This window comes from Ochotona princeps, chromosome 13 (genome assembly GCF_030435755.1).
Source record: "Ochotona princeps isolate mOchPri1 chromosome 13, mOchPri1.hap1, whole genome shotgun sequence".
NCBI lineage: Eukaryota > Metazoa > Chordata > Mammalia > Lagomorpha > Ochotonidae > Ochotona > Ochotona princeps.
The window spans coordinates 17,299,573-17,371,661 of NC_080844.1; positions in this window are offsets into that span (position 1 = coordinate 17,299,573).

The following is a 72,089-nucleotide window of genomic DNA, read 5'->3' on the forward strand; positions in this document are numbered from 1 at the left end:
TCCTGTTAATGCATAATCCAAGAAAAGGGATGAGGGGTAAGAAGAGAAGAACAGATGATGGCTTAAGTATGTAGAACCTGCCATCCATGCAGGACACCCAGATTGAATTAAAGTCTCCTGGCTTTAGCCTGCACCAGCCCTATTAGCTGTTTTAGGCATTTGGGAAGTGAACCAGCAGATGGCTGATCCCTTGACTGATCAATCTCTCAATCAATCAATCTCTCTCTCTCTCCCTCTCTCCCCTGCCTTGCACATTAAATATTTTTAGAAGTTTTTGTCTTTACAAAGTAATGTGTTTAGTTCTATTTTTCATAATAACATCTATCTTTTATCTTCTCATTTTTGGTAGAAAAAGAAGATCCAAGTTTCATTTAACAGCACTACATAGAGAAAATACCAGCACGGGCCCAGGCCCTATGGGACTCTATACTAACAGCAGTGTGGCCTGCACAGATGGAGAACACAGGCTGACGTGGCCAGCAATGGCGATCCCTGCACCCACCATTGTCTTCCTGTGGGAATTTGTGTCCATTTGACCAGATCCTCCCACTTCTTACAGATGAACCGGAAATCTGGATTTTTATGTGAAATTTCCCATATTTTTTTAAACATTGACAACTAATTGAATTTCTGCAAACACTGTGCAGGCCAAACAAAACACATGTGCAAGCCAAAGTATACACCCTCTGGACTGTGGTTTCAATGTCTCTTAGAGCAAAGTTTCAAAAGATGACATCTTACTGCTTCAGTTCAGGATAGACGTCTACTCACAATCACATGAAATAAGCTCTCACTGCATCATCACCCAGAAAGAGCATAGCCTAGACCTGCCCTTTGAACTGCCAGGAAGGGAACTTCTCCCAGTGAGGCCACAGCAATATACATTTGCACCAACAAATATAAAAATAGGAGATCCTGGAGGACAATGAACCACACACGTTTTTTAAAGCCAGGCCTATTTAGGTATAAATCCACCCTTTTAATGCAGAGTTCTGTAAGTGTTGACATATGTATGCAATCATGTAACCACCACCACTGCAGTAATCCATCAGCCACAAAATTTCCCTATGTGCCCCTTTGCAGACATCCCCCACCCTTAACCTCTGGCCACCACTGGTATGCTCTCTTACCCTATAGGCTTGCCTTTTTCCAGAATGCAATCATGTAGCTTATAGCCTTTTGAGTCTGGCTTCTTTCACCCAGAATATCACATTGAAGTTTCAACCATGTTATTGCATGTATCAGCAGCTCCTTTCCTTCTGCTGCTGAGTGACTTCCCATCGTACAGATGGACCACAGTTCGCTTTCACTTTCATTAATGAGAACATGTTTGGTGATTGTGCCTTGTAGCTACTATAAACCTCTACTGAGAGGCCTTGTGTGAAAGGTTTTCCCAACTCCTGGGTCTCTACCTAGGAATGGTGTCCTGGGTTCTGGGGTACCAAAGCCTATACTACTCTCTTGTTGAGAAATCACAACATTGTTTTCCAAAGTGGCTGGCTCATTTTTGCATTTCTAACAATAAAATTTGAGAATTTTCATTGTTCTGTGTTCTCTCACATGCTTGCTACTGTCAGCATTTGCTTTGTTTTGCTTCATTGTTTCTGATTCCTTATGACAGGGGTGTAGTACCTACCTATTTTTGATGAATAGTGTTAGCCTAAATTTAGGGTCTCACCATAAACAATTAAAAGTCATTTCTGATGCAATGCCTTACACTCAAACCCATCCAGCTTCACTATACTCACAGTGTGATATGATAAAGTGATTTTAAACCCATCAGATTCAAATCTTTCTAACACTGGGCCATTCTGCTGTTGGATGAAGATAATGTTGCTGCAGAGATAATGATAAATGCTGAAAGAGGAAAACCTACTTTGAATCACTCTTTCACCAGTAACAAACAATACACTGAAACCAAACGGAACCATGCTATGAGTGGTCAAGTTTGGCTTACCAGAGCTTGGTCAGACCAGAGCTGGAGCCCAGCCACAGAGGAGACCTCACCTCTCTGCCTGTATTACACTTGATGGGTTCTGGAGAAGACCTTTGGAAGAGATGCAAAGGAGGCATGCAGTACACATTTCCTGGCAATAAACTGAAAAGCTTCTGTCTAACATCTAGATACGTACATCTTCCTTTCACAAACCTCTCTGCCTCCACGTTACACAAATCCAGCTTTTTTCATTGTCTAAAATCAGAGACACAATGCTGCCTCATTCAAGTGAGATGGACTAACTGCTGGTAACGATAGATTTTCAGGTAGTTTGGTTCCTTCTTCCATACCAGACATTTCCACTGCTCTGTAATTGTATTTTCTCGTAATAAAGCTGTCTGGCAAAACTGAGGCACTCTGTTCTGAAATTATATAAAAGTAAAAGTTGCCCAAAAATTAAGAGTTGCTATAGATGGGATCACTGGCCACAACTCATCATCCTTTCCTGTATTTACATGTCTATCACCATATGACTTTGCAGTCTTTCTCACTAAGAGGAAGAATAAATGTTTCTTCCCACTGACTTTGGGTTTAGCTATATAACTTGCTCTAATAGAATGAATCAGAAACTGTAGAATGCTAGATGACAACTCAAGTGGCCTATGTATTTCTGCTTCTAGACATATGCCTCTACTAACATCAAGATAAAGACATATGCTAACTAACCTACTGGTCCCAGGACAATAATGAGCAAGAAAGACATTGGGCAGAGCTACCCAGCGAGAACCAGCCTACATCAACTACACCCTAGCTGATTCTATGCATAAGCAATGGTAACTGTTGTTTTCAGCCGGAGCTTTTTTGGATTAGTTTGCTAATTAGCAAAAGCTGACAATGTAAGCACATTCTTGCATTATTCATTTTACCTAAAGAAAAATTGTATCAGTTTTCCAGTGTCCCAGAATTTTGTATGCTTTCCTTATGTGGTTCATTCATGAGGCAAAAAGTGTTTTAGACCGAGAACTCTGAGGTCACCCACCCCCATTTGGATCTACCACATGGGATGGAAGAAGCCCAAATCCTGCCTTGCAGGATGGAGCACTGAGCGGTCCGCAGAAACAGAGGAACAATAAACTTCCTTTGGGACTAGGGAGAGGAGCTTTCTCTGGTTCTGACTTTGGGTCCCCACCCTCTCTTGTAATGACCATCAGGATCGCTCCAGAAACCCCTCAAAACAAACAAACAAACTAGAATAGACAGACAGAGAACAGCAAGGAAAGCTTAGAAACAGACAGGAAACGCTCAGCAGGGATGCACTTACAACTCACTGGGTGGGACACAAAGATTAGTTACTCCTCACTGGGGTATTGAAGATTTCTCTGCACACCCCTCCTGAAACTGTTCACCTAAACTGTTGACATATGTCTTGTTAGAGTTATAGAGTTAAACTACCCGAAAAACAGCCAGGTCCAGCAAAATCATGCTTCAACACTATAAACTGCTAAATACTAAAATTAAAATAGACATGAGACAACTGAATAGTAATCTATAGCCATTTTAAGGTGTATAGAACCCGGTTGTATATAAACTAATAATTGAAATGTCAATGTAGAAGTCACAGGATGTGGTTCAGAACTTACATTCTTTTTTTTTTCTTTTTCTCTTTAACATACTGGTTACTCAATACCATGTTAACTAATTCCATAACATTACAAATTGTTACTGATGTTATGTCGGGGCTTTTAATCGAACAGGGTGATACTCTGCCGGCTTTACCTTCAGACCAGAGATGGTCTCCCCAAGAAACCGTTGAACTTATCTGGACAATACATTGCTGGACTTTATGCTTGAAAGAATCTCAAATGCATTTGAACTGTGGTAATGCAAGGTGGAGGAATCCACCATGGGGGCGGGGGGTTGAGGAGGGGTGGGAGGAATCCCAGTGCCTATAAAACTATGTCACATAATGTAATGTAATCAATTTTAAAAAATGAAAAAAAAAAGAAACTATAGAAATGGACCCGGTGCAATGGTTCAGCAGTTAAATCCTCACCTTGCAAGATCCAGGATCCCATATGAACACCAGTTCGTGCCCTGGCTGCTCTACTTCCCATCCAGCTCCCTGCTTATGGCCTGGGAAAGCAGTAAAGGATGGCCCAAAGCCTTTGGACCAGGCCATGCACCCATGTGGGAGACCTGGAAGAAGCTCCTGGCTTTCAATCGGCTCAGCTCTGGGCATTGCAGCTGCTTGGGGAGTGAACCAGGGAATGGAAGATATTTCTCTGTGTCTCTCCTTCTCTTTAAATCTGACTTGCCAATAAAAATAAATACATCTTTTTAAAAAGAAGCTACAAAAGGAGAAACACTGGAGAGATCCAACGGTCAGTTGGGAGGCAATCTCTCTCACACACACTGCCTTACCCTGCCTTATCAATCCTCTTCTCTGCTCACACAGCCAGTCAGAGCAGAGCCAGTCAGAGCAGTGTCACAGATAGTTCTACCTCCACCTCCACCTCCACCTCTTGCAACTTTCCTCTGTCTTCCTGTGGCATGGTCTCACAGCTAGTAAATAATTTTGCTACCCAAGGGTTATCTGACAATACCTGGAAACATGTTGGTTGTCACACCAGTTGGGCAGCAAGGAGGCTCTCACTGTCATCTGTTGGGTAGCAGTAGGGTATACTGCTATGCTCTACAGAGCACAGAAAGCACTCAATGAAAAATCTAGCCCAAATATCCCCAGTGCTAAGGCTGAGAAATTTATTAAGTTGAAAAGTATTTGTGGATTCTTCCCTCTGAGAGTAAGTTTAAGTCTGAGAAATATGTTGAAAGCTTATTAAATTCATAAAACCTACTCCTTTCTGAAAAGCTGAGGCCAACTTTTTGGTATACAGTGCATAATAAATACAAATTCACACTTTTTGCCAAGTATAAATGACTGTTCCATAAATACACAGAGCAAGGATTACAAAGATATTTTTTAAAGTTCATAGAAATTGGATCACAATCATTTTATTTTGGTATAAAAAATATTTTTAAATCCATGCATAGGTTTTTCCCAATATACATTCTCCATGAATATTTGAATCACTATTCTAAGTTGACTGAAGAAGTGTTTGAATATTTCTGTACATCTAGAAATAGCACTCATACCTCAAATCTTAATCTCATTTTATTCTGAACATTTTTAATGAACAAATAATCAAAAGTTTTCATTCATGATCAGTCTTCCCCACTTCATGCCAAGGTCTCCAGAGATTTATAATGCAGTAGTCACAGGGTCTAGGGCACATAGCCACTGAATGAGCTTGTTGCGTTACAACAGTATACTTTCATATTTTGGTAACTGAACCCTCTTAATGACATCCTGGGGAGACCAGCTTAATATTGAATTCTCACCTCAATGTTTTGTAACTTTGCCAAGAAAAATAACCTATTGCTCAAAATAGTTGAGAAGTAATGGGGACCCCCATGCTCACTTAGTTGAAATCTAGGTGTGGAATGGTACGCACAGAGGTGTTTCTGATGAAAGACTGTATTTAGATAGAATGTCTAAAATGATGGAACTGGCAAAGCACAAAGCAACTCCAAAGATCCCATTGCAGGAAGATTTTCAATGCATTCATCTGTGACAGATTCCATGGGAACACTTCTGAAGATGCTAGGAGTTTTAAGATTGAGAATTCAAAAAGATCTTGGGTATTGTGCTCACCAATGCAATCAATAACAAAAAAAATTTTAAAACAAATCATAAAGGCTGAGGTTAGAGGCAGAGCAATAAGGCCAGAAGCAGACTATGGGTCCAGAAATCAAGATTTAAGGGACATAGGGTTGGAAAATTGATTCTTAGTACAGTCATTTTCCAGCCATGTTCTGTGGGGAAGACAAAGAAAGAAAATCAAAGCCATTGGAGCAGCCTAACAGAATTGAGGTTGAGGCTTGGAGTGATATTTTTAGTAAACAGCATATTGCTGAGTTAGCTTTCTTACACAACAAGTGAGTTCATTACATAAAGAGGCAGAACTTGGGACTGACACAGTACATGCTCTGGCAGACTTCGGTGTAAGCTCCACAGAGCCATGAGATTCCATAGAGACTCACATCACAAAGCAGAGAGAGGCCAAATGTGTTGCAGGCATCACAATTCCTACTCTACTCCAACCAAGGAAAACTCCACTGAATCTACTTTGAACGCAGGATCTCTGCCTAACTTTTCGTGTGGAACAAAATAAACTCTATGGCTGAAAAGCATTCAGAAAACATTATGTGAAGAGGCAGCTCTCCCTGGTTAGCTAGGAATATTGCTAGAATGATAAATATGATCAGACCATGATATCAAAAACAAGGGTCTTTGAGAGATTAGTAAACTGACAGGATGCTACCCCTATGTATCAGAACTTTCTTCCCTTATTCATTCATCCATGAAACACCATTTATTGTGCTTTAGATGACAATTTAAGAGTGGTGTTTTACATATATTTATTGCTTATAACAAGAGGCATAAACTATGACTTCCCCGAGTATATCAAAATGTTTAATAGCTCTAATTAAAGTAGCTACTTGATTATGTTAATGTGGTCTTGATGGAAAAGACAGACTCACTTCAGCTTGAGAGTGAATTTCTGTTGCATTGACAGAAGAGGCCTAGTGCAATGGCTCAGTGGTTAATCCTTACCTTGAATGCGCTGGGACCCCACATGAGCACCGTTTTGTGTCCTAGCTGTTCCACTTCCCATCCAGCTCCCTGGTTGTAGCCTGGGAGAGCAGTCAAGGATGGCCCAGAGCCTTGGGACCCTGTGCCCACATGAGAGACCTGGAAGAAGCTCCTGGCCTCTGGCTTTGGTTTGGTTCAGCTCCAGCTGTTGTGACCACCTGTGGAGTAAACCAGTGGACAGAAGCTCTTTCTCTGTCTCTCCTTCTCTCTGTGGCTCTGCCTTTGCATTAAAGATAAACAAATCTTTAAAAAAGCAAAAAGGCATGGAAAAATTAATTAATACAGCTGGACTGACCACACAAGACCCTTGGTGTCCACTAAGTGGGATAGGGGAAGCAAAAACTTTGAATTCACTATAATTTCAACATCATGATCTTGTGTCATAGTCCTTCCCTCTATTGGAGTTGACAATATAGAAAAGGGGTAATTTGGGGCACTTGTGCTGAAATCACCTAAAACACAGAGAAACTTAATGTGTGTCAAGACGTGCAGTAGAACCAACAATAGATTTTCCCCTTGATCTACAGCTCCACATACTCTGCTGTCTCTGGGGCGTGTGTATATTTCTATACCTCTTCGTTACCATTGCAGGCTACCACCAAGCTGCCCCACCCCACCCAAGGCAGTCCATATTCTGTTTGGGTGATAGTTAGCACATTTAACCACTTCACTGAAAAACCAACAAGAAGAAACCACCAGTGAGAGCGAAAGTCAGCTCATTACAAGTTCTGGCTGCCTCACAGCTTGTGTTTGTTCACTGACTTTTGCCAGAAAGTTTCCTCTGACAGGAGGAAATTTACAACTTTGCTTGAGCTGCCAAATCATCACCCAGCAGACTCCTCCTATTACTTTTCCTCTGCTTCCCATCGATGGCTTTCTCCTGGTGTGTTGAACAAAAACATTCAAACCACACGTAAGTGTGACCCGTACCAGCCACATAGAACTTACCTGTCAGTCACTGGCCACACTTGGCAATTGAGAACAACAATACAAGTGGCCAATAATTATGGCAGAAAAGTTGGAAGAAGACATTTACGATTTTCAATCTAAATGATTGGCATTGTGTATTACTAAAAAAACTGAGCTCCAAGTCAGAAACAGAAAATAGTAAGAAAAAAAAGTAGATTAGAGGCTGAGATACAAATCGAAAATCATTATCAAAAAGCATTTTCTTAGGGTGGGAATTTGGCCTAGCAATTAAGAGCCTGCCAATCAGAGTGTCTTGATGCAGGTCTCAGCTTTGCTCCCAATTCCAGCATAAGAAACAGGGGGAATGATAGCTCAAGCACTTGGGTCCCCATGACCTATGTGGGAGATCTGGATTGAGTTTTCAGTTTCTGGCCCAAAACCTGAAACATCATATGCAGGTGACATATATGGAGGTTCTCTCACTGTCTCTGTCACTCTAAAATAAATAGTCAAGAATTTGAACTATAATACTTGCAACAAGGTGGAGGAATCCCCCATGGAAGGACACGGGGAGGGATTGGGGGAATCCCAGAGCCTATGAAACTGTGTCACATAATGCAATGTAATCAATAATAATAATAAAAAAGACAAATAAATAAATAAATAGTCAAGAAAAAAAAAAGCTGCTCATGTTAGTGTCAGCCCAAACAGTCAGCTTGAAGGTATGCTTTAGTAAGAGAACGGCATGGCTTCAATACCAATACAATCGATTCAAACCTCTAAGTCTCAGAAGGAAAAGATTCCAATGAGACCCATACCAGTCTGTGATGAGGGTGACAGAAGGTGTGATGGAGCGTGCGGTCTGAAATCAGTAGCTGTGGAATACCTTTTCTCATCTTATCTAGCACACATTTAAATTATACGTCTTGAAACTATTTTCACCTCCTTGCTTTGTCCCTTGGTTTCAACTGTTTCTGAAACTCTTCCTTTTTCTCACCCAACTTCTTCCCCATCACCTCGCTGCTGGTAACACTACTTGTGCAGGGACTCGACACAAGCGCGCACGTGCGCGCACACACACACACACACACACACACACATATTTTCATCTTTAAAATCAGGGATTAGAGGTGAGGCTCCCCAGGAATGATGGCACCTAGGAGTTATGCAGAGATTTATAAGCTCCTTCCATATACATTATTTATCTTCCCAGTGATTCTGGACAGTGGGCACTGGTGGCAGCACTGGTGCCATTTCACTGCCAGATGAGGCCTTTCCTACTCACTGTACTTCACAGCCTGCCTGCACACCTAGGGCATTGTTCTTTGTAAGGCTGAAGCTACCAACTGCAGCATCCTGGCACCTGGAGACACAAAAGAGGTTAACTTGGTACCTGAGGACCACAGTGATGCAAGTTCTCCCTTTAATTTCCTGCTTTTGAACCTGGAACAACCATGGAGACCACAGACATGTCAGATTTGACCTGGATTTTCTGGGAGTAGCATGTGCTTTTCCTTCCCCCAACCTGTTACTTCCCTCTGCCTTCCATGGTTCCACGGTGGCCACAGAGACTGCTCGGGGAGGTTGAGTAGGGTGGAAGATAGGCAGTGAGGTGTGGGGGCTGCAGGATTATCTAGAGTCTGGATTGGCTTCTGCCTCTGTATGTGGATGTATAAAACATGTCATCTGTATGTGCCCTATGCCACGCATCTTTAATCTTTCAGAGGTTCCTCACCTGCGCAATACGACTCGCTGGCTGAAAACAGGAAAGACTGACAGGATTCTAATGCATGGAATCTGGGTGTATGTTTTATGGGTCGTCAAAAGGTTTACAGAAATACATCATATAGCACTATTCACAGATTTCAAAGAATTTGTACAAAATGTACGTACCAAGGCAAACATTTAGCCTAGCTGTGCTTAGTCCATATTGGAGTACCTGGATTGAATAATCAGCTCCATCTCCTGACTCCAGCTTCCTGCTAACAGGAGAGCGTGAAAGGCAGCCATACAGGCCTCAGTCAATGGCTTCTGTCACACGTGTGAGAGATCTGCAGAGCGTCCCCAGCTCCTGGCTTTTGCTGGGGCCAGCTCTGGATATTACACACATTTCAGAGTTGAACCAGTAAAAAGGAGCCAAGTCTACTCTCTTTCTCTTTCTTCCCCCATCCTTCCAAATATTTATTTATTTATTTTTATTTACTTATTTATAAGCACTTATCTTTTCCATTTTCCCATGAACTCTTTAAAGTATCATCATAAGGCCTTATTACTTGAACACAGCTTGCAGTCACAACTGTTCACCTAAGTAGCATTAAAATGCACCACATATACCTTAGATATACCCTAATTTATACCCATAATCCAGGCATAATTTGTAGTAACATCTCCATTCATTCTCAAAAGTTCTATATAATAAATAAGAGGGATAGCCTATCTAAGACATAAGGCCAAAGACAGCAGAATTATAGAATCTCTATGCTGAAAGGAAGGCCAAAGACCTTTAAGCTCAAACTGTGCCAAAGCCCCATCCCATTACCTGGCATCATCTTGCAAACATGACAGAATTTGAGCTCTTGGGCTTGGTGCAACGGCTCAGTTTGCTAACTCTCCCTTTTCAAGTGCTGGGATTCCATATGGGTGCCACTATGTGTCCTTGCTGCTGCACTTCCCATCCAGTTCCCTGCTTGTGGCCTAAGAAACCACAAGAGGATTGCCCAAATCCTTGGAGCCATGAACCCTCATGGGAGACCCAGAAGAAACTGCCGGCTCCTGGCATCGAATCAGCTCAGCTCCAACCATGTGACCACTTGGAAAGTCAACCAGCAGATGGAAGATCTGTCTCCCCTCCTCTCTGTAAATCTGCTTTTCCAATAAAGATTTAAAAAGGTAAAGAATTTGAGCTCTGTTAAGCAGCACATTGGGACTCATGCTTTATAAAGATTAAGTCACTTTGTATGTGTGTCTGTTCTGTCTCCACAGCTCACAGCACTGGAAGACATCATACAAGTTCATAAAGAGAGGTAGAATCACTTGCCACGTAAGATGCAGGGACACTTGGCAGAAAGGAGAGAGAATTAGTATTTCTGAGTATCCACCACATGCTATCTCTGTGATGTGTTCCCTCCAGTGTATCCTGTTGGAAGCAACACTGGGAAATGGGTAATTTCCTGTTCTATTTATGAGAAACTATAAAGCAAGAAAGGTACAAGCCAACGTCAACAGGGTGGGATTGAACTCCAGTGCTGCAGACCCTCAAGTCCAAGAATGCTGCTCCTGCTGGTGCCTGAAGCCTCTCTCCCTTACCACCTCTTCCCTACTCTGCCCTATTGATGCCCAAGATGGAAAAAGCAAAAGACATCACTGATGGCTTGCACCAGACCACCTCTCCCACAGCTGTCAAATGTCTAAAGCACCAACATCCTTCATTGAAAGTAGAGACATAAAGCTCCCCTAAAGAAATTCTCTTTCAAGCGACCTCCAGCTATATCAAAGATCAAAGGATACTGACAGGAGAACAAAGTGATTGAATGAGTTCAGTATTCTCCTTTTGAACGGTAGGGTTAGAGACAGTAGGGAAACTCAGAACTGCTCTGTGGCCCAGGTGCGACACAATCATGCCCTCATTTCCTGTCTGTGATATCAGTCCAGAGCCATTTTTCTCTTCAGAGGTGTTCAAATCTAGACACATTTATGGCAGGCCACAGAAAAAATCAAAAGGTCTGGTGAAATTGCAAAATCTTTCTCAGGCACTGGGTGCTGGAAATGCTTCCACAGCATGTGGCAGGACAAGTGGACAGAACAGTGAGGGAGCAGCCCTCAAGGAGCTGGCAGAAGAAGCAACAAGCCAGGGCTGGCTACACCCAGGCGAACTGTTGCAGCAACAGTCCATTGAGGCCAGAGGCCAAAGGCCAAGAGTGATGAAAAACTCGTCCCACTCTATGACTTTGTGTGGTTTTTGTTGCTATACAACAACATACCTAAGGCTGCGTGATTTATGAAGGGTAGAAGTTTATTTGGCTCAGGTTTGAGACTTAGGCTGAACATTGAAGAGCATGTTGCCAACATCTGCTCGGCATCTGGTAAGGGCCTTCTTGCTGCATCATTACATGCTGGTGGGCAGACCAAGGGGTGGCACAGAGCAGGTGTACTAGCTCGGGTCTCCTTCTTCATCCTATAAAGTCATCATGGAGATCCTTCCCTCCCCCAGAACTTCTTCAAATCTGAATTACTCACTCAAATACTCATCCACAAGAACCATGTAACATTCAAACTCAAATTTCTAATACATGAACTTTTGGAAGAAGTATTCAAACCACAGAAGTCCATTAAATCAAGAGACACAAGAGGCAAGTCCAGAGTGAACCAAAACATTGGCAGAGTTGCTAATTTTCCCTTAAAATGTGCATGTGTCATTTCATGCATATGCACATGTGATGTGTCTCTGTTCTACAACTGAAAAATAATAACAAAGTGCCTACGATTCAGGCCTGACATAGACAGTCCTGCCTCCTGGTCTGAAGAAGCACCCAAGGTCACAGTGTCTGTAGGTTCTGTTTCAAAGTATTTTGAGGCAACATGGCCTGTAAGACACAGCAGCTCAGAGGCCAAGTTCAAATACTGTTAGGATAACAAATAAGATTTTCCAATGTCACCCTTGTACTGTTACATGGTTAAAATGTGCAGCTGTTTTATATGTGTTTGATGAATTTTTAAATATTTATTTTATTTTTATTGGAAAATCATATATACAGAGAGGAGGAGAGACAAAGAGGAAGATTTTCCGCCAGTTGATTCACTCCAAGCAGCCACAACAGCCAGACCTGAGCAAGTCCGAAGCCAGAAGCCCGGAGCCTCTTCCAGGTCTCACACATGAGTGCAGGAACCCAAGACCTTGGGCCGTCCTCAACTGCTTCCCCAGGCCACAAGCAGGGAGCTGGATGGGAAACAGTGCTGCTGAAATTAGAAACAGTGCCCATATGGGATCCTGGCAACTACAAGGCGAGGACTTCAGCCATTAGGCTACCAAGCCAGGCCCAAGTTTGATGAATTTTTATAGTTTAAGACAAGGTTAGGGAACAAGGGTGAGTGAACTCAAAAAATATTAAGGAAGTAAGAGTGGAGGCAGTGCAAAGAAACAAAGGTTTGAAGACTGAGCACATGCCAAAATTAAAATGCAAGTGACCTTTTCAAAGGTAAAGGGGTCTGATTGTCACCCCGGCAATGGTGTGAAAGCAACTGTTGTGTTGGTGGCACTGCTCTATTGCGCGTATTTTTTCAGAAGGCTTGGCTGGCCTCCAGAACACACTGTGTGCTGGGGCCGTAGGGAACGTTACTAAGAGTGAGACCTAGTCCCTGGTCTAAAGAGAGTATAATTTAATGCGAATGAAAAGACAAGTACACTAATAACTGGAAAATGGTGTAAGCCCCAAAGTGGAGGTACAAAATCCCTTAGAAGAGGCTCAAAGGAGGGATAAGTCACGCCTGCTGGACAAGGTCAAGAAAAACTTCATGGAGATTTCAGATGGCATTTGAGATAAGCTGGGAGCGAGGAGTAGAATTTCAACAACTGCCCAAAAAAGGGAGAGGCGCAGGAAACATTCCAGAGGGGGAGAAATGCTTGAGCGATGGTACAGAAAGCAGAAAGTAACACGAGCATAGAAAAGTCCCTTCCATGTATTTAGCTGGGATGTAGAATGTCAAGTCAAAGGATTAGGTGGGGCTCTGGCCCTCAGTAGCAGTCTAACAATATTCTATCCAATGTAATGGCAACAAATTGAGGCAGTAAGACTAATGGGGAGCTTAAAATAACGTTGGAGCTACCTGCACTGTAGGAAATTAAACCTAAAAATGGGATGGTGATAAGGACCTGTCATCCTGATCATTGTTAGTTTGATAGCCAAGGAGAAATGCAGTAAATGTATGAATCTTGAGTATCAAAATACTTTCCTTGAAGATAGATTCTCTAGAATCTGGGAACTGATTAAAAGAGGGGAAAACATAGGGAAGGCCCAAAGAGACCTGGATATGTGGGCCTTTCTGCTGCTCTGAGGACACACGCGTGCTGAAGCTATGGAACAAAGCAACCCCTGTAAAGAACGTGGTGTAAGTGCCCTAGAAGGACACAGACATCAGACGCTGTCAGGAGGAAAAGACGCGGGGACTGAAAAGAAGACTCAGAGGACTGTCCTTATTTAATTCTCACATGCAAATTGAAACAAAGAAACCAGACAGACACGTACCAAATACCAATAGATAATCATTAATCGTTTCTAAAAATAATGATGAGTATTTCAGAAAATAATCTTGAGAAAGGAATTCTTTTTATAGCCAAAAATTAACAAAACCAAGAGTTTGGAGTTGTTGAAAATATGAAGTAATATGGAATCCCCCCCCAAAAAAAAGACCCACAAAAGTAATCTGGTGCTAGTCCTGGTAAATGTGACTTTATTTGGAAAAGTCTTTGTAGATGTGATTGAATTAAGGGTCTTGGGATTGCAGGCATCATGCCGGGGGGCCTAAATACCATTACCTACAACCTTATTGAGGGATAGTTGGTGGAGAGTAGAAGACACAAAAAGTGCAACATGGAAAGTTAGCAATGAAAGATGCTGGCCTTGAAGACTGGAATGACAGCCACAAAGAAGGCCAGCACCTTGGAGAGTCTAGAAGAGGCAAGAAATACATTCTTACCTGAAACCTCTCAAGGAACTGCAGATTACCTTGTAAATCCCTTCATTTTGACTCACTGAAAATGCTGTTAGACTTTGGCCTTCTGAATTGTGGCATGACACACCTCTGTTGCTTTAAGCTATCAGATGTGTATTAACGTGTTCCAGCAGCCACAGGAAACACTATAAAAATGAAATGAGAATTTTATGTCCAACTAAGATACCCCCAGAAGCAGCTATACAGACTAAGCACGACTGAAAAGATCCCTGGGCCTATTTTCTTGTTCATCACATGAGCTAACATCTGTCTTGCAGAGTTGTGTCAAGATCAGGTGAGTAAATATAGTTTGTGTAAATTCTGGAAAAAAAATGTAAATGCTTATCCCACATATCTGAGTATCCTCACTACCCAAAGCAAATGAATGAAGCACCAAAGAATATTTAATTGGTTAGAAGTAGAACAAAGACTTTCAAAGTGTTTCAAATGTAGGATATAAGGAATGGAGAATTTCAATTCAGGATTAAAACATTCATTCAGCCTCTGTAGTAAGCCTGAAAACTTGCTATGATCTAAAGGCGTAAATATGAAAAAAATCTGCCCCATGGCAGATGTTCTGCATTTTAACAGAACGCTAAATTCTAAAAGTTATATTCAAAGACCAAAATGAACCCAATATCAAACACTATATTCCATATCTACTATCTCCATTCTCCATTCCTTACCACAAATTTAGACTTACTGAAATTGTAACACATAGTTAATTCAAGGCACTGAATCCTGCTAATAAACTGATTTGCCTTCAATTATCCCAGTCCTTTTCAAACTCTTTTTATATATACTGTTTAACCTTGGGGAAAACGGAATAACACCTTGCCAACCCCTTAGGGCTATTATGATATTTGAATGTAGTAAGAGATGGCAAGTGCCAGTATAATTGCGGTAGGCAAAATAATGGTTCCTCATAAGTGCCTACTCCCTATACCCCAGGACCTATTTTTAGGTCATTTACCTAGCAAAATATCTTGCAGATATAAGTTACAAACTTTGAGAATGAAAGATTATTTTGAATCATCATGGTAGACCCAAAATTAATCACAATTCAACTTAGAAGCAGAGTTCCTGGTCAGCAGAGATCAGACAGACTGAAAATGGAGGACTGCTGGGATGTGCCATTGCAGGAGTGAAAGAGGCAGGAAAAGCGCCAGCAGCTCCCAAGGTCAGCAAGGCCAAGGCCTGCAGAGAGTCTCCAGTTCATCCTCTCTCGCTTCCCCTGCATTCACCAGGCAGGAGGAGGACTCAGTGTTTCTGCAAAAAGGCAAGTCAGTGTTGTGCTAGCACATCACATTCCTTTACAGCTTAAAGCCTTCCAGAGGTCCCCATTTCACAGAATAACCTAAAGACCCCCATTCCCATGGCCTTCAGGACACAACCTAAACCCTGTTCCTCTCTGACCATCTCTCCCTCTGCTCTACTCCTTACTAACTGTGCACCAAACACAGTAGCTGGTCCTGGCGTACACCAGGCACTTGCAGCCTCAGGACATATGCACTGACAGTTTTCTTCCCCTAAAGTCCCCTTCCTTCCTGTCCAAATAGATTGTTCACTAACTCCTAGTGATCTTCACTCCAATATTGCCTTTTTCCTGAGCCCTAACCCAACATCCCTACTAATTAATACTACAATACTTTGCAACCAAACACTCCTATCCTCCTTCTCCTCTTTAGCTTTCCCCGTAACAATTCCACCTCCTAGTATATGAACTTTTTGGTTTACTTGGTTTTCTCCATTGGATATAAGCCTTGAGGGCTCATCACAAAAGACATATGATGGGTGCTTAATAAATATTTCCTGGATGAACAAATCAATAATTATACAAATATGCAATCAAGAAATGAAGATCAGCATGGCCTCAAAATAAAGACATATTCTTTTAGCCACAGATGGGAAATGAAGCTAAGAGGGGAATAATTGACCTGGCATTGAAGCTGAGGCTATGATCAGCTGCTTGTCTGACCTTGCCAACCCAATCAACTCACAGGAGGAGTAGTAACATGACCAAGGGGTCCCACGACCCAGCCCTTGTCTTCTTCCATGGAGAGAGCTAGCATTCTGAAAGCTTGGCCTTCCGGTTTCAGCCAGCCCCTAGAGACCATAAGAACAGTCTGTCTTAACATTACAGTACTTCCACTTCCAGATGCAGGAAAGAGCAGGAAGTACAGCGGTATGTGAAAACTGAGAAAAAGGAAGAATTAAACCCACTACGTGCAAGAGGTCCATAGACTTCCTCTACAGCCTGTCAAACCACACAGGCTTCACTGAGAGCCCAGGAGTCCCATGGCAAAAGCACAAAAACCAAAGCAGATGCATTCACACTCACTCGACCAACATTGATTTATTCAGGGTCAGCAGTGACCCAGCCAAAACCATGCCTGTTCTCTGTCCATTGAGCTGACATTTGCTGGAGATACAACATTAGGGCAAATCTAGTTCAGGCTCTACTTATCCAACTTCCACATAGAACAGGCTATTTCCCAGGGGGTCTCCAAGGAGCATCTTAGATTATGAGATTGTTCACAGAGTTCAGGATAAACTTCAGGATTAGCCACACTTACTGGCTAAATGTAATCCTCTGAAAGGAAGACCGTGCTTAGCGTAAACAGAGCAGTATCCTCAGCACTTGGCATGTTGCCCCATACTCTCAACACACACATACTACCTTTAAAAATTAAAGCCTCCGTTTCTTCCTTTGTAAAATGGGATTGTAACAGTCATCTCATGGGACAGTGTAAGGACTGCACAGGCAAACAGAAGGTGTTGAGTACTTATGCAGTCTGTGAGAAGTACTCATGTCAGGTGCACTGTAATGTGGAGGGCAGTGATGAAGAGTGCATGGAGATTTCACGAGCTCTGGGTCAACTATCGCATATTCCTGTCCCTAATGACTTGCTCAAACCTGGAATTCTGAACTCAGCCTGGACCTGAGCTGCATCTCAGAGTGTTGGTTTTCTCTTGGAAAAAAAAAATCCTGTTGAGCCAAGAACTCTGGAAAGGGGAAGGATGTGTTTAACACTCCAGCTCCCAGGGTGATTGGCAGCAGAACTGAAACAGCATGAGTCAGCACAGCCTATCTCATTTCACTAGGGGTGGAGGCCCGTGGCCCTCCCTTGCTACTGCTGGACACTGGTAAGAAACGAGGGCAGAGTCGAAAAATATTCCTGCAGTCAAGATACTGATTTAAGTGTCATTGTCGCATATTCAAATGCTTGGGTTCAACAACTGACTCCAGTCCCGGACTTCTGCCTCCTGTTAGTGATTAGGTTCATGTGATTAAGTTGAGATATTGTCCTGGGAGACCTAATCTGAATTCGTAAACCCTCAATGTTCACCCCAACACAGGCCAACAGCTTTTTTGGATACTAGGGGAGTGAACCAGCCAATGGGAACTTTGTCTCTCTTTCTCTCTCTGTCCTATTATCTCTCTCTCTCTCTTAGCCCCATAAGTTTTTCAAAAAAGAAAGTGCATGTCATTGGGACATTTTCTCAGCCTCCTCTCTTAAGTTCTCAAAGCTCAAAAAGGTTGAAAGAAATCCAGCTAAGCAGTTCTTGAAGTTGACATCTATAGGTCTTCCTACCAGTGTTTGAGTGTTAAATGAAGACTCAAGTCCGTCTAGAAGCTAAACTCCCTAAGGATCCCTCACTGCTCCAGAGGTCCAGCTTAGTACTTATGTACTTACTTAAGAAAGGATAATCTCACAGGTTCAAGCTGAGCTCTGCCACTTTGGAATACTCTGCTTTCTGTTTCTCAGCACAACCAAATTGCATGGGAAGCCTCTTCCAGGGTAAGGGGCAAACGACTGAGTTCAACACTAAAAATGCTCGTGGAAGAGTTCTGTGAGGATAGGCTACCAGCAGGCTCATTGGCCATGATTATTTCAGAAGTGGTTGCTGACGCAAGTGGGTTTGCCATAGGCAGTTTGAGAATGTCTTCTCAAACAGAAAATACAATGACACACGATTTCAAACAACTGTCACTGTTAGCAGAGTTAGTCATTTCTGTTACTTTTTTTTTCTTCCTGCACATGTAAATAACTGCACTAATTAACAAAAGCAACTTAGTTAGTCATGGGTTCCTCTGCTTTTATACTTATGGACTATGTGGTAGAGGAGACTCCTGAGTTCCACTTCTCTAAATAACCAATAATTCCTCAGTGTTCTTCTGGGGGCCATCACAGCTGGGAAGGAGGCGAAACATGTCAGAAACAGCTCACAGGACCAATGTCAAGACTTCTCAATGAGAGGTTAGTATTCTCTCATGAATACTTATTCATGCTGTCACTGGGATGTGCAACACACACCTACTGAGCTAGGTGCTGAGAAGGCAGGCACAGGGGAGCAACAGGCAGGCTTCCTTGGAGTGGGCACTCATATGGCATCTCCAAAGATGGCCAAGAGCTTACCAACCCCAGAAGTGATGAAGCAACAGTCCAGGAACACAGATGTGGCCTCATATTATTTTACTTTGCTTGATTTTTTAAAAGCTGCCTGAACCACTTAGGGAAACTTACAGTTGCCTCTGAAAGGGTAGAGAGAGGTGCATCTTCCTGAGGTTTTTACATTTCTCAGGGTGGGAATTGTTTACTCAGCTGTCTCCTAGGCAACACTTTTTTTTAATTATTTATTATTTAACTTCATTAATTACATTGTATTATGTGACACAGTTACATAGATACTTGGGTTCTCCCCACCCCTCCCCAAACCCTCCCACCATGGTGGATTCCTCCACCTTGTTGCATAACCACAGCTCAAGTTCAGTTGAGATTCCCCCATTGCAAGCGTATACCAAACATAGAGTCCAACATCTTATTGTCCAGTCAAGTTCAACGGCTTCTTAGGTATACCCTCTCTGGTCTGAAGACAGAGCCAGCAGAGTATCATCCCAGTCAATTGAAAGCTCCAACATACCATCAGCAAAAATTTACATCATTATGGAATTAATTGACATAGTAATGAGTAACCAACACTTTTAATCAGCCCTGCTATTTGACAAAAAGAGAGGAAGATGAGCACCCTTCAACAGCCCAGCTGTAAGGAAGGTGACTTCACCCTTTTCCTCCACCTTGGTTCTGAAATTGAGAAACCCAGAGGTGACCACAGCTCTAGGCCACTGGGTGCAAAAATGGGAAATGCCTTTCACCAGGTCCTCCCTTGAGTTTAACCAGAATCTTCTGCCTATAGATTTGGGAACTCAGTGGTTTGACCATCTTGCACGTAAGCCATATGCACTGGTCCTAAGGAGCCCAGTGAGTAACAATTCAATTCAGAGTTCACTGAACCTTCTGGTTTTGGAAGGAAATTACTGGTAATCAATTGCAGCAAGCACACAGGCCCAGGGCCAGGAAGAGAAAAATCACTTTAATGGGCAAAGCAGATGTTGCTAAATTCATTGCAAAAGTGAGATGGGCACAGAGCCAGGCCTTACATGAGAGATGCTGATCTGTTCTCCTGAATGGAGAAAACAGAGACACATCAAAAGGAGGGTTCTGTGAGGGAAACCAGAGGTCTGTGTCCCTGTTAGCCTAAATCAAAGAAAATGCACTCAGGTGTTCAGGTCTCCCCTATCACCACAGGACTTAAGTCTGTTAACAGCTCATAAGACTTTTAAACAAATCCAGCGTACTAGCTAAAACCACCTGGGGAATCTTTATTCTGTTCTTAGGAGAATCTGTGGCAGAGCCAATAGAACACAGAATCTGGCCTCAAACGTTTCCTCTACCCATGTTGGTTCTGCCATCAGAAAGCCCTAAGACCGGAAAAACTTCATCCTGTTCAGTCTCAGTTCTCTCATCTACAACACATGTCACAGCAGTGATGGAAATCAGCCACAATGTCAACAGCAGTGGAGAGGTGCACTTTTGCAGCAAGATGCGTCAGAGCCGTGACCAGACTGGCAACACTGGGATGTAGGGAGAGCTGGTTAATGACCAACTCTAGGGGCAAGTAAGTGATAATGGGGAGTTACTGGTCCAGTATCAGCAGGCTGGTCCCATTGCCTCTCGGTGATGGACTACTTCACAGGACAATGGTTGTCTTACATGTTTTAGGGATGGAATCTCTTCCAAACCTATACAAGTTCAGAGAGCACAGTGTCGCAGCCCCAGAAAGGTCACTGGGTGTCCCTAAATATTTTCATAAAGTTGTTTTAAATACAAACCTCCTAAAAGGAGGTAAATATGATGTACCAAGTCTGATAGATTCTTACCTAATTCTCATTCATTCGTCAAGAACCAGCCGGATTCTTTTAGCTCTCACTGCCTCTAACTCCTCATGTTTTTCCCAGGTTTATTTCAACAGCTGCCCATCCTTTTTGGAACAAGACATATTTGACATTCAGCTCACTCATTAAACACTTTAAATGCCACTTGTTCAATTCTCTGCTCCATAATGATAAATCATGTTACATGGATCTTCACCTAAATCACATGGGTCATCCCCATTTTGTAACTCCCTCAAGTTCAAACACTGATCTTGCAATACAGAAACCAAAATCCAGAGAAAACAGTGGCTTGTTATTTGACTAGTGAATTTGTTTCAGCCAGTACTCTTGACCTTCCTAACCCTCAGTACCCTTACCTGCAAGTAGTAGAAGACAAAAACAACCTCTCCCTTCTAGGGGCTGTGCAAAGATTTCATCTGATCAGTCCTGGAAAATGTTTAGCATTATAGTGTCGAGTGGCGATAGTCAACCTCCTGGAAGCTTTTTAGCTCAAGTGCAAAGAACATCAAATTGCCTTCACATTCCCCTGAGATTTCCAAACCTCAGGCTATTTCCACAGAGTGGCCACTCTCCAGAAAGCTGTGTCCTATGAAAGTATGTTTCCGAGTTGCCATCAGTTTTAGAATGTTCCCGATAAGCCAGTCAAGCTGTGCAGAGGCTTTGCCAGCAAATTTCTGGGGGCTGGTGAGAGGAGGATGTTTACCAGAGTGTAAAGGCCAAGTCCTAAGCAGAGTAGCTTTTGGCCCAGATAGACCCCTGAGAAGGCACTTTTGCCAAGCACGGACTCCATTCTCGGGTCCTGAAGTCAGCGTCAGAAACTAAACAAACCTTCCTGGTTCACATGTGTTTACTTTTGGCCAAATGCAACTTCCTGTTTGAAAGGAAAAGGGCAGTAAAGCTTTCTATAGCCTTCTCGGACATAAAGTCTCTCCTGAAAACAATTGATTTGCTAAGCATAAATGAATCCAACATGCACAATGGGGATCTCCCTTCCTTCAAAAACGGTTCACGTTTCAATAAGAAAAATACTCAACAAAACCAAAACAAATATTTTTTTCAACTGTCGGCCCCGGAGGATTGTTTAGGCCATTTCGTCTCCTGAGAGCAAGAAAAACAGGCCTCAGGAGGGAGCCCAGTTACATGCGCTATGTCGGAGAAGTAGCTTCATCACACTTGGGGGTTGAGATTTCAGTCACACAGAAAGTCAGAAAGTTTAAGTTCCCACAGCCACTCAAACCGCATTCCCCAGCACGAAAACAGAATCACAGGTCTCTCATTGCATGACTATGTCCCAAGGCACGTATGTCTTTGAGAATCCCCAAACTCCCCATGCCTGTTTCCGAGCAGGAAAGCTGACAGCCAGCCCTTCACGAGCACGTCATAAGCCTTTTGCAAGGATTTAAGATAAACAGCTGTTTATTGTTATTACTTTAGCGAGACAGAGTACTCAAATCAAATTTCTTATGTGGGTAGCAGGGACCCAACTTGTTGAGCCATCACCTACTGCCCTCCCAGGACTAATTAGCAAGACGCCAGAATCCATATCACAGCTGGGCCTCCAACCGAGGCAGCACTGATGCAAGATTCAGGCATCTTAACCACCATGCTACATGCCTATCTCCACGATGACTTATTCTAGAACTTCAGTGGGTGTGGAAGAAGGGCGCTTCCGCAATGAATTTTTACAGCATCTGGAAAAGTTAACATAAAATACAGAACTTAGGTGTATTTATGATGAAAGCGCTTTCTACAGTCTTGGGTCTGTTGTAAAATACTGAACTTGTAAAGGATTTCAAAAATCAGATAACCTCCCCCTGCCCATCTCCACACAAACCATATAAGTCATACAAATGAACAGTGTAAAGGTTGGAGAAGTGTAAAGGTAGGTTTGCTCCCTACACTGTAAACTTCTTGCAGAAAAGGCAAGAACTATTTGGCTTATTTTCCCTTTATGACAGCACCCAGAGCACAGTAAGGACCAGGGAAGAGAGTGAGGAATAAAGGTGTTGAAGAGCTCCTCTATTTTGCAAAATCAAGACCAGCCCAGAGGGTTCTTTACCCTTAATTCTGTGAGTGCCACAATTTTAACCCTTGTGTGTCCACTGGAGTCTAAGCTCCTGGAGAGCTGAAGTCATTTCCGTTTCTTTCTGACCACCATACCCTGTGCACTGGACTCCACAAGCATTTAATTATAACATTTTCTATGAATCGAGGAATGAGTGGATGAGGTAGACAAAAGCACATGAAGGATACAACTAAATACAAATAGCTTTCTGGATTTTAGTATGAACCTGCCCAAAAGGTGACATTCTTCCCATTTCTAGGATGCTAGCCTTAACAAGCCAGCATATCCCAAAAAGTCCTTTGACTTTGAGGTATAATGGAATAATCTACAAAATAAGAGACTATTATAACAGACACCATATCATCTACCCCCTCCCATTGGAGTCAGTTCTCTCTCTACAAATCAAAGCTAACTAAGTGCAACATCTACTTAAGCTATTAATACGACATTTTGTTTATTTTACCGCAGCTCCTCTTCCAGTGTACGTTACCCAGTTTTGAAACTTACCAACACTTTGCATGACTTTACACTCACAGGAACGCGGTAGCCTTGTCTGGAATATATGTCACTATCACTATGCTTGGCACGACCACTACATCACCACTTTCACTACTGCAGCATCACTAGCATCATCACCACCACTGTAACCCACTACCAGCACCATTCAAAACAATCAGTCCTACCACCATCACTTCCTCTCTACCATCTCACCACTACCCCATCCAACTAGGGCAAAACACTCTAAAATACTCCCCCTTCCTCTCTCAAGAGCTAGTGAAATGGAACTTCCTAAGGCCCTCCAGAGTTTGGTTCCCAGCTGCTCTCTCAGCTCCAACAATCACTTGTTCTCAACTATAGAATTGCCTCTAGCATGGTGCATTGTAGTTTATTGAATTGCACATCCTTTCCAGTGGCCCCTAACCTCCGCTGGTCCCCGAATCCATGACTAAAAGGAAATATTAAGGAGAGTCTGAGCGCACACTGCAGAGCAGCCAGAGTCAAGAGGAAGGAAATGTGTGAGGCCTGGTGCCACAGTGGGGAGTGGGGTGCCTCTCTCCAAGCTCAGGGCAGCAGGTCTCAGGAGTTACTATGCCCTCCAGAAAAGTACAGCATGAGCTGTTTTTTAAGCCAGCCTCTTCCCCTTTCTCACTCTCTCCATTTCAAGAGTCCTTTAATACAGTTACAGAGCACCAGTTCAATTCTAAGACAACAGATGTGCTGCAGAGACCAACAATGAAAACATTCTCCCAAAGGACTAAATACGTTCAGGCAAGGTTGTATGGAAATGGGGACTGGAGGTCAGGGAAGACTTCCAAAGAAAGGCAGGTTTTGCCTGCGGCCCTGCCAGGGAGGTCTAGACAGGTAAGGTGAAAGGAGAAGAGCACTTCATGATGAGGAAGCAGGTCCTTTTGTTTTCTCACATGTGTCTGCCTTGTTCCCACCCAGCCCCTGCCGCTTTCCACTCCCCCTACCTGAAGGCTCAGCTCCCAGGACTTGACTCGGAAGGTTCCTCTTCACCCAGGTCTTTGCTCAGATGTCCCTTAGCAGAGAAAGCTTCAGTAACTTACAACTCAACCTAAATGATCCTCCTCCCAGCACGCTCCAGCACTGGGCTTCTTAAGCAATTTGCCAGCCAATCAGGAGGGGAATCTTGTTTAAACGCTGATTCTAATTCAGCAGGCCTGGGTGCCTACTGATCGTCTACATTTTTAACAGGCTCCCTGGTAATAATAAACAACTGCTCAAGGGACCATGCTTCAGGTGGCATAGTTGCAGCCCATCATTGTGTCGGATCACTTCCATAGCTCTAATCACTATATAACATCATCTTATTTGTTATTCCATATTTTTACTTATTTTCACTTTGTTTGAAAGATAGAGATCTTCCATTCACTGATTAACACCCCATTTGCTCACAATAGCCAGCGTTGGGCCAGGCTGAAGTCAGCAGCCCAGAACTCCATCCCAGTCTCCCGTGTGGGTCACAGGGTCCCAAGTGCCTTCGCTATCATCTGCTGCCTCCCAAGATGTGCATTAGCAAAAAGTTGGATTGAAAATCAAGCTAAGTCTTGAACCTGGCACTCCCATATGGAATTTAGGTGTTGCAAGTGGCAACTATCTAACCCAAGTTAATTGCTGCACACTTGTTCATTAATTCTTCCAGTTATTGTGCTCATATACAGATCTTCTCCACTAGAATATGAGTTCCATGAAATCAGTTATACTTTTTTTATCTTTTGCATCCCTGTGTCAACAGAACTTGGCATATAGTAAGTACATATCAGATATGATGGAATATGTAAGTGAAGGAATGAGAAGGAGTTTGGCCTTCTATTCTAGGGCTTCACTTTTCTTTCACACAATCTAGGCCTCCAGAATAGAACATCAGCACCTCATACCAGTGACCGTGGTAGGCAACTGAGGATTGGCCCCCACCCTGTCAGTTGTGAGTCAGCATACAGCCCAGGCTTTCAGGGTTCCTTCCTCTTTCCTGACCCCAGCCGCCATTATGAGCTCAGCTCAGCTCAGCTCAGGGAACGCACTGTTCTTTCCTACTCAGCTTCTAATGAAGAGTAAGTCCTTAGTGTTCCCAGTCATAGCTTCTCCCTCTACCTGAACCTTGACTCAATGGAATTCATGAATTCAGCACCACCTTTTCTTTCACCTTTGACTTTTCCTAGGCTCTGGGATCTATAACTCAACTGTGCTTTCAAAAGAATTTTTTCAAAGCCCTGGCTGGTTAGACACTGCTCCTTGGCTCATTCTGCTCTCAGTAAGCCTTTACCTTGGGAGTCAGAGCACTTTCCATTTTGCATCTTTTCCAAACCACTTCCTTTCTATAAACACGCTTTTTCTGCCTGACTCCAGAAGAATAAATCATCATTGCAAGCACTACAAAGAATCATCTCAAGGTAAAGTGCTGGGCCTGGTATGGGGAATCCCAGAGGACAGTCCCTGGAGACCTAAAGTCTAATCACAGAAGAAAAGTAGCCTACACACTAAAAAAGAAATACCAACACAGAACATAACAAGTGACAAATGGGTAACATACAAAACAGTGAGCTATGAAGAATGCATTATAATGAATAAATTAATTTCAAAAAAGAATGCATTAGGCCCAGGCACTATAGTTTGTTTCACAATTATTACAATATTTAATTTTTAAAACTTTTTTTATTATGAAAGAGACAGAGAAATAGAGAGAGAGAAAGAGAGAGTGTACACCCACTGGCTCATTCCCCAAAGGTGTACAGTATCCAGGTCCAAACCAAGCCGAACCCAGGAGTCCAAAACTCAGTGTGGGTGCCTGACATGGGTGGCAGAAACTCAAGGACATGAGTCAGCATGTTTTTTTTTCGGGGTGAGCAGACAGCAAGATAAATCAGGAGCAGAGTAACCAACACTCAAATGAGGCACCTTTATATGAAATGTGAGTATCCCAAAGATGACTTAACTGTTGTGCCAACGCCAATCCCGAAAATATTTCATTACACACAATCACACTTTATGATCATACACAATAATCATACTCACTTGTGGCATACAGTATAACACTTCAATATAGCATACAATGCATAATGATCAGATCAGGGTCCTTGACATATCTATCAGCTCAAATATCTACTATTTCTTTGGGTTAGGACATTCAAAAGCCTCTCTATGGGCTACTTTGAACCACACAATTATTCGTAGTTACCCTTTTCTGCAATCAAACATTAGCAGTTATTCCTCCTATCTTTTTGCGCTCCATACCTTTAACCATCCTCTCCATCCTCCCCTTCTCCCATCTTTAACCTACTCTGGTAACCACTTTTGTCTCTGCTTCTAGAAAATCAACTTCTTAAGCCTGCACATGAGAGAACATGAAATATTTGCCTTTCTGTGCTTGACTTCTTTCACTTCACATAATGTCTTCCAGTTTACTCATGTTTCTGGAATTGGTAGACATTTCAATTTTACGGCTGGATATACTCCACTGTGTATACGAACAATATTTTCTTTATATATTCACACATTGGTGGACACTTCAGTTGTACCTATATCTTTGGCCTTGTGAATAGCATTTCAAAATCTCTTCAACAAATTTATTTTGTTGCCTTTGGATATCCAGTCGTAGGATTACTAGATCACAAGGTAGTTCTAGTTCTAAATTTCTGAGGAAATTCTGTATGGTTTTCTCAATAGCTGTACTAATTGGCATTCCCACCACAGTGCATGAGACCGTCCTTCCTTCACATCCTCAATAGTGTTTGCTGTTCATTGATAGCCATTCTAACTGGAGTGAGGTGGTATTTCATTGACTTGCCCTTCCCTGATAATTAGTGATGCTGAATATTATTTCATAGGCTTGTTAGTCATTTTAATATCCTCTTTAGAGAAATGTTATTCAGAACATTAACGCTTTCAAAACATTTGTTTATTTTTATTGAAAAGACAGATCAGAATTATGGAGAGAAGGAGAGAAGGAGAAACAGAGAGGGAAAGATATTCCATCTGCTGGCTCATTCCCAAAATGGCTGCAAAGGTCAGAGCTGAGCTGATCCAAAGCCAAGAGCCAGGAACCAGGAGCTTCTTCCAGGTCTACCACACTGGTGCAGGGTCCCAAGGCTTTAGGTCATCTCCTACTGCTTACCCAGGCCACAAAGACAGAGCTGGAAGGGAAATCAAATAGCCAAGACATGAACCAGAACCCATATGGGATCCTGGTGCTTCCAAGGTGAGGATTTAGCCATTGAGCCATCACGCCAGGTCGTGTTAACACATTTTTAGCTGACTTTGATTTTGCATTGTTTTTCTGTTGAGTTTGAGCTCTTTGTGTATTCTGTATATTAATCCCTTGTGAGATGAGTAGTTGGCAAATATTTTTCTTCTATTCTGCAGATTGCCTATTAGGAAATTTGCTTTGTCAACACCCCTTTGCCAGTCTGCTTCAACGAGACATCCCTGGTCTCCTTGAAGTAGCTCTTCCCTCCTTACCGCTAAATGTTGATGAGCTCAAGGTGTCAATGTGGGCTTTCCCCCTCTTCAGTCCCTATACAGTCCTGCTCTGGAAAGGCTCAGTCATTTGCATGACTTTAAATACCATCTCTTTGCTGACAATCATCTTCTCTGAGGCAGGGCTATATAACCAAGCATTTGGTTAGCATCACCACAGACATCCCAAGCTTAATGTATCGGAAAGTTAGATCCTCTCTATTGCTTGCTCTCTCAAACACATCCATATACACATGTATACTGGTATATATTACCCCCATTAAGGTCTGCCCCCTTATCTGGATTTTCATTTAAACATATTGGGAGGGGCAGGGGTGTTTGGATTTCTCTCTTCTCACATATTCAGCTAGTATCAATCAGAAATGAAATTAATGATATGTAAGCAAAGTTTAATTTGTATGCTAGCATCTCATACCAAAGTGCTAATTCAAGTCATGGACGCTCTCCTTCCAATCCAGATCCTGCTAATGCACCTGGAAAGGCACAAGAACATTGCAAGAATATTTGGGAGATCAAGATCAAGATGAAGTTCCTGGATCCTGGCTTTGGCTTGGCCCAGCAATGGCTGCTGTAGCTGTTTGGGGAGGTGAGCCAGTAGATGAAAGACCTCTCTCTGTGTGTGTGTGTGTTTAAAACTCTTACAAATAATTTTTATGACTTTCCAAAAAATAAATATCTTCATATGTATAATATTTTTCTTTTTGAAATACCTTCAATATGAGGTTGGTAGACTCCTTAGAGGCAGAGTTTGCAGCTACAGAGGGCTAATAATTTCATTATTTTTCTCCAGTTATGGAAGTAATATGCATTTATTATAGAAAAGGTAGAGAGTTCAGAGAGCAATAAGAGGGAAATTATGCAACAGTGCTATGAACATTAAGAGAGGCTTTGTCCAAAAGGAAGCTTCCTGTGTTCCGGTCGGAAGAGACAGAAGAGCAATACCAATGACTCGGCACCCAGGTTGGCCACAGGAAGTGACTAGTTAACTCAGTTCCAGGGAGGCACTAAAGTGTGACACTAGAAAGTCACTTCATCATACCATGCTTGGTTTCCTCATCAAAGAAGGGGGATTCCTATCTATAGTTTTCAAAGTGTGCTCCCTGGGTCTTTGGGGAGCCTCTTTACAGAAGGGAGGCACAGTGCATTGCGTTCTGCCACTGGTCTCCTGGAAGCAGAGGTCCGAGGTGATCTGCTCTTCTGGTTGTACTGGTTGTTTTCACTTGTTTTGTCCTGCATAGCAGACAGGGAGCTTTACACAAGTTTGCAATGCATTTTCCAGGATTTCCATTAAGGCACTTCCAACTTTGAGAGTGTCTCTATCTGCCTTTTGGTACAAATCAATACAATCATGAATCGTATATAACCAAAAACTCCTTTTCCTATGCACCTAGAGAATGTTCCTGAAGATTGTAGAAGTATTCAAGCATCTCAACAGGAACACTTAGAATAGCTGAGCTATAGCTGTGTGGCTTCGGCCAAATCACATTAACTCTCCATGTTTACGCTTCCTCACCCATCTCATACTCTACTGGATGAACAGATAATAAAATTGCAGCATTTACACAAAAGTGCCTAACACACAACAAAGAATACAGCAGCAGCTCACATTTCCTGACTTCTTACTGTGAGCCATGATCTGGACTCCCGTCTGATAGGCATTTCATCATTTCATCTGCACACAAGCCTATGAAACAGACACTTTTGTTTATTATTTATTATCTATTTTTATCCCCTGTCACAGACAGGAAACTGAGGCTTAATGAGGACACATAAGTTTCTTTCAGTTTTATCCAGATCTTGGAATTGTACCCAAGTAGTCAAATGTATAAGGCTCTGCTATTCGACGAAGTACGGTCACAATACTAATACTAACTGCCGCTCATCCATTCTGAGGGCTTGCTGTAGGGAAAATACTGTTATAAAAAGTTTTGTCTTATTTAGTTCTCATAGCAAATCCACATGGCAAGCACAGCCTTTACAGATTAGCAAGTTGAGGCGTAGACAAGAGATGCTATAATACGTCTCTTTTTGAGTGTTTGCTTGGAACAAGTTGCTATTCCTCAGGTAGTTTCTTTGTCAGAAAGTAAAAACCTGGGCAATTAATTGTCCAATGAATCCTTCTGAAATGTGAAATAAAGAATTATGCTTTAAAATGAGAAGTCTCAGGGCAATGGAGGCTTGGACTCATGTTCATCTCAACTCTGCACAACAGCTGGGGCTTCACCCAGCTAAAGCTGGCAGCTCACCCCACACGCCCCTCACAGGAAGTGAGGACCCAGTCAATGGCTTCTCCCAGGGTGTACACGATCAGATAGCTGGAATGAGCACTGGGGCTGCGACTCGAACCAAGTACTCCTAAGTGATTCTTCTAGGTCCAATGTCAGTCCCCACCCTGCCCCAATGTGAAACTAACCCTTCACCCTTTGTATCCAGCCTCCATACTGTAATCTGTCCCACTTAAGTTCCTTCAGTAGTTCCCCCACGACTGCAGAATGAAGACCAAGCTTCACACTCCATACTTATTCCCAGCCTCACTTGCCAGCTTTAATGTCTACTCTAACATCAACAAATCACCGAGTTCCTCTCATCCACACTGTCATTTTCACATTTGTGTCTTTTGTACCTGTTCTCTCATCTTAGAAATCTCTTCCTGTCTGACTAACTTCTCCTCTTCCTTCCTTGAATAGCCAACTAAACCCACATATCCCCACTTGGGGCTCCTAGTAGTCCCTGCATTTCTAGTGTATTGAGTTAGTTGGATCTGTGCACATGACTGTCTACCCCCACCACACAATTTATTTCCTGAGAGCAGGAACAACCGATATTTTATTCTTCTCTGTATCTATGACATACACATGTCAGTATGTGATACATAGTAAGTAGTCAAATAGTAAAGAATCAAACCAAAAGCAAGGAATGAAAGATGATAGTGGACAGTATATAAATGTTTAGCAGGTTGTTGGTTATAATTAACTTTCAGCGAACTCTTACAAGTTTGAGTAATTACATTAAGCAGCTAACATGAAGCATTTTCTTTTTTTAATTTTTACTAGAAAGGCAGATATACAGAGAGGAGGAGAGACAGAGAGAAAGATCTTCCGTCCGATGATTCACTCCCCAAGTGACTGCAACGGCAGGAGCTAAGCCAATCCGAAGCCAGGAGCCAGGAGCTCTTCCTGGTCTCCCACGCAGGTGCAGGGTCCCAAGGCTTTGGGCTGTCCTTGACTGCTTTCTCAGGTCTCAAGCAGGGAACTGGATGGGAAGTGGGGCCTGCTGGGATTAGAACCGGTGACCATATGGCATCCTGGCACGTGCAAACTAAGGACCTTAACCACTACGCTATCGCACCGGGCCCATGAAGCATTTTCTATTCTAAACTTGTACCTCCATGGATCTTCATAATAGCCCTATGAGTTAGATGCTACTGCCATCCCCATTTTACAGATGTGAGAAGTGAGAGAAACTAAGCAACTTGTCCAGGGTCATAGATCTAGTAAGGAGTAGGACTGTAATTTTAGTCTGATTCCAACATCAAGTTCTTAAACAGTAACTACAAGTCTGGAATGCCAGCCAGCAAGTGTACATCACAAGCTCAAGGCAAGAGCTCCCAGTGTTGCATGCAGTAGAGTCAAAGTAAGAGAATGTCTTTCCTAGACAAATTACAGTACTAATGCACAGTATTAATTGTCAGTGCATCACAGGTGTCAACAAGTGAGTTGCCTGGCTGTACCTCTGTGTGTAGCTCTGATCCACTGAAATGAGGAACTGATGTCATGGTCAAGTCCACTGAAGCCCTCATTTGGTGGTTGTGGGAAAAAGTCTGGGAGTCAAACAGACCTATTTAAATCTCAACTGTGAGCCTGGCACTATAGCCTAGTAGCTAAGTTCTTACCTTGCATCTGCCCAGATCCCAAATGGGAGCCAGTTCATATCCCAGCTGCTCCATTTCTCATCCAGCTCCCTGCTTGTATCCTGGGAAAGCACTGGAGGATGGTCTAAAGCCTTGGGACCCTGTACCTGCATAGGAAACCCAGGAGAAGCTCCCGGCTGTCGCCTTCAGGTCAGCTCAACTCTGGCTGTTGGCAGCCACTTGAGAGGTGAATCGGCAAGTGGAAGATCTTTCTTTCCGTGTCTCCTTCTCTGTATATCTGCTTTTCCAATAAAACGAAAAAATCTGTTAAAAATCTTAATTGCATCCACTGCAAATTATTGATCCTCTGCAGGAATCAATATTCTTGTCTGTAGAGCAGAGCTAATGACATTTAACTTGGTTTAAAGATTAAAACAAAGATTAAAGATGTGCCTGATACATAGAAAACACTCCGAGTATCCACTGTAGCTATTGTGATGTTGACCATCATCACGCAAACACCACACCAGAACTCATTCCTGGGAGGAAGTAGTCACACAGCTGCACGGGTGCTGGGAAAGCGGACCTTCTGCGAAGATGCCCTCAGAGCTGTGTGCATTCTGAGCGGCACATTTGTTATAAGCAACGGGAAATGCCCAGCAGGATGCAGGATGTAGCCTGACAAACAGGCCTGGCAGAACTGGTTTCACTTCTTTTGATTTCATTTTAACAGCTCATGCTTCAGATATATATGGAAAAAACAGAAAATAATCTCTCTCAGAAAGACGCATCCCTACCAGGCCCTTATCAGGATGCTATTAAAGAATCCTTTCCAACCTGACCCCAGGGGAAGGTCATGCTTGCAATCCCCTGAAGTCTAATCACTGGTTCTGGACCAACAGCTTGTAGTCATAGCCTTCGCAAAACCTGTTCCCGGGCACGAGGATGGCAAATAATGGATCTGGGTACTGTTTTATAGCCTTCCTCACAACCTGTCCCTCAAGAATCTCTAAAGAAATGGTCTGCTTTACCTAGGCCATCATTAGACTAAGTTGACATGGGTTGGAGTGAGTTCAACAATTGACAGGAAAAGACTGAAGGACCTTTCCCAGCCATCAACCTCTGGGGAAGGCGTCCTTTCCTCTGCCCTGGCTCTCTGCTCTCCACGTCTTTCTCACTGCACTCACCTCTCCGCCGCCCCATGCTGTCCCTGTCCAAGAACATCACGTTGTGCAAACACAGACCAGCATGATAGACAGTTACGGTTCCCAGGGGTGGGATGTGCCCGATACATGCAAAATACTCATTCCACACGTTCCCCACCATGCCTGCTTTGAGAAAATCAGTTTTAATGTTCCCAAGAATGCAACTACAGAGAACATCAAGGAGGATCAGTACACCTCCTTGACTCAACTGCAATAATAAAAATAACTAGCATTTCTTGAGTGTTTTCTGTGTCTCAGGATCTCTGCAGAGAGCTTGTTTTGTTCCTCCAATTTTTTTATTGTGATAAAATACATGCAACATAAAATCATCTAAGCCCTTTTTTAAAGAGTACAGGTCAGTGGTATTAAGTACATGCATAGGAGCCAGCACAATGACTCAACTAGCTAATCCTTCCTTTGTAAGCATTGGCACCCCACATGGTTACTGGTTCCTGTCCCAGCTGCTCTGCTTCCCATCCAGCTCCCTGCTTGTGGCCTGGGAAAGCAGTCAAGGATGGTCCAAAGCCTTGGGACCCTAGAAGAAACTCCTGGTTTCAAATCAATTCAACTCCAGTCATTGCAGCCACTTGAGAAGTGAACCAGTGGATCAAAGATCTTTGTCTCTCCTTCTCTTTATGAATCTGCCTTTCCAATAAAAATCAATAAGTCCTGTAAGAAATAAAGTGCATGCATAGAGTTTTACAACCATCCCATTATCCATCCTCAAAAGCCTTTTCACTTCATAACCCTAAAAGGCTGTTAAGCGCTATTTATATTATTCAATTGGATCCTCAGCATAATCCCAAGCAGTACCCCCATTTTTTTAACCAAGGAAACAGAACCTGAAAGACAATAAGTAACTAAAATCAATTACACAGGGAGGAAGGAAAGTTATGTTTAAAACCGAATGTCTGGGCTCCAGTACCAGCTGTGTTTCTAACTCCGGCTTCCTGTTAATGAACATGGTGGTAACCACCAGTAATGACTCAAGTAGTTGAGTAGTTGCCACCTATGCAGGAAACCAGGTCTGAGTTCCCAACTGGCTGCCACCTTTGGCCTCACTGGGGCTACTGCTGACATTTAGGAAATGAACTAGCAGGTAACATCCCATTCACTCTCTCGCTCTCAACCTGTCAAATAACTAAATAATGTTTTAAATATCAGATGTCTTAAAATAGAAAAAGATGAAACTCAATTTGCTGTAATTTCCCTTAGTAATCTTATCCACAAATCAATGAAAAAATTTTCTGGCTGCTCTATAACAAAATACTCAAAGGACTCTGACTTCAAATCAGGTGACAGCATCTGAGGGATCCTATATCTCTCTGAGAAAGATTCACAAACTCTGCCCAGATGGCCATTTCTTTTACCAAGCTGCACCCACAGCTGGAAATAAGCAGAGAAACGTGGGCAGTCTAGCCCGCAGCCCTACCCCAGACAAGGAGTCTGCGCCACTCCGCAGCTGGGCTCCAGGCGGCCGAATCCCTAATCTATTCTGTCCATTCCCTGCCTGGGCATTCTCATGATGCCCACGTCCAATATTGTCCCTGGAAGTCCCGTGATGTGAAGATGAGGAGTCGAAGCCCCCTCCTGGCACCATTGTTTGGAATTGGTTTGTGGGCCTCAGCCTCAGCAGAGCAGCATCAATTTTAGAAGTTCATAGTGCCAGGACAGACAACAAAGTTCTGCCTGTCACCTAGCTGCTGGCACCTCTGAGACAATGCAGACCTCTTAATAATAATGAAAGTTCTGGTTTGATGCACACTCGGTAATCCCATGTGTCCTCTCCCAGACACACAATGCACCAACAGTTCGGTAGATCATAGTTACCAGGCACTAGAACAAGGTGATGTATGGTGGTTCATTTAACTCCCACATCCACTCTGTGAAGTTCACAGACTAGAGAACACAGCAGCCTAGAGATGAGTCACTTGCTTGTTATCTCACAGCTACTTTGTGCCAGGTCTGACAAGCCTACTCTTAACAGTTATTTTAAAATCCACAAGAAAATAAGGGAACCAACATCTAAGTCTTCAGCACAGCCCAATGAACACATTTCTATCAAAGGCACAAAACTCCAAGATGGATGCTATAGCACAACCAGGTCTAGGTTTCCCTGCCTGTTGTGCTCCACACATTTGCAATTTTTTTTTATTTTTATTGCAAAGTCAGATATACAGAGAGGAGGAGAGACAGAGAAGAAGATCTTCCATCCGATGATTCACTCCCCAAGTGAGCGCAATGGCTGGTGCTGCGCCGATCCAAAGCCAGGAGACAGGAACTTCCTCCAAGTCTCCCATGCAGGTACAGGGTCCCAAGGCTTTAAGCTATCCTCAACTGCTTTCCCAGGCCACAAGCAGGGAGCTGGATGGGAAGTGGAGCTGCCGGGATTAGAACCGGCACCGATTGGGATCCCAGCGAGTTCAAGGCAAGGACTTAGCTGCTAGGCCAGCGTGCCAGGCCCGACATTTGCAATTTTTTAAAAGCAGCTCTCTGCTAGTGGTGAAGCCCACAACACCAACTCAATCAGGGATTATCTAAAATGAGCAAATGGAGATTTTTTTCCTCTAATCCTTGGTCTTCAGCTTAAAGACAGGTGGTGTCTGCATCTTTCACAGGAACCATTTCTATCCAAGATCACACATGCATAAAGAAGCAAGCAGAATACAGAAACTAACATAAAATATTTCAGTGCTGCCAGGAGGAAATCATGCTGCTTTCATCTTTGGAAATTTATCTGTTTTTCTGAGTCCCAAAAACCTAAGAAAAGCCGGGCATAACACTTGGAAAATGGGGGAAATACAATAATTTCTTTTTGACCATAAATAAACCTAGCTACCAACAAAATTGCATTATTGGTCTAAAGGAATTTGGTGGCATCAATAAAGAACAAGAACAGAAACAGCTAACATATGCAGTTGAAATTTAAGGCCAATGTTTCCTGGAACTGGGAGAGGCACGTGTAGAAGTTATATCCAGTCAGTCAGTCTTGCCCATGGTGCGGTACCCTATTATAAGTACATGTTTGTGGTCCTGTTTGCTGATGACAGGGAGTTGTTTGTCGAAAGCAAGGATAGTACTGTTAAATGTATATGCATATACGTCCTAAAAATCCTGTAATGGTATTTCAAAACTAAAACTTGCGTAAAACAAAATAAGTTCTTCAGTTGCCAGCTTCAATATTAAAAGCACTACCCAGTAATGTTTGCTGGCATTCTCAGGTCCTTGAACTCTTGCTATATGCTGCAGTCCTCTGCAAACACTCCTGAACTTGATGATTCTTATTTATTAAACACATTCTTTTAGATATCCATGATAATAAACAAACAGCATGAGGAATGTTTAAATAGTTTCAGCGTAACTTAGGATCTGAGCAATTCCCAAAGAATTCCTGTGAGTTGTGATTTCTCATTTCCAAAGATAAACACCTGTTAAAATTTGGAAACACTGGAATTTTTTAAAACTATTTTTCACTCATTTCAGAAGTAGAGCAACAGACAGATCCCACCTCCCATCTGCTGGTTCATTCCCCAAATGCCTGCAATGGCTGAGGTTGGGGTGTGGCAGAAGCAGGGAAGAAGTGCAAACTCAATCCAGTCTGTCACATGGGTGGCAGGGGTCCAACCACTTGAGCTGTTACTGTTGCCTGCCAGGCTCCGCTCTGCTCAAACGCTGGAAGTGGAGGCTAGAGCTAGGATCTGAAGCCAGGCACTTCTGCCATGGGGGCATCTTAACCACTTCACTTCTTCTGTGTCCTTGGGACCCTTTCCACCACTGCACTTGCACAGGGCCACCCACTTATTGTTTACCTGCATGTAGAAGTAAGGTAAATAAAGTTCTATGCGTATTGAAAAAACAAGTAATTTCAGGTGAAATTTTACCAAAAGAATGTTACTGATACAGAAAACTACTATGTGTACACTTTAAGGAATTTCTTCATTTATGAAGGCAACTCATTCCCAGAGTTCACCGATTTAAAGTTTTTCCTTATGCAGCTACTGTACGAAAAAAAAAAAAAAAGAATATTCAACACACAGGTAATCTTGGTGGGAAAACCAATGCAAATGTTTTCCCATCCATTTAATAATGTGAACTCAAGTGTTACTAAATGTAGTCTGACATACTTTTCATTCCATTTTATTTTATTAACAAATCCAAGTTTTCCTTCAAAAAAAAAAAAAGAGGGCACATTGATGGACCTTCTTTAAAGGAAACAAACAGTAGCTCTCACAAGGCAATTACCAATAGCAGCTGCAGGCAAAGACTTGCTCTGGCCTCAAGCAATCCCCACCCCTCTGGGCCCTGGCACAAGTGGTCCAAACAGAAGGGCCTCTCGAGTACTTGGGAGACTCACACGGTACTTCAGGAAAAACTTGTCTCTCTTTTGAATGGGATGATACTGTCATCTGTTAGCTAGCTGTTGCCCCAGGACCAAAAACACCTCTCTACAAACCAGTTTTATGTTGTTCATTGATTTTTCCCTACGGGGAAAGAGCCTGTGATACAATATTATATAAATTATCGAGAGGTGGGAGACTAGGAAGAAGCCAGAGATGAAGGTATGTGTGGACAAATCATTGAACCTCAGTTCTCCCATCTGCAACATAAGTGTAAAATACCACCGAAGAACAGGCACCAATTATTATCATAAACATTAGCTCTCCATCAGCATCATCATTGCTGCCACTGCCGCCATCCCCATCAACATCTCAGCAGCGATGTGGGACCACCACAGCATGCTTCGCTACTGTCTCTTGGAATCCCACACCACAGACAGCTCCTTAGCATTTTTCACAGAATTCCTAGACATGTCTTCTCCAACAAAGAAAGAATCCAGTCAGGACTTTAGAATTCAGAACAGGAGTTTATTGAAAAAAGTCATAAATAATTAAGAAAGCTGGGAGTATGGACTAGCAAAACATATGAGGTGTTCATTCCAGTACAGTGACTGAAAAGTTTTAATTTAAATCTGGTGGAGCACCTTTTGGTTTAGCCCTGTGTTGTCCACAGGTGCTAATCCATTCCATGTGGACCCCTTGACAAATGCAAGATGCCAAGATATATCCTTGATTCAATCCACGTTAAGAGAAGTACCTCTCCAAGGACTATGTCTAGATCATCTGTGCCCTACTGAATTCATCTTCTACCTCCACGTGGATTCTCTAGGAGCGATCCTCCTCTTCAGAAGTTCCCCTTTTGGGTTTTAGAGAACTTTTTGGCTTGAACTCTTCCTAAAATTAAAGTCAACTGTTGTTGCTCTCAGAGGCAGCGATATTTCACTCTGGCCAGAGCTATCACAGACGCATCCCAAACCACATAAGTTCTTATTGTTTAAACTGTCTTAAGCAGCTGTTAAAACATACCCGAAGATATCAAAGCCACTCTAATTAACTTCCTGCTTCTCTGGGACTTCAAAGTCTTTCAAAAAGTTTTAAATGGAGTTTTTATAGAGAATTTGACCTAATATTTAAGGAAAATTTTGCAGGCCTGCCCAAGAGACTGCAGCTTCTTCCGTGCCAATCTCCTCCCACTCCTCCCTAGCCCACAGGAATTTAACAGTCCTAAGACCTGAGTAAAATCCTAAATCTGCTGTAACCTACAAAGTGAATCTCTTCACCCGTATCCATCATTTTTCTCAGCATCGTTGTACGTATCCTTTCTGAATCAGCTTCCCTGCCCCAGCCCTTCTCATCCTGGCCACCCTCTGCTCAGTCTGCCAGATGTACCTCCCACGCCCCTTCTTGGGGCGGTGCCCCCTTGCTCTCCTTTCTCTGGCACCCACACAATATCCTCATCACTACTCAGTTCTCATGATAAATTAGAATATCCGCGTATGTGTCTGTCTCCCCGTCTAAATGGCAAGGTTCATAGGGCAGGGGCTGGTTCGTATTAATCACGGGGCTCCCACAGCCTAGCACAGGTCTGTCTGTCCACAGCACGGCTCAGGAGATGCATGATAAATGGGCTGAAGTCCTGACTCTCCCTGGGGGAGGCTCTGTTGTACTTTCAACCTATCCATTCCACATCGACTTTGATCTCTATCCCCAGGCATTACATATGCCCCATATTAAACTCTTACACCAGGGAAACATTGCTCTAAGTTGCCGTATCGTATAAATTAGTCAAAACTTGGAAATGAGGCAAAAACACAGGTGGGTGGCAAGGGCATTCAAGGATTTTCTAAGACATGCTTTATTCATATCCTTAATTGTTGCTGACTAAGGGTAACTGGTTTCCCGAAGTTACCTATTACATTGCAGATCTTTGTCCCATAAAGATACAATTTCTCGCTGGTAGAATAGATAACCCCAATGATTGATGCTCTTTAGGACATTCATCAGTTGATACATAATCCAGCAATCTGATCCCAACATCTAAAATTATCATTGTCTATAAATATCCTTAGCTTTTAGTCTCTGAATAAGTAATAACATCTCACCAGTTCCTTCTATGAATGACTTAGGGACAATCTTGGACTCACACTTCTTTCATAATATTCCTACCTTTTTTTTTTAATTGGAAAGTCAGATATACAGAGAGGAGGAAGACAGAGAAGATTATCTGTTTGCCAATTCACTCCCCATGTGGCCACAATGGTCGAAGCTGAACTGAATCATAGCCAGGAGCCTGGAGTCTCTTCTGGGTCTCCTATGCGGGTGCAGAGTCCCAAGGCTTTGGGCTTTCCTTGACTGCTTTTCCAGGCCACAAGGAGAGAGCTGGATGGGAAGTGGAGCCACTGGGATTCGAACCAATACTCAATATGCATATTGCATACCGGTGCATGCAAGGTGAGGACTTCAGCTGCTAAGCTACTGCTCCGGGCATAATTCTCTTACCTTTTTTTGCACATTTTTTAGAGTCCAGTGTGACAACATAAAGCCAAAGGATCAACAGGGTAGGTCACACAGTGGGAAGGCAAGAGTTTGGCTCTACTAGAAACTTTTTATAACCTCCCTTTCACTTGCACATCAAACATTACCATATCCTAATTCCCTGTGTTCTTTCCAGGGTTATTGACATAAGTAAAGGGGACAACTGATTTAAAGAACTTCAGAAAAGTCTAACATACCAGCTGCCACTTCCTTCACACATCTTGTAAAGCCAGGCCCTGGTGTTTCCCAGAAAATAAGGGTAGAAAATTAGAAAACATGGGAGAAGCCTGGAGTGGAGGCAGACAGGAAGAAACTGCAACCACCTTCTAGAAAAGCCACCATCTCCTCTCATCCAGACATCAGCAAGAATTCTCTAAGGCTTCCACTCTTACCTCTGTCCCCATCCATTCTCCGCTCGGCAGCTGGTGTGCTTTCAAAACTAGGAAGATCACGTCATACCCCTGTTTCAAGCCTTCCAGGGACTTTCCAACACCAGGATAAAATTTAACCTCCTTGTCTTGGCCTGCAGGGCACTGCCTGGTCCAGTCCTGCACCTATCAATTCATCTCAGGCCTTTCTCCTCCAGAACTTCCTTCCACTGCCTACACAGGGGCATTCTGCTTTCTCAGCCCAGGATCTTTGCTCTTGTTGCTGCTTCTGCCTGAAATACCACAGCCCCCTTGCTTTACCCATGTTCCTTGGATGGTCACTTACATTACATCCTACCAGGAAGACCATTCCTGCCCACTGTTTTTTTAAATGTATCTTTAGTCTTTCAGTACTTAACAACAGGGCTATATTCTAAGAAAATGAATCATTAGAGAAGATTTTGTCATCAAGTGACAATCATAAAATAATTTGACACAAACCTAGATAACCCACAAAATACCTAGGTCATTTGTATACACATGTGATATAACTAATGCATCCAGGAGCCATGGTGAACAACATGAGATGAGGGGCACACATTTGGACCAGCGTTTAGGATACCCGCATCACACACCATAGGATCTGTGTTTAATATCCAGCTCCTAATGTCAGCGTCCTGTTCTTGTAGACCCTGGAAAAGCAGTAAGTAGGTTCCTGCCAACTGCATGGGAAATCTGGATTGAATTCCTGACTTTCATTCTCAGCTTCAGAACCAGAGCATGGGAAGCCTGTGTGTGTGTGTCTTTCTCTAAGTGAAAATTTTCTGGGAGTTCAGCCATTGGGCTTGGGTGGTTGGAGCTTCTGGCAGCATGGCGGCTGCTGGGGGTACCTGAGCCATGTCAGACTCAATGCTTATGCCCCTGGCCATGGCCACAGATGCCAAGCTATGAGCAAGTCCTGGGCTTTGGCTGGCCAGCATACCAAGTGGGGCTGGACTCCACCCGCTGGCTGCCCCGCAGTGAGCTCTAGAGTCCTGGGGATATGCAATTGCTGCCCAGGGACAGCCATGCATAAGGCCACTGTGCATGTACGTAAGGAATGAATCCTATGTGACTCCCAGTGACAAGGTCACTGTACTTACAGGTAAGCAAGGGGACTGAGACCCAGTGGTTTGGAGGGGAGAGTCCAGAAGATCTGTATAAGTCAGACTGATTCAACAGCCCACATGGGTGTCCTGAGATAGGCAGTTAGTGAAGAACATCGCTGACTGTCACATGCCAGCCCACACAAAAGCTACAGGCTAGGGTCTGTCTGGTAGGGCTAGATCCCAGTACCTGACTGAGTGCTGGAACAGTGGAAGGGTCACAATAGGCAGGGTCTTGACACTAGCCAGCACACAAGGGAACCAAGTCCAGGGGTAGTTAAGTGGAAATACAACCCTGTGGAAATACAAGTCCTGCTGATTAGCTCAAGAGTTGGGATAGTGATGGGTTGAACTAGGTGTGAACATGGAACCCACCAATGCTTACGGGTACTGGGGTCAAGAATAGGCTGGGCAGGTCCAAGCTGCAGCACCTGCATGTACATTCTAAAACAGGTTGTGGGGCAGGCCAGGCCGCAACATCCTCCAGCTTATACAAAGGCTAAGACAGAGGGGCAGGCTATGTCGGGCAAGGGTCTAGCACCTGCTGGCACAGGTGAGATCTGGGTCAGGGAGTGGACCAAGTGGGGGAACCTGGGAAACTCCCCTGTGGGGTCAGAGCTTCCACTGGTCAGCACATGGTCCAGGCCTGACAGTTGGGCAGGTTGGGCAGGGTAACTCCAACTGTTGACTAATGTGTGGGTTGGTTTTAGAGGAGGCAAACCTTAGTTCACTGAATTCACTGAAAGAACAGAAATCAGGCTGGAGCATAAGTCAAGCTGGACTAGCCTGCAACACCTACCAGTTTACATGAGTCAGGGATGGGAGCACACGGAGTATGGCCATGTTCGAGCACCCTCCAGCGAGTAGTGGGACTGGGGGCCAGCTGGGTCAGACTACAACATCCAAAGCAAAGGTCATGACAGGTGAGGGGCTATGCCAAGCTGGGTCACAGCAACCACTGCCACGTGCAAGATCTATACCTGGGAACAGACCTGGTTGCAGAGCTAAGGCAACGCCCTGACTAGGTTGTGGTCCCCACTGGTAAGCACAGAGGCTGAAATGGGAACCGTGTTCTGGTCTGGACATGGCTGCAGTGTCCCTTGACACAAGTGTGGACTTGGGCTGAGTGTACCAGAATGGGCTAGACCCCTCACCCACCAGTCCTCATGAGAACCAGGATAGGTGTAAGATGGGCTAGGCTAGATTTTTGCCCTTGCTGAACCAGGTGTGAGCTATATCTACATGTGGCTTGGCTGGGTTGTAACACCAACAATAATAACGAATGGGTTGAAGGCTGGTCAGGAAAAGCCACTGTCCGTGCTAAGACATGAGATGGACAAAGTAGGGCTGACCCATGGATACATGAGTGTGCACAAGATCTGGCATTGGGAGAAGTTCTGATGGAGGAGCTTGGGCAACTCCTCTGTTGGGACATAGTCCCTGCAGGTGAGCGCAAGAACAACAATAGGAAACAGTCCAGACCAGTAGGTCTGTTTCCAATAGGGAACAGTACCAAGTGGCATACATTTGGCACAGGTCGGAGGTGAACCAGGTTGGGTCTGTTCACATCACCTGCTGGTGAATCCAAGCACTAGAATGAAGTGTAGGTCAGACCAGGTTCAGTCGCAACACATGCCAATACACATGAGGACTGGGACTGTGTGCCAACTGAGCTGGGCTAAACTGTTTCCCCAACCACTGTGAGCTGGAATTGGGGGTGGGCCAGGCCCAGCCAGGCTACAACAATCACTGGCAAAAGCTGAGGTGAGGCAGGCCATGCCAGACCAGGCCACTGCACCTAACCAGCACCAGCACATGCAAGACCCGGGGGAGGGGGAAAAGCCTGTAGAGGGACTGTATGGAGCTCCCCTGCTGGATCACCACTCCTACTGGAGAGTGAGTTGGGATGAGGGCAGACCAGACTTGGTAGAGCTATAACACCTGTTGCCCTTATGCAAGCTGGACCAGGGAAAAGCCAGGCTGGGTTGACTGTTCCTACTGGTACAAGCATAAGTCAGAATGGTTGTGGGTTGGTTGGGCTCCATTGCAGCATCAGCTGGCAGATGCTGGCACTGGGGGCTAATTCTGCCAAGCTAAACTACAGAAGCACCTGGAGAGTGCTTGATCCAGGAGTGGGAGTGGGCTCAGTATGGAAACAGTGGGCACCTCCCTCTTGGGTTGCCACTTCGACTGGTGAGCATGAAAACCAGGACTGGGGCAGACATGGCTAGAAAGAGAGTGGCACCTGCCAGCACATGTGTGGGCTGGATAGTGGGGCTTATTGGGTTGAACTAGGCTTTAATGCCCATTGACATGTATGAGAGCTGAATGGGACAGACTGGACCAATCCGCTGTACATACTGTCAAGCACGGAAACCAGGGCAGGGAGCGGGTCTGGTGAGGGTTACAGGTTGCTCCAACTAGGTTGTAGCTCCCAGTGGTTTGTGTGGTGGCCGAGTATGTAATGGGCAGGATCGGGTTGGACTCTAATATCCATTGGCTTGCATAGAAGATGGGGCTGGAGGCAGAACTGATCCAGTAATTGCAATTACCAGCATATGCATAGGCTGACTGGGGCAACAGTCTGTGCCGGACCCTGTACTGGCAAGCACAAACAAGAACTTGGTCTGGGATCACTTGTGATGAAGTTTCTCTGAGGATCCCCCAAAACAAACTGCTGGACTCAGAACCCTAACCTTGAAGAGAAGTTGCAGGTTCCATGGTCTGATCATGGAGTGCATGTGTCAAAGCTGAACCTCCTCAGTGGCTCAAACAGAGCAATGGGCAGCATACCCAGGTGCACATGGAGGATACAGCAGTCCATCGGGACCTGCAGAGGACACCTGATACCACAACAGAGGACAGAACAAATTGATCAACTACCACAGCCAAGTGTTGGCAGTAAAAATCTGGGCAAGTAGAGATGCTAAGGTACATTATGTCAGCCAGCAGATTCTGGAGAGATCTCATCATGCTTGGAATGGCGAGATTGGCAGCAATTCATAGCAGATAAACGATCAAAACCACTTGAGCAATGCCCCACATCGGGGACCCCGGGATGAATGGGAGGGCGGGTGTGGCTTTTCCTTTTGTCTCTCCCCTTCCCCCAGATGCAGGAAGGGAAAAAAGAGAATGTGGAAATGCTGGTCTTACTTTCCTGCAGCTCATGATCCTTTGAGCCCTAACCGATTATGTAAAGATCATAAAAAAAAAATTTTTTTCTTAAAAAACAAAAACAAAAACACAGCATTAAATTGAGTATAAGAGGCATTCAGCACACAGAATAAGCACAAGATGTAGGTGGCTTCTGCCAGCATAACACAGCCGCTGTTTTACAAAATACTTTCTTTGTAAGTAGGAGTATATTCTAAAATAATGATGAAAAGTATAAAATGGCAAATACATAAACCAGTAAGTAGCCATGTATTAGCATCATCAAGCATTATGCACTTTCTGCAATTGTATGTCGTGTTTTTAACACCTGAAACCCAGTAGATTTACTGGCATGAGCATCAACACAAACACATGGCTGACATTTTGCACCACCACCCGAGGCTGGCTGTAATGTCAGTAGGCAATAAGAATTGTTCACTTTCATTATCAGGTTATGAGACAACTGTTGCACACACAGCCTGTCATCGGCTGGCATGCTATTACATGTCACAATGCCATTAGTCTCTCCGGCCACCTCCTCCTTTTCTTTCCAAGTATTCCTGAGGGTGTGAATATATTGATGTGCTGTCTGTGCCACTCCCAGACTGTAGATACCAAGACTAGCAGATACTGTGTTTTGGTGTGTGGCACTTAGTAGGTGCTTAAAAACACATGTTTTGAATAAGCGAGGATGAAAGCACAAGACAACCAGCCGGCTCCAGAATGCACAGCCCACACTGCATACAAGGCAGGGAAGGGGCGATACACAGGATGTGCCTCAAGCCTGTGAGTGCCCCTCACCCCCGGGTGGACAATCAGTACCAGAGAGAGGGAAACCAAGGACAAAGTCAAGAGGGCACAAATCCCGCCAGGTTTACAAGCCTCAAGAACCATGCTGTTCAGAAAGGCTGCACTTCAGGACAAGTCTCAACAGGCCTCTTTGCTGACACACCCTTCCCTAACCCCAAAGAGGCTGCCTCTCGGGTAAGAATAGCCCTTCCTACCGAGAATTCAATGCTCCCCAGAAACATGGCTGCAACTTTACTCCAGGGCTGGTTTTTGAAGCAGATGAAAGAAACGACCTACTAGAATTTAAGAATGCTTCAACAGATGGGCAGAGCGCCTTGGGGCCACCTGCACAACTCCTCCTGCCCGGGCTTGCTATGGGGTGTCCAATTACACAGCTCTGTCTCCCCAAGCCAGTTTCTTAATCCGAGCCCAAGGGCACAGCTCCCTCTGCTAGGGCTGCAGGTTTTACAATGCCTGTGATGGCTCCTTCCAACCACTCCAATGTCCCCACCCCTTCAGGCTGATGACAGCGGTGGCCAGGGCCACGTGGGTCAGCATCATCTCTGTGTGCAAAGACCCTTTCCCAAGTCCCGCTTCCTCCACCAGGGACCACCTGGTGGACTTGTCTGCACTCTCCCCTTTCCTATCAAGAATATCAAAAAGAGGCTTAAGGCAGCAAAAACCTGTTTCCTGGGAAACTGGCTGACGGAAGAAAGGCCAAAGTTGATGCCATTCACCCTGTGGCTGGCCCCCATAGAGCTGTCTTGAGAACAGAAGCTTCTGGAAACTGCCCTTCTGGCAGTCCTTTCCAGCAAAGCTTCGGGCTACTGGCTGAGGACAGGATGCTGACAGGATTGTCTTGCTTCAGGGGTTCTTGAGTTACAACTCAAGATACACCCATAGCAGGCACCCTGGCCGGAAACCCTATCTGTATCTTTCCAACAGGAAAAGCATTTTTGTCCACACCCACCCACCTGCCACAGGCAATCAGAGGTCACCTGCAGACTTCTAGACCAGGACCCAACTGCTGTCATCCTCCTCGCCCAAGCCCTCAAGTCCTATCTCAGGAATCCAAACCAGACAGTTGTTCTTATCACTCCAAAGCTTTGCATCTAAGAAGCTATACTTCTCCCCAGCAAATTACACTCTCTAAACTCCTTAAAACTCAGAAAGCTACACATATGAACTTATTGCCATGCTTTGTTTAAATTTTTTTCCCCTCAAATATTCTTGTGGCCAAAAATAGAACATTTTCCGTTCTGGGGAACAAGCAGCATCCATGGGAATTAGAGTAGAGCTTTATGCTTCTGCAAAAAAATTCCTACCAGATACGCACACTCACACGTTCACACACTCACACAAGCTGCTCACAGAGCTCAAAAGCTGGTTTTTGTAGGTATAGTGTGATCAGGGGCCAAACAGCCTCTGTTTATTTTCTATCCAAGAAAAATAGCTGAGAAAAGCAGAGGGCATCTCAAAAATGCTTTGTAGAAAAATAACTTCATCTAGTGCCGTCCAACTCTTATCCCACCCACCACCTTCCCAGAATTCTCCCTAAGATGTTCTCTTCTAAAAATCCAAAGCTTTCTCCAGTACAAAGTTCATGGCCTTTATTCCAGCAAGCCACTATCAGATGATTAACCATGAGGTCTCTCTATACTAGAACTGCTTCAGTAGATTCAGCAATGGCAAATTCAGGAAAATGTTTTCAGTCTTCAGCATCGTCCACATCAATGAGTACTGTCAAACTTGGTAAAACATCAGAATCACGGTCACTCAGAAGACATGCTATCAGCACAAGTTAGAGGAATGTTTCACACATTCTGAACTCTTTAGAAAGTTGATTATCTTCAGCATGTCAGTCACCTTCCTTAACGGGACTTTCATGGCTACAGTAATACTGCAAATGTTTGAATATGCAACCCATTGAACATTCTCTCCTGCTTTATGAGGTTTGCCAGGGCTGTGTCCCCATAACTGGGAAGAATTTAGTCATTGTTAAGAAAAATGAGACATCTCTGGATCTATTGGGACAGACTAATGAAAGGATGGTAGAGAGTGAAGGAATAGCCAAGAAATTGGGGGAGGAAGGAAGAAAGAGTATGAAATAAGGAGATAAAAGGAAGTAAAAAAAAAGAGAAGAATTCAAATGTCAGCTACTAATTGATGGTGGGTGGAACAGAAAAGTTGGTGGGGGCTTGGGAAAGCATGGGAAGAAGAGTAAACAGAGAGGAAGAAGGGAAAGGCGGAGGGAAGATCAGTTATTTACCATCTGGATTATATTGGGCCAGTTCACCACTCTGAGCCTCAAGTATCTCTGATCTAAAATGGAGCTAATAGCATTCCACAGGGACACATGTGGATTAAATGAGTTAATACCTAAGATACTCAGAACAATGGTGTTCAAACAGCAATCAATATTAGCTATTATTATTATTGAAAGACATATATGTAGCATGTCTTCATCAGACAACATTTGCTAGCAAGTTAGGCCCCTAGTCATTCTGTCCTTGAATTCTTCTAGTGTTTACAGAGGCACAAAAATGTAGAGGAAACTGTGTGACCAGGTAAGTGCTGAAAAAGAAAGGACTGCAGGATCACAATGAAGATGCTACCAAGAATTTGGAACAAGTGATCAGTGTTATGGCTTGTCTACAGTTTGTCACCTCCAAAGCTCATATTGGAGTTGAATTTCCATTGTGAAATATTAAGTAGATGGAAACTTACTGAGACGCAGAGCCTTTGGGATATGGCTAGAATTAGTTAAGGTCATGGTTGAATCTTGGTGTCTTTGTAAGATCAGACACACAGACACATGCCCCAACTTGGAACATCTGCAAGCAGATGCATGCCTTGGCCATGCACATGCCAAAATTTACACTTTTCCTTTAAAATTTGCCCAGGATGTAATATTGTGCTATTAGCAAAAGAAAACAAAGAGTCAGTACCCCAAGCTATATGAGAAGGAATTTGTAGATGCCAATTTGTTACAACCTCTCTTTTCAATTCCAATGCTCCACTCATTCAACAAATACTGTCCAGACAGCTCCTGAAGCCTGCACATACAGTCCTGCGGTGGCTCATCTTTCTAGCATCAGTTTCAACTCCTTCCAGAAACCTCACTGTTTGGTAGCGGCACCAGGGCAATTATTCAATTGACATTCTTTGCTCTTCGGATCCTGCTCTTCTGCATTTACTTAATTTTGTCTGCTCAGCCTGGAATTCCCTTCCCCATGTCCTTCATTGAGTGGATGTTAGTCATCTGTCTAGGCCAAACATTGTGTTGGATGTTGTGCCCTCCCCTTGCTTCTCGCCAACCACCCACCAGGTCCCAGTGGCATATACAGCAAATAAGTACACCCAGTCAGAGCTTGCATTGATTGCACTCTCCAAGGATGACGTTTTGAATTTCTGATTCCTTGTGTATGTGATCTTATTTGGAAATAGGGCCTTTAGAGAAGTACACAGCCAAGTTAAAATGAGCTCGTGAGGGTGGTCTCCAATCTAACCGATGCCCTTACTGAAAGGGACAAGTTGGACATATAAACACACTTGCACTTGCAGGTAGAGGGACTGGAATGATGGATTTACAAGTCCAAGGTTTCTAGCAACCACTGGCAGCCACAAGAGAGACACAGACTCATTTTTCTCTTGCAGAAACAGGTAGCCTCCAGAGCTATAAGAAGTTAAGTTTCTATCATTCAATGTCACGCAGTTTGGGACACTTCGTTGCATCAGCCTCAGGAAAGATGTGCTTGGTTTCCATGGAAGAGCCTGGAGGTCAAGGACTAAGGCCAAGTTACCTGACCTGGGACACAAGAGATTTCCTGCATTCTTCCTAAGGTACCTTTTAGGAGTCCACATTATAGAGCAGTGGTTGACAAACCCCTGGCTTGCAGGCCAAATCTAGCCTGCCGCCTATTCTGGTAAATAAAGCTTTATTGGAACATAGCCATGCTCATTCGTTTGTTTTGTCTGTGGCTGATTTCGCGCCATAACCGCAGAATCAAGTAGTTTCAACAGAGACCATATGGCCCACAAGGCCTTAAATATTTACTCTCTGGTCTTTTACCAGAAAAATTTTTACTGACCCCTGGTCTAGAAGAAACAGAACCAAAATAAAACACAGCAAAGAACAGACTGAGTTCTATGACAAAGCAAATGGGTGCCCAATAGAGAACAATGGGTTGAATCAGTCTTTACAGATAGAGCAACATCTAAAGTGAGAGGGATTTTACTCTCTGTGGTGCTATCTGAACGGATAAGCTGTGCAGTGGAGTTGCAGAATAGCTAGGAGTTAGAATGGTAGAGCCAATGGGGAGTGGTAGGGAGGGAGTGATAATGACAAGTTGTCTGTACAGTGGACCAGACTGGCCAGTGATATTGCGAAAGGGAAACATCCACTCACCAAGCCTTGCTGAGCAGTCAGATACATAGATTTGGGGTTTAACATCACAAAGATGAAGCCCTCAGAGACAGAAGCTGCTCACTCAGAAAAACCATGAGAAGGGAGGAGAGAAAAGAGAGTTGCGTAGGAAACCTAGGGAAACCTCAAAACACTAATGCTAGGCTCAGACGAGGCCAAGCTTTTATAGTTTCTTTAGTGGAGAGATGGGAAGAAAGCAGAGAATGGTTTCCCTAAGGTGCAGGGAAGTAGGGTACAGCACTCAAATGCTGCCAGAGGCCAAGAGACACAGCAACCAAGAGGTCACATGGCCTGGGGCAGCAATTTTAATTCCTCCCTGGCACAAATGATTACGCTAGCTGAATCCTAAGGAAGAACGTAGAGTTGATTATCATCAAGAGAAAACAAAGAGGGGGAGAAAGCAAAGCAGAAGGAAAGGGAAGGGAAGGAGAGAAAAGAGAAGAGAAAAAGAAAAAGGAAAGGAAAGGAAATTGAAGAGAAGAAAAAGAAAGAGTGGGAGAAATGGAGGGAAGCACACAGGAAGGAAGGAAAGAAGGTAAGGAAAACATAGAAATTGAAGTAATGGAGCTGAAATGAATACTTTACCCAAAAGTTTAAATGGTACTCTTTTTCTGAATCAACTCTACCTTTTGTCTAAATTCTGCAGGGCTGACCTAAAAAAAGATCTTGCCATTTGAGGTAACATGGGTGAATTTATGCTGACTAAAGTAAGCCAGACACAGAAAGCAATACCTCATGATTTCACCTCTATGTGGAATATGTAGAAACTGAACTCGGAGAAGCAGAGAGCAGGCAATTGCCAAGGTTGTAAGATGGGACAGGAATAAAGCTGTCAAAGGGTGCAAAATTTCAGCTGCAAAACGCCTAAGTTCTGGAGGTCTAACCAACCACAGTTACATTGTGGACCATAAGCCTGAAGCTTGCTTACAGAGTGTTCTCACTGCACACACAGGCAGCTGTCTGAGACAAAGACTATGTCCAATTATTACTAATCACTTCACAATCTACATATAGATCAAAACATCACATTCTATACTTTAAATATATAGAATTTTTATGTGCCAATTACACCTCAATAAAGCTGAAGGGGGAAAAATTAAATTCAGCAGGACTGAAAATTAATCAAATGCATATGACTCATTCCTTTAGACAGCACCAGCCAAGTCAACAACTGACTTAGAGCCCATTAACAGGTTTTAAAGTAATCCCAGCTACAAATTATCAACTGCCTGCCCCCGCCAGGTGCTGTGCAAGTTGCTTTAGCAAGGTGGCTGCATTTGCTCTTTCAATAAAATTTTGGGTATGTGTAGACTAAAACACAATCTGCATTTTTTTTTCCAAATGAACTACACAAATACCTACCATTTTAGGAAGGGAAAGAACAGGCCCTCCCCACCCCTGCCCCCCACCCCCGAAGGGAATCCATGTCATTTTGATTATTTCCTCTCTACCACCAAGTATTAAATTATGAACTTTACACAGCATGACTCATTTAAGTCTCCTAACAATCCGTGTGGAAGAGAGGGTGGTAAGGAACTTAGAGATGTTCAAAACCCTGTGAAAGGTCAGAACTGGTGAAAAACCTCTTGGTTCTCCAAAGAAACGTCGCAGAATTCAGAAACAAAGTGCTGAGCTATTGAAAAGTAAAAAGCAATCAAAGTCAAAGCAAAATAAAAGAAGATAATTCCAGGTACCTTCTAAGACTTCTCTGAGGAGTTTCTCAACCAACCACTCAGCTGCTAGGCCGCAGTCCTGGACGAGGTCACTGCCCAAACCCGTAGCAAAGCTCAAGCTCCTCTTTCCCCCTGGAACTCCCAGTCGGTGCTCTCACACGTGCTATAGAACCGTGCAGGCAGGGGAACACCTGTAAGTGCTGATCACACAAGCCATTCAGCTGAGAAGGATCCTAGTAAATGAGAAGGATCCCGGTAAAGACTCAGAACAAATGCTCCAGTTGTCCAAACTTACTCCTCGGCTTTTGGAGGACTTTCCTCTGCAAATCTTCACTCACCTGCCTTGCATGTTTCCTGCTGCACCTGGACAAGGTTGTGCAATCAGGCTCTTTCTCCCCGCTCTCATTCCTGCTGTCCTTCCACAAACAAAATTCGAATCTCTGAAACGTGGGTGATCCTCACAGAGCAGGCTAAAGAGCAAAGCAAAAGGTTCCTAAAACCAATCAAGGTTCACAACATTTGATGGAAGACACGAAAATAAATCACGAGTTCTTTATCATGGTTCTAACTAAGGATTAGCATTTTTTGCCTTTGACTAAGATAAAATAAAATGCTCCTACTCTGCTGGTGGAAGTTCTCACTGCTTCTAGAAGTATTCTGGCAAGGTTCAGCAAGAGCTTTGAGAGAAGTCAAGCCCTTTAACCACAGAAGTCTCCTGGTAAGGATATAAATTTAAGAAAAAGCTCCAGGAAAACAGACTAAGAAAAAGAATGGGAAGTATTGCTGAAACTCTGGGTTCATAGTGCCTGTAATCTGACACTCGGGTAAGCTTCTTAACTGCTCTATGCCTCAGTTTCTCCATCTACAAAATGAAAAGGAGAAATCAAAGTAACATGATGTTTATTGCTAACAAAAACAAAACAAGGAAAGCAAACAAAACTTCAGCCTGATCTGCTCAATGATAGCATGCAGGTTGTTTGCATCCAAGGTAGGAAGATGCTGAAGATACCAAGATGCTCATCATGATATTGTTTATCATGAGGGAAAAATTGTTGAAAAGTAATTTCAACAATGAGAATGGTGACATAAATGATACTTTTATATAATGAAACAGTCATTCGGAATGGTGTTTTCAGAGAGGAATGAATGAGAAGCGAAAAACTCGCCAAATAATGTGAAATGCAAACGTAGACTGAGCAGTTGCAGGCTCTGCCTGTTCCTGATTCTGGCATGACTTTGTCATGGATGATGAATGCAGTCTTTGCCCAGACTCCCTCTTGGAGTACATCGCCCTCCCCAGCTGCTGGGAATATCAGTGCTGATAGCTCACAGCTGCATCCCTCATGGGGAATTGTGCTTGGCCTTAGGAAACAAAACCATCTAAAACAGTCCGCTTTGTGTGGGTGAGGGACAGTAACATGCTGATTTGGGGATGCAGGGACCAACCCACTTACCTTACTTTGGGACAGCTCTCAAAGGCTGTCCTGGCACCAGAGCTGCCCCTTCGATGAGCTTTATCTCAGTTACGACCACACTCGGAGTCCATCTGCCTTTGCACAACCCAGTTCTCCTTTACTTTCTTGGAGGCTGGGGGAGGGGGCAGGGAGCCCTCACTCATAAATATTCAACAGGCAGCTCTCGCAGTCTGTCCAGAGAACTCAACCTGATATTTTGATGTCAAAATACAATGAAGAGAAGGAACAGAGTGGAATTACACAGCACTGAAACCACTCTGCATGATGCCAGAATGATGGATAGATGTCATAATGATAAGTTAGTACAAAGCCAAAGGATATACACAGGTGAAACTTAGTGCAAACTCCTGACTGAGGTGATAAGGCCGCATCACAGCCAAGTTCATCAGTGGGATCACTCACACATGTACCACTCAGATTAGGTGTGTTGATAATGGGAGACTATGGATGCACTGGGGGAGGGAGAAAGGAAAGCTCTGGCTCCAATTTTGCTGTAATCCTAAAACAGCTTAAAAAATGCCACACCCTGTGGCAACAGCATCCCATATGATCACCAGTTTGAGTCCCAGCTACTCCACTTTCAGTCCAGCTCCCTGGTAGTGCACCTGAGAAAGCCACAGAGGATGGCCCAAGTCTGTGGTTCTCTGCACCCACGTGGGAGGCCAGGAAGAAGTTCCTGGCTGCTTGCTTAGGGTTTCAGATCAGTCCAGCTCCAGCCATGGTGACCATCTGGGGAGTGAACAGGAGGATAGAAGATATCTCTCACTGGCTCTCCCTGTCTCTCTAACTCGGCCTTTCAAATAAACACATAGATCTTTAAAAAGAGTGAAGCAGTTTTACTCTCTTAATATCTCTAAACAATTAAATTTTTAAAAATTACTGGAATCTGTGAAACACAAAGTTTCGAGATCTTGCAAATTCTGTTTAATAAATCTGATATTTAAGGGTTTTGGGTTTTTGTTTTGTTTTAAGAAAGAATTGTTTATTTTGGGCCCAGCGGCATGGCCTAGCAGCTAAAGTCCTCGCCATCAATGCGTCAGGATCCCATATGGGCGCTGGTTCTAATCCCGGCAGCTCCACTTCCCATCCAGCTCCCTGCTTGTGACCTGGGAAAGCAGTTGAGGATGGCCCAATGCATTGGGACCCTGCACCCGCGTGGGAGACCCGGAAGAGGTTCCAGGTTCCCAGCTTCAGATCGGTGCAGCACTGGCCGTTGTGGTCACTTGGGGAGTGAATCATCAGACGGAAGATCTTCCTCTCTGTCTCTCCTCCTCTGTGTATATCTGGCTTTAATAAAATGAATAAATCTTTAAAAACAAAAAAGAAAGAATTGTTTATTTTTATTGAAAGGCAGATTCACAGAGAGGAGAGACAGAAAGATCTTCCATTCCCTGGTTCACTTCCCAAATAGCTGCAATGGCTAGAGCTGAGCCAATCTGAAGCCAGGGGCCGCCTCTGGCTCTCCCACATGGGTGCAGGGTCCAAGGCCTTAGGCTGTCCTCCACTGCTTTCCCAGGCCATCAGCAGGGAGCTATTTGGGAAGTGGAGCAGTTGGGACATGAATTGGCACCAATATGGGATACCAGCTTGCAAGGTGAGAATTTAGCCACTGCGCTATTGTGCCAGGCCTAGGGTTCTTTTTAAAAATACTTCTTTTTGATGGTTTTTGTTATTTTTTGTTTTGTTTTGTTTCGTGGGTTTTTAAAAATCCATGTGAAAGGATTTGAAAGACCAAGAGGAGCCTCATCTGCTAATTCATTCCCCATGTACCCTCAGCAGTACTTAGCTGGGACAAAAGCTATGAGGCAGCAACTCAATCCAGGATACCCACACGATCCACGTGGATGGCAGGGATTCAATTACTTAAGCCATCATCATTATCTCCCAAGGTCTTCATCAGCAGAAAACTACAGTCAGGAGCAGAACTCAGGCTCCACACTGTGGGATGCAGACATCCTAACTGATGCTCTAACCACTGGGCAAACACCCACCCTCTGTGCTGGAATCAATTATGCCCTTGAATTTCAACACATAGGTTTGACTCTTCTTTATCTCAGACTAGATTTTCTTTGAAATCATGCAAATATTTTAATCCAAAAGTTATCACTAGTAGGTCATGAGACTAGATTAAATATACACATGTACATTTGGGAGTTGTAGGCAGGATCTTCAAAAAGTTTGTGGTCCATGGAATGATAAGTTTATTTTGATGCAAAACCATTTGGAAATCTGTGCATAGTTATTGTTTTTCTTTGCTTGTTAGTTTATTTGTTTTTGTAATGAGTAGTTTGCACTGACTTTTCAAGGCCTCCTCACTAAGGCATTTTAACCTGGGCCTCATTGCAGTTAATCTTCATGTTCCTATGATTTGTCCTAGCTTCAACTCCAGTTTCTCACCCTTGGGGAACTGCTCACGTAGTTGTGCTAGTTGCCACTCACGCAAGAAAATCAACCTTGTGGTTTTAAAGCAGCACATCGGTGTCCTATTTTTTTTAATCTTGTCCATCTGTCCACTTACCACACTGTCCATGACACACTGGTGCCCTGGTTTTTTTTATCTTGTCCATCTGTCCACTCAATCCCCCGTCCACTCAGATTTGATTCTGAGTATCGCTAAAAGACTCCATCCTTCTTGCTTGAAGAAATACAACTTTATCTCATGGAGAATACTGAAAAGAATGTGCTGGATCCTCAGCCGTCATCGTGGAAGGAAGTTCTGAAACATTTCGAGCAATGACACAGTGCTAGAATTGGAGCTCAGGCACCTAGAGCTGGCAGTGCTTTGGGTATTTGTTTAAAACAAAATCCACCACATGACTTTTACAGTCACTTTTATGTTCAACCTAATCTTCTAGTTCTAATACTATCAGTTGTCTATCAACAGCTAAGATTAAAAAATAATAACAAAGCTTTAGAAATAACTATTTGAGTCAGAATTTGTATTTGTAGATACGGCACATCCCCACCTAGGGATAAATGCCAAATTATGTAATGGGACCAGAAAAAGCCATCCAGAGCCATGGAAGCTGGAGGTGAAGGGACGCACTTGGAGTTTATACCACCCTCAGCTCGGCATCACTATCACCACTGCAAGTTGGGAAAGAAACAGGCAAAGCTTTTAGCTGCTTTTCCTGCATCAATTGTTCTGCAAAAAGGTACAGATTCTTTCATCAATGACCCTGGAACAGCTGGCACAGCCTGGCATGATACAAGGTATCCAGGCACAATGTTTCCAATTTAGAGATAATGGCTTAGCTTGGCTTTTCTCTCCCTCCTTCCATCCCTCTCTTTGGCCAACTTAGGGGAGGCATCTGGCCTAGTCTTTAAGATATCCATTTAAATGCCCACATTCCACTCTGGATTGTCTGTATTTGATCCTGGCTCTGAATCCTGAGTCCAGCTTCCTGCTAATACGTACCCTAGGAAGCAGTGAGGATGGCTCAAATAAGGGGATTCCTACCTTGCACATGGGGGCGCATGTATTGTGTTCTAGCTTCAACCTGGCCCATCCCCGGACATTGCGAGTACTTGAGGAATGAACAAGTAAACGGACGTGCTCTCTCATTCTCTCTCTTAAAACAAAAAAGAGAGTGCATGTATGTATGCATGTATATTTTATTGGAAAGGCAGTTTCACATAGAGAAGGAGAAACAGAGAAAGAATATTTCATCTACTGGTTCACTCCCCAAGAGTGAACCAAGAGAATTCAAAGTTAAGGAGCCAGGAGCTTCTTCTGGGTCTCTAATGTGGGTGCAATGAGCAACGCTTTTCTGCTTTCCTAGGCCCTAAAGCAGGGAGCTGGATGGGAAGTGAAACAGCCAGAACACGAACCAGCGCCCATCTGGGATGCTGGCACTTGCAGGTGGAGGATTAGCCAATTGAGCTATCATGCAAACAAGCTGCACTCTCTCTCCCAAACAAATAAAATAATAAGTGAATAAATTACAGTGTAATATTTCAAGAACTCTTCTAAGAGTTTATCAGAAAGTGGTTAGAAACACAGAGAAACATCCATGAAAAGAGCTATTGATCACAATGCTACTATTTATTTGTAGTAACAGCCAGAATAAGAAACTAGGTGCTCAAAGCCAGGAAAATGGTTGAATAAACTCTGCTTTATATTAAACTCATCTTTCAGAAGACTTAATAAGGAAAAAGTGTAGAATGAGGAAAGCAGGGATATTCACTGTATGATGTGTTGTGTACTACATAAAAAATATACACAAGCCACATGAGCAGTAAAAATTGACTAGAAGCAAAGACAAGTTGTCATGAAGCGACATTGTCTTAGAGTGAGATCCTTACATGATTATTTTCCCCCTTTCTCCTCCTTCTATGTTATCAACTTGCTATAATGAGTTGGGGGGAGGATAGACTTTACATTATAAAGAGAGAGAGAGAGAAGAAGGAGGAGGAGGACAAAGGGAGTGGCCACCTGCACTTTCACCCTGGCTTCTGAGGTGACCAAGAAAAGCCAAAGAACATCTGAGGGGATCATGGAAACCAGACACCCGAGTGCTGAGACGGATGACAGAAAGCCAGCAACATAAGAAAAGCCAGCCAGTTAACAAGTGGACCTAAGACAACAAGTTAAAAGAAGAGGGACAGGGTAGGCACAAGAGAGAACTTGCACTGGGATAATATTTTGGAATATTAACCAGTGTGACTTGCTCAGATTTCTTTTCACTCATTTAGTCATCTGTGTGTTCTGAGACTTTTTTTTTTTTTTTTTTTGAGAAAACAGAGAAAATCCTTGAGTCTATTCTTGGCTTGTGTTTTCAAGCAGAAAGCCACCAAGGAGGAGAGGAATTTGGGTATGAAATAAAAGACAGATTGGCTGGCCCTCAAAATTGGAAAACACTGCCCAGTCTAGGAGGAAGGGGACATGTAGAGAGGAGGCTAAGAGAAGATGGAGACTTCTGGGTTCTGGGCAGTAGATCCTGGAGCCTGGCCTCTTCTGTGACCATGCAGGAATGGAGGAGAAAGACCACAAACCCCTTACAGGCTTGAACACCATGGGGCCCTTTTCCCAGACAGAGTCCTCAGAGAGGGAGAGGTGTTATGAAAGATATAAACAGTCCAAAGCAGCCAGTTGTTTTCCCCACTCTAAAGTGATGCAGAGGACAAGCTGGATTCTTGCATGCTTGGCAGGTGTGAATTCTACCAGTGCTCAGTTACCCAGTAGGATCACTGGGGCCAGCATGCTCTGCAGATTCCAAAGTCACCCAATGACCCAGAGCCTGAACAGCTCCCAAGCATTTCAGGTCCTGGAAGGTATATCCAAGGGGCATGCAGAAGCAGCAGAAAGCTCTGTAGGAGATTGCCCCTGGATCTCTGCCTGCTTGGCCTATATGGGAGGTCCCAAGGATGTGGTACACCGTGTTCCTGGGGAGAACTCCCTGGCAATGGTCTTGGCTCACCGAGACCTCAACCTGACCTGATCACTGGCCATTCAGATGAGAACAGTGGGCTGCACCCCAGTTTCTCTTCTCTGTCCTTGGACAAGCTGTGCTGGGACTTCCTTGATAAGTAGCTCTCAGAAGTCAGTGCAGTCCCATGTTGCCTGCCAGCCACACGTAGTGTACTTGGCCTGCTGCATACCTACCAGCCATGTGTGTTGTACATAACCTGCTACGTGATTGGAGGGTCCAGAGATATAGACATGCCTTCTAGCCACTTACACTCTCATTGTTGGGTGGGAGAAGTGTCAGGAGACATCCTTCTGCCTTCCCCTCTCCTAATCTTTATAAGTTTGTGCTTGCTTTACAATAAAGGGACATGTCTGATCAGACTGTCTCTGGTGGTTCATGCTGAAGAATGCCACTCGCCTCATCCCCTTGGTGGTCATGGGGTCCTGCTGGTCAGGAACCCCCTGAGAAAGATACACCCAGCTCAGAGCAGATTCTGAGTTTGCAGACAAAAGGCCCTGCACCAGCCCTACGCTGTGTGCCCTCATGACCAGGAGCAGACAGAGAAATGGCCATCTTAGGGTCTGTGATGGTAAATGATGCTCTGCAGTTACATTACCCCCAGGCCAAGGAGTGGTTATAGAAAAGGAGAGCATGGAAAGGCAATTTGCTGAACCGAGGGAACGCCTAATTCCCCACATCAAAAGGAATGACAATTCAAATGCAAAATTTGTTATTTCAATGACACTAAGATCCCATTGATCACAAAGATGCGTCATGAATTGCTGTACTACTAAGAAAGATGTCTCCACTTAATCTACAAAATAATTTCTCATTGCTCAGAATTTTTGCTTTCTCTTTGCTGGAAAATCTTTCAGACTTACTGAAACGAAGATTTTCATTGTAATCATTCCTGTACATGTACTTAAAAAGAAAATTTGGAATTCAAAACAAAGTCTTTTCATTCAGATTCTAGCTCTTCTGAATTTGTGTTTACATTTTCCTCCACACTATTGAATTCTGTGCTAATGATCAAACAGTTCTCAAATTAGCCCCTCTGTGTACTCCAAGTGTTCTACAATCTTCCACACCCATTGTGGAAGAGTAATGTGGGACATTCTAGCTTGACATATACTAACAGGTAAAAACCTTTTGTATAACTCAGAAACACAGGGTATCACAGATTCTTACACTTACAGCAATGAACTTCTGCTACCTTGCATGCGTATTTTGCCTTCACACTGGAAGTATCACCCACATCCATTTTTCTGTCCCTTCAAAAAAGACCTTTTCAGGCTGACCCTTAACTAGGTAATGAGTCTTTCAGAAGAAAAACAAAGCAAAACAAAAACAAGTTATACCCTTCCCTTCACATTGTGACAGTATTTTTAAAAGAACTAATTGGGCAGGCGAGTATAGGCATGAGATTAACAGCTTGGCCTTCAAGTCCAGATGACATGGACATGAGTCCCGGATCTGCGCTATGTATTGCACATGTTGCACATCAATTATTTGATCCCCAGGGAGTTCGGGGAGACAAGCCAGCTTCTCACTAAAGTCTTAAGTCATTTACTTTTCAGGCATAGAAGGAAACCCTACTTCCCAATGCCCTGGCACATAGATGAAGCCATGCAATCAATTTCTAACCAGCAACATTTGAGCAGAAGGGATACACCACTTGAAGGCCTGGATTCCACCTCTTCCTGTGCGATCCTCTACATCCTGTCTCCTCTCTCTCATCAGCTTGCCACCACATTCAAGAGGACCCAAGGGGAAATTCTAAAACCCTGGAATATGGTGGCACTTCCATTCAGAAGGCATGTGAATCCCTCAGCAGCTAAGAGAAGTAGGCCACCTTGACCACTAAACTTCAGGGGAATGAGCTGACAACAAGGCTCTGCATGTTACAGTGGTTATCTGCCTCCATATAACACGAGTCTGTGTGCCCCAGCTTCCACTTTTATGACGAAGACTGAATCTGCTACTGACGGGAGTTGGCACAATGCCTAGCATACGATAAATGCTGAATAATAATAGCTTTGTTGCCGTTCTTGGCATTAGCATTGCTACTACTGAGGCAAGAAAATACAGACATAGATTTTCAACAAGCAGGTAGCTTTCTGCAGCATGTATTAAAGGGAAGTAAAAACTTCTATAAATATCAGCTGATACAGGCTTTATGTAAAGTGAAATTTACCCATTGCATTTCCAGATGTTGCGAATAAAGACCTTGAAATAAGGAAGTGCCTGACCCATGAGCAAGTAGAGGGGGTTAAGGACCTGTGTCACACTCAGAGGGGCAGCAGAAGCTGGGAGAAGAGAAATCCAGATGAGGCCAGAACTGAAAGTGCTCCCCTGAGCCACACTGGGCAATGTTTCTCAGCAGTTTCTCAGGGAAGAGGAAGTGGTTGTCATCATCAAATCCTTCTCCCCGAGTATGTAGCAGTTAAGTAAATACAGAACTGAATACTTGGACTTCTTAGCAAGCAGCAGGGTTCAGTTATCATTGGGTTTCTTTAATGTTTCCATAAAGTCTGCCATTATTTGATCTCTCCAAGGCTGCAATGAAAACACATCTTCACCTGCTATTTGGAGTTCATTCTGGTCAATCAAATGGCTCCTCCTTGTCATACTTTATTTCTATGTGTTTACAACACATTCTATGCTGTAGGCCTTTGAGACTTTCCCAAGCCAGTCTCATCACTTGTTTTTTTTCACTCAAGAAACATTTTTTGAGTGCCTGTTCTGTGACATTGTGTCAGCTACTAGATACAGAACATGAGCAAAAATCATGTCATTCTTACCCCCTTTGTTCATACATCTTGATGTGGGTGGTGGAAAGAAACCAGAAATGTGTCAACAAATACATGCATAATTGCATATGTAGAAAAAGTGCCCTGAAAGAGAAAAAAGAAAACAGGAAATCATGATGTTCTGATGGAGAAACTAAAGAGGCAGGGATACAGAGAGCCTCTGGGCAGACCTGCCTATCACAAGATACAGGAGTGAACCAGGGACAAAGTGCTCCACAGCACAAAGATCTCAGGCAGAAGAGAAGGTATTTCAACAACTGTTGGGGCCCAAGAATTGAACAAACAGGAATAATGTGACCCAAGATGAGCTTCGGGGAGGAGAGACGCCATTTGGCGTAGTTATTAAGATGCTAACATCCACATCAGAATACCTAAATTCAATATTCAGCTTTGCTCCTGGCTCCAGCCTCCTAAGACAGCAGCCCCTGGGAGGCAGTAATGACAATTCAACTAATGCGGTTCCTGCCACACACAGGTGAGACATGGATTGCATTTCCAGCTTTGTCTATAGCATTTGAAAAGTAGCATAAACAAAGTGTGTGTGTGTATATTGTGTGTGGGTCAGCCTCTCAAAAAAATGACATGAAACGGCAGTGGAAAAATAAGTAAAGAGCTAGGAGGCATCACAGCAACGCGTAGGTACCTAGGGCAAAGACCTGTCTGAGGTCCTTTTCAACTGTAGTGGAGAGGCTTTGAGTGCTGTGATGTGATGTGATTAGTAACAGTTCAAGTTCATTCAAGACTGCAAGGTAGGGCCTGGCGGCGTGGCCTAGCGGCTAAAGTCCTCTCCTTGAAAGCCCCGGGATCCCCTATGGGCGCCGGTTCTAATCCCGGCAGCTCCACTTCCCATCCAGCTCCCTGCTTGTGGCCTGGGAAAGCAGTTGAGGACGGCCCAATGCATTGGGACACTGCACCCGTGTGGGAGACCCGGAAGAGGTTCCAGGTTCCCGGCTTCGGATCGGCGTGCACGTTGCAGCTCACTTGGGGAGTGAATCATCAGACGGAAGATCTTCCTCTCTGTCTCTCCTCCTCTGTGTATATCTGGCTGTAATAAAATGAATAAATCTTTAAAAAAAAAAAAAGACTGCAAGGTAGAGAACTGATTGGTGCAGACAGCAGAAAAAGACCCATTAGAAGGCTTTTTAATTTCCCAAGCAAGACAGGGTGGCAAGCTGGGTTCTCAAGGTGTAATGACAATGAAAGAAAGGGCATACTTGAGAGAAATCTTGGAAGTAAATGCTTCAGGACTTGCTGATTAAGGAGTGAGGACAAGAGAAACATAAAGGTCAACCTGTGGATTTCCTGCCTGTCATAAAAACAAATATTTTACTGACCTAGAAAAAGGGAGGAAGAGAGTGGCTTGGGAAACCGGGAAATCAGAAGTTCATTTTGAATTTGTTAGTTTGGACATACCACATAAGCCAAAGATTCCAGCCTGACTTTACTCTTTCCTAACAGTAATTCCCTGATCATCAGTTTGAACTTTCTGCTGTCTCATGGATGCCTCCGACGATAGGACAAGTCTTTCTCAACGACTGTTGCTCCCTAGTGTCCATCTATCACAATCGAATCAGTGAATTCCTACCCTGATTTTACTGCCAAGTTATTTCTATCATGCATTGGAACCACCGCAGGGTAGCACTGAATGAGAATTAAAAGGGGAAAACTTTGGATTCACTCATTTCAGGTGCTCAGCTCTGCATTCCCCACTTACTGGTTGTGTGACGGAGCATCCCAGCTAAACTCTCCGAGGCTCACTTTCCCATTGACAAAATGATACCATCAACCCATTGTGGCAGAAATTGCTATCTGTGTGCCTAATACTGATTTTTCTCTTCTCTTCATTCTTATGAAATCCCAGTTTTATTTTGGGTAAAAAATGTGCCCTGCCGAAATGCCCAACCATTCTGCTATTTTTCTCAAGGTGGGGAGTGGCCCACTGACATTATTCTAACACATAGTGGAGGAATTTGGGATTTGGGGGAAAGCATTGCTTTTCTCACATCAAGGCCTCACTGTTCCTTCTTCATCCTGCCTTAAACACAAACGGGGCACTTGAAAGGGTGACTGTCTCAATCATGCGGCAAAGAATCAGGGGGCAGAAGTGTGGAGTAGTCTGTGTTCCTGGGCTCCTCAACTAAGGCAACCAACTCCAGAATTTGTGTGCTGTAGTGTAACTAACTTGCTCCCATGGTTAAGCAAGCGCCGTTCAGCATGTCTGTTTGCCAATTAGCAACTATATTCCAACTGACACATTTACTTCATGGACTGATTTGGTAAGTATTAAATATGTCCCAATGTCTGTATATCTGGTGGTAATTCATTTGGTACTATCGCCTTGTTAATAACCATTTTGGCCTTGTACCCTCCATAGAACGCACATGCCTTCAAAAAGGGGATTCCCACAGCTGTTGGCAGTCATCCAGGAAGCTACCCTTTCCTCTTGCACAGAGCATGACTTTCAATCTGAGTCTGACTTTCTTCTTTTTCCTACATCTAAGATTTTAGTTCATCCATGTGGACATTTGCCTATGGTCTTTTTTAAAAATAAATTTTATCGGGTATATTTGAGGTATATAACATGACATGAGGATGGATAGATGATAAGACAGAAAAATATTTTGATAGGGAAATGAGCATATCCATACCTCATAGAGTGACCTATATTTTTGTTTTTATGTCAAGTGTGGTTAAAATCTATTGATTTAACATCAGTCCTAAAAATAATATGAATCTATTACCTGTGAGCTTCATAATATGGATTATATATTCACATATGTCCATCCTATATATCTGCTACTTTGTGTCTTCGTATATACATCTCATTTCCAGCCCCAACACCACTCTAGTAACTACTCTCTTATTCTCTCTCTCTCTCTCTCTCTCTCTGTATATATAGATACAGATTTAATTTTTAAAAATATTTCATCTCTAAGAGATATATTTTCCTTTCTTGGTCTGGCTTATCATTGAACGTAATGTCTTCTGGACTTAACACATGTTAGGGAAGATCTCATTCCTTTATAAAAAGGAGTAATATTCCTCTGTATATATGCCAAAATTTCTTTATCCACTCACCTATTTATGGCCACATAGGTTGTTTCCATATCTAGGCGGTTGTGTGATGCTGTGACAACAATGGAATGCTGCTTTCTTTACCAGGTGGTGAGTTCATTTCATCTGAATATATGTTCAGAATAAGGATTTTAGGTATAGAGTAGCCCAGGGCCTACTGTGGTAGCCTAGTGATTAAAGTCCCCGCCTTGCATGCACCGGGATCCCATATGGGTGCCGGTTCTAATCTCAGAAGCCCTGCTTCCTATCCAGTTCCCTCCTGTGGCCTGGAAAAGCAGTCAAGAATGGCCCAAAGCCATGGGACCCTGCACCCATGTGGGAGACCTGGAAGAGGCTCCAGTTTCCTGGCTTCGGATCAGCTCAACTTTGACTGCTCCAGCCACTTGGGGAACAAATCATCAGATGGAAGATCTTCTTCTAGGTCTCTCCTGCTCTCTGTATGTCTGTCTTTCCAATAAAAATAAATAAAATCTTTGTCTCCATGGCCTCTCAGGCTGTCCCTGAGCTTGTAGTGTCCAAAAAAACTTGAGAATGTTGGGGAATCATCTTGCTACTAACACCATTTGTCAGTCACCATTTAGCCCATTTCCTGCTGCCGGAGCAAACTACTCTATTAGCTCACAATTCTGAGACTGGAAAGCCAGCAGGCAGCATCTACTCAGCTCCAGTGAAGGTCCCATGGCAGATGGCACCCACTGACAGTGTGTTCAAAAGGGGCAGCCCAATGGGACAGAAAATCAGAGGAATCCAGAGGTCAGATTGCCCCTTTTTTGTTGCCCCTCTCTCTCAAGAAAACCAGAATCCCTTCCAGGGGCAGCAGCCCTGCGGAGCTGGGCTCTCTGCTCTGGGCTCCACCACAGAGACCCCACACCCACACCACACTGAGGACCAAGCGTCCAGCATCTGAACAGCTGACGTGCACACTCAGACCCCATCCAAACCGCAGCACCAAGCCTTTATGGTAGCTCAGGCATCTTACACCAATTCTCAGGGTTTTCCACCTTTTGGGGAGAGCGGTTCATGGCTCAGCTTCTTTTTCCTACCCTCGGAATGTAACATAAGACCATAGTTACTACTAAAGAGCCAAGATAACATTCTAGAAGCATACAAAGGAAATGCATGAAAAGGAAATGCTGAGGCAGACATTGTGGTGCAGTGAGTTAAAACACCACTTATAACATTCACAGCCCATACCAGAATACCAGCGTAAATCCTGGCTACTGCACTTGTAATCCAGTTTCCTACTAATGTGCCAGGGAAGGAGAATATGACAGTTGAAGTATCTGGACCCCTACCACCTGTACCCATATGCAGATGGAGTTCCTGGATCTGACTTTGAGATGGCCTGGTACTGGATGCTGTCATTCTTTGAAGAGCAAACCAATGGTGGGAAGCTTGCTCTCTCTGTCTCTCTCTCTCATAAATAGATAGATAGATAGATAGATAGATAGATAGATAGATAGATAGATAGATAAAGTGTTTAGTATATGTGCTGCCGAAGCAAGCACCAGATAAAGTTTTTAAAAGAGAGAAAGGAAAGTGTTTTCAAGTGGGCAATATCCACCTATGGAAATGCAGTTGCGAGTAACTGAACCTAGTATGAAAGCAGTCTGCCACTTATGAGAAATGACAAGAGACTCTTTTGCCACTGAGTCAAGTCTCTGGCAAACAATCCTTGAGAAATCCAGATTTGCACTGGGATTTGAAACCTCCCATGCCCTTGTATTTCATCAGCTGCTTTGAGTTACTTTGGAAGAAACACATTTTTAATGAGAATTTTTGACAGAGAATGTAGTATAGATGCAATTCTTTGGAACAATTATTTCCTTTGTTGATAGCTTTTTTTTTCACAGTACTCACTTGCAATTAAATAAAGCAAGAATTAAAACTCTAAATTCACTCAAACATACTCTACCATCAGTAACTTCCAGTGACTGTTCAAATGCTGTTGTGGAAAAAAAATGTCTTAGGGGGCCATTGAGTCAACTGGCTGATCCTCCCCTCACAAGTACCAGGATCCCACATAGGTGCCAGTTCATGTCCTGTCTGCCCCACTTCCCATCCAGCTCCCTGGTTATGGCATGGGAAAGCAGTGGAGGATGGCCCAAAGCCTGGAACCATGCACCTGTGTGGGAGACCCAGAAGAAACTCCTGGTTTCAGATCGGCTCAGCACCAGCCATTGTGGCCATCTGGGGAGTGAACCAGCAGATGGGAGACATTTCTTTGTCTCGCCTTCTCTTTGTAAATTTATTGTAAAAAATAATAAATAAATCTTTGGAAAAAAAAAAAGAACTTTCCCCTAATGCTCACACCACTCCAACAGTATCATGTTGTTTCCCGCAGCGCTGATTATCTCTCAAGAAGAAAAAATGTCTTAGGAGAGATGTACTTTGCTAAAGAGAAGGTCTTAGAGATTTCTATTTTGGAGTCATAAATTGCAAGAAACATCCTAAATGATGACAAACTTACCACAGTGAGATAAAAGGTCAAGGTTATAGGTCACAGGATAGCTTAATCCAAGACAGAAAGAGGAGTTTTTTGAAATTTCTATACAAATTACAAGTACAATGAATTTAGTAACATACATGCTGCAGACGTAGACCAAATGGCTTCCCCCAGTGTAGACACGAATCATTCAGTCTGATTTAGTTGGGACATAAGCATATCATTGTGGGTCTCTTTCTAATGGAGCCATGCTTTGTTCAGATTTGATGTTAGCTCATCAATTGAGTATTTGAAACCTCTTAAAGCAATTCAAGAACAATTTCCCTTCCTCTTTTCTTCCCTCTTTCTTCCCTCCTCATCCTCTGGCATTTTCTATTGTCCTAGAACAAGCCAACAGTGTTCCAACAACACAAGCAGACAACTTCCAAGGGTCCACAGACCACTTCCTAGGCCCACATGAGCACGCCTCTGAAATTTCTCTCATTTACTCCTTTCTTGTTCTCTTTTACTAAAATTCAACCTTTTTAAAAATTATTACTAGTGCAATAGTGGTCCTGACTTCCACCCTATCTTTACTTTAATCCTCAAATTTATATTCCCTATGGGCATCCAATGAATCACCTTTTGCCCATCCCTCCTTGTCCATGTCACTCCAATGCTTCCTTTGCCTCCCCTATAGACACTGTAGGATTTAGTCCTAAATTATCTTCTGATTCAGTGGGCTTCTTTCCCATTCAAGCATCTCAGACAAATAAAAATACCCTCTGTTTGCCATATGTATACATACATTATATATGCACATACAGATATATACATGTACATATATATCACATATGTATGTATGTATATAAAAGACTCAATCCTTTCCACAATTTGGGCTATACTATTTTATTTACAAATAATCTACTCTTTTCTTGTTCATGTGTCCAAAGCGTACCCGTTCTTCAATTCCCAGACCAAGGAAACCTACTCTGAGTTATGCTTTGAAGAAGAGCCGCCTCACATTACAGTGTTTTGAAAATTCCTTCAGCTGAGTTCTATCACGTGTAGGCCTTCCCTTTCTCCATTCAGCTGGCTCCACAAATACGTCCCTATAACGCCCATTTCCTACAATTAATCTTCTCTTCCTTTGTTTACCGAAGAATTGAACTGAGAAATAAGTGACATTGTTATCATAAACAGTTCAGTAAGCATAAGTGCATGTATGCATGCCACATAATTCAAAAACAGATCATTGCTCGCTACTTGATGTCATTGGATGACACCTTCTGAGGCAGAAAATAGTCTTTGCCACTTGTGTAGGAAAATGTTTCCAGGCTGCCAACAAACCTTAAATCTTCAGGCTCTGTGCCCTCATATCATACATCAAGAAATCTATATTGGTCCACAGAGTTTCCTGCAACGAAGAAGGTAAGCGAGGAGCATCTGGTTGGTGATAGTTTTAAATCCTCCACTGCTCATCTGAAGGTGAATTTCCTACATTGTGTTTATTTTACGCCAGTAATTATGTATTTTGAAAAAGAGAGAGAAGCAGAGATCTATCACCTGCTGGCTCATTCTCTATAAGTACTCACGTAGCAAACAGGCAGAGAGGCCACTTGAGACATGAGCAGCAGCCTCCTCAACATTGCACCCTGAACCAGGCATGCCAGGATTAGATGCGGCTATCCCAAGCAGCATTCTACCCACTGCACCTAACACTGCCCCTAGGCGAGGGCTGTTGGGTCACAACAACATACAAACACATTGAAAAAGAGAAGACACAGAGATCCTTGCAGAAGGTCCAGGAAAGGAAACCATAACACGTCTTGAACCAGGGAAACCTCCACAAACCAAGATCATTTTCTTTTTCTCGGATGCAGCAATATGTTTCTCTGTGTCTCATCCCTTCCTGTGCCATGCTGCCATCTCTTTTTGGTCCCCATAGTCTTTTTTTTTTCTTTTTTAAGTTAATTTTATTTTTATTACAAAGTCAGATATACAGAGGAGGAGAGAGAGAGAAGTGGAGCTGCCGAGATTAGAACCGGCGCCCATATGGGATCCTGGCAAGTTCAAGGCGAGGACCTTAGCCACTAGGCCAAGCCGCCAGGCCCCCCATAGTCTTTCTTCACTCATAACTTTAACTTGCATTTGGCCTCTTTGTCCCAACTTTACCTATGCTTTTCACGTCTATTCTCCAATTGACTCAGTGCCACAACTCCTCCTTTCCAAGAAAGCAATGTGATCTATCCAAACATACATTTTTTTAACACTTATTTATTTTTCTTGGAAAGTCAAATATACAGAACAGGAAAGACAGAGAGGAAGATCTTCTGTCCATTGATTCACTCCCCTAGCAGCCGCAACAACCGGAGCTGAGCCAATCTGAAGCCAGGACTGCCTTCCCAGGCCACAGGCAGGGAGCTGGATGGGAAGTGGGGCTGTTGGGATCCCAGTGTGTGCAAGACGAGAGCTTTAGTCACTAGGCTACTGTGTCAGGCTCCCAAACATATTTTAAATAAGGCTACTGGCTGTACTTTGACTCTCTGGCTCGGTCATCCCTACAAAGCTTTGTCATGTATATGTGATCGGGTCTTCGTAATGAAGACATAAAATGAGATACCTGTGAACAAACACTATAATTTCCTTTCTTTTTTTTTTTTTCCAGAAGGAGTTGTGGTTGGGTCAGGCTATGAGACCTCACTAGTGCAATGATAGGGTGGTGCAGAACTTGGCTGCGGCAGCCTAGAAATCATGTTAAAGTTTCCTAGCTCTCCCTTCAGTGAGCAGATTTGGGGGTTACAAAAAACACAGTAGTTACTCTCACAACTTGGGAACTTAACTAGATTCGTCTGTGGGGCCTAGTTTTTAGGCTGTTGTTACCTTATTCTGTATTTAATATTAAGAAAGCCTTTAAAACCATGCACTCACAGAAAGCTCAGCTCCCGAAGTCTGTTAAACGCTTTAACTGGGGAGGGAGGAGCTCCCACATACGGAATTCATTAGCCTATACCTCATTGGCAAGCACCAAAATGCACCTGCGAAAATAGTGGCACTTACAGGCATAAAGTGAGCACATTCATAGCTACCATCCACAAGAACATCATTTGCTCACAGTCACCGACAATCCTTAAACTTAGATTCAAGGAACACTGTCAAATTTGAAGTATTTCAGAATCAACTCACTTCAATCACAGAGCGAACAGGATAGAGTTAGGATACAAAATGCTGCATTGGAGATTAGCCATCTCTGAATTTCCCTTTTGATGTGTTGAGCTGGTGGCAAGAAGCCCTGTGGTGTGCGTGTGCCTGGTGATGGAGCTGGTACAGAGCCAAGGTCCTGGTCTCTCTGGTTGCCCAGGGCTTCCTGTCGGGTGGCTACAACATGTGTCTGGCAGCCTGACCAGGAAGATGACTCTCCCCAGGCCCTGGCTCTCTGTGGGATGGGTGAAGTTGCAGGGAGTGATGAAAATTCTTACCATGCCTGGAAACAAGAACTAAGAAAACATACTCTGGTCTACTCATCTTGCCATTCTTGGGGTACAAGACACCCTCTCATGACTCAGGGTCCTGCTCATCACCCTATTCAGCAATGACAACAGGAGACTGGCTGAAACAATGAGGAACAAGAAAAGGATGGGGCCTGATGCAGTAGCCTAGCGGCTGAAGTCCTTGCCTTGAATGCACCAGGATCACTAATGGCCACTGGTTTGTGTCCCGGTGGTTCCACTTCCCATCTAGCCCTCGGCCTGTGGCCTAGGAAGCAAGTTGAGGATGGCCCAAAGCCATGAGACCCTGCACCTGCATGGGAGACCAGGAAGAGGCTCCTGGCTCCTGGCTTCGGATTGGTTTGGCTCTGACCATTGCAGCCACTTGGGGAACAAATCATCAGATCGAAGATCTGCCTCTCTTTCTTTCCTCCTCTCTGTATATTTGACTTTCCAATACAAAAAATAAAAGAAAGAAAGAAAAAATAAAAGGATGAAAGCAACCTCCCTTAGTTAAGAAATGTATTTATTTCATTAAATCAAAGAGTTTGGAAATGATCTTCTAAATAAAGGTCAAAAAGTGCCATGCTAAAAATTCAACATCAATACCTGGATTTTTAAAAAAATATTTTAGTAATCCTCAAATTAAGCAGATAAAGATCTAACCCAAAGAAGACAAAGAAATGGGGGTTGGGGGGAACTCAGTGCCTATAAAACTGTGTCACATAATGCAATGTAACCAATAATAAATGAATTAATAAATAAAGAAGACAAGATTCACACAAAACAAAGCAAGTATGATATGCATGAGCAAAGGGCTGAGACTTTGCAGCATCAGAAACACATAGGGAATCACCTTTCTCACTGTGCACTCATCTAGGTATTTTTTGATTGTTTGATTTTTTTCTGCTTTTTTAAAAAATATTTATTTCTTTGTTTGTTTTGGAAAGGCAGATTTACAGAGAGAGATCACAATGGCCAGAGCTGAGCCGATCCGAAGCCAGGATCCAGGAACTTCCTCTGGGTCTCCCACGTGGGTACAGGGTTCCAAGGCTTCTGACTGCTTTCCCAGGCCACAAGCAGGGAGTTGGATGCGAAGTGGAGCTGAGACACAAACCAGAGCCCATACGGGATTCTGGCACTTGCAAGGGGAGGATCAGCCAACTGAACCATCACACCTGGCCCAACCAGGAGCTCCTAATCAGACATGAAATCTCAGCCCAATAATGTAAGACAATAAAAAGGAAAAAAACATAGCTTTTGGAAATGAGACAAACTTGTTGTTTGTATTTAATGGCATTGTTTAGCTAAAAACTCAAAAAACATGAATCTAAAACACGGTTATCCAAGAAGCTGTCATAGGACAGAACGTCCTACTCCAGGTACAGCATCTCTCTAATCCAGCAGCACCTGTGCTGAAATGAATCCAAAGAACACACTGCACACAGGAGCCCCTCCTGACCAGATTCTTTCTGAAGCTGCAGAATAATCCCAATGAGCCCTGGGAAATAGGACAAATTCTCATCAGTGACTAGAAATTATGAGTGCAACTAGCAACGTATGCAAAGGAAAAATAACTGTTCAGAACAGAACAGAAGCTGAACTGAGACTGAACAAACACAAAAAAGAAACGGCTGTTGACCCATCAATGTGTGCTTAATACTTCTTAAGAAAATCTTACTACTGCACTGACACAGGGAGAACATTGGGAAATCAAATCCAAAAGGGAAGAACACTAAGAGAATAATAAAAACTCTGATGAAACTTAACTTAGTCTGTGTCTCCTAAGCAAATATACTTGCTGTTTTTTACACAGAAATTATTTATGTGACTATAACAATAATAGATCAAGGTTTAAAAAAAGTAAAAGCATTAATGGAACTTTACTAAGGCATTTAGCAATTTTCAATACACATTCCACCTTAAAAACAGAAAATAAAGTGAAAATTTTTAACAAAATTTAATAGAACAGGACATTTGACAGAAGCCTATAGAAAGCACCATATCAGGGACCCAGAGCAGTAGCTTGGTGGCTAAAGTTCACCCCTTACCTGCGCCAGGATACCACATGGGCACCAGTTCGTATCCTGGCTGTTGCACTTCCCTTCTGGCTCCCTGCTTGTGGCCTGGGAGAGTCTCAAGCCTTGGTACCCTGCACCCACGTGGGAGACCAGAAAGAAGTTCCTGGCTTCGGACTGGCTCAGCTCTAGCCGTTACCGCCACTTGGAGAGTGAACCAGCGAATGGAAGACCTCTGGCTCTCTTTCTCTGTGTAAATTTGACTTTCCAATGAAAAAATTCCCACTAAGATTTTTTTCAAAAAATTTCATTTCAAAAGCCAGAAAACCTAATACCCCCGA